The 68,088-nt window shown below is 41.4% G+C and overlaps 1 protein-coding gene across 2 annotated transcripts; it reads left to right on the forward strand.

The window, feature by feature from the left end:
* The first annotated feature begins 20,581 nt into the window (after positions 1 to 20,581).
* Positions 20,582 to 60,094, forward strand: LOC307152881 (up-regulator of cell proliferation-like). Of its 2 annotated transcripts, XM_079861866.1 has the most exons (3): positions 20,582 to 21,029; positions 23,260 to 23,334; positions 54,773 to 60,094. In XM_079861866.1, the coding sequence occupies exon 3, from the start codon at positions 54,775 to 54,777 to the stop codon at positions 59,377 to 59,379; it is 4,605 nt and encodes a 1,534-aa protein (XP_079717992.1). In that variant the 5' UTR covers positions 20,582 to 21,029; positions 23,260 to 23,334; positions 54,773 to 54,774; the 3' UTR covers positions 59,380 to 60,094. The 2 variants fall into 2 exon arrangements, with proteins under 2 accessions (XP_079717992.1, XP_079717993.1); XM_079861867.1 differs by lacking the exon at positions 23,260 to 23,334 and having other exon boundaries at positions 20,955 to 21,029.
* Positions 60,095 to 68,088: the final 7,994 nt, after the last annotated feature.

The following is a 68,088-nucleotide window of genomic DNA, read 5'->3' on the forward strand; positions in this document are numbered from 1 at the left end:
AGCCGAAACTTGTACCAACCCGGAAGTAAGATTTTCGGCACAGAAATTCTCCGTTATTCGTCCAAAATATTTTTAAAAAACTTTGGCCATGTTAAGCATGAGAATCCATCTCTTTAACACTGTAAACAACTCTGAATACATGAAACACCATTGTACCCCCCCTTTAATAAAATAAGCTTCTTGACAAGTCTTTTCTCTTAAATGTATTTGAAAACGAAATAAAGCAATGCCAACTTATCCATTATAGAGTACTCTGTCTGTACACAACCCGCGTTTCAGCCGTGCGTGACAAACGCTGCCAGTGTGAAAGCAAAACGCGCGTGTCCTGCTCCTGCTCACCATACGCACTGCTCCTGCGCTGCTTACGCTCTGCTAACGCGTGCAGTGTGAAACCGCCGTAACTCTGTGCCACCACATAATAATAATAATAATAATAATAATAATTCATTTTATTTGTGGGCGCCTTTCAGGACACTCAAGGACACCTTACAATAATAAAATACATGATCAAACCAGAGGAAAAACAACAACACAATAAACAGTAAATACATAAAATCAATAGCCTACCCACTCACATTACTAAAATCAATTTGGATAGGCTAATCTAAAAAAATGAGTTTTAAGACGTGATTTAAAAGTTGAGAGACTAAGACTATTGCGTATATCTTGTGGTAGAGTATTCCAAATCGCCGGAGCTATACAACTAAAAGCTCGACTTCCCATCGTAGTCAAACGCACAGATGGTACTACAAGAGTCACAGAAGCAGAAGACCTGAGGGATCGAGTAGGTAAATACACATGCAGAAGTTCACTCAGATATGAAGGTGCTAGATCATGAAGAGCCTTATAAGTAAAAAGCAAAATCTTGAATTGGATACGGTATTTGATCGGAAGCCAGTGAAGATGCTCCAATACCGGAGTTATATACATAACTATAGATGTGTTAAAAAATAATGAGAATATATATACATATATATCCGAGTCCTGATCGGGAGGTAACGTCCGATTCCGATCGATTCTGAAACCACGTGATCGGGCCCGATTTCCGATCACGTGATCGGATCGGGACATCCCTAGTTAGTTCACCAAAAAATTCTGTCAGTAATTACTCACCCTCATGTTATTCCAACCCCGTAAGACTCCTGTTCATTTTCAGAACACAAATTAAGATATTTTTTATGAAATATGAGAGCTGGCTCACTCCTCCATATAGACTAGGTCGATTTTCAGATAATGTGACACCCTTGGGCATTTTTTAGTAAAAGTTGGCGAAGTTGAACTGTTGCTCTGTCTTCGTCAACAACAAGCGCTTTTGCACCACCTGCTGGTGAGGTTGACTAACAGCAGATGGAGAGTATCTCGGTAATCTACTGCTTTTCCTGCAGTTCCGTTGAATTTACTGTCGAATTTGAACCACTGAATTTGTGGAAGCGAATTTGCAAAGCGAAATAAAATGGACCGAAAATTGCCTGTTGAATATTATAGGTTGTATTTTTAAACAGTTTGAATATTTTGGAAGTGAAATATGAAAGGTGAATATGGATTATTGAATTTTTAATAATGAAAATGTGTTTGAAATGTTTTTAATTGAAATATTCACAGCTTAAATATTCAACCATGTTGAATTTCAGCCCATAAAAATGCAAGCCCTAAAAATACAATGCATTAAAATGCAAGCATGGTTAATGCAATGCCTATTTTTTTTTCAAGTAGTGCAATTCAACAGGCTTTTTGTTTCAAAAACATTTGACATTATTTTACTTCCATATAGCGGATGATAAGCTCATCTCTTCCTATTGCGCGGCCGCGCGTCGTCTCTGCGAACGCTGCGATAGCTGCAACATATACTTTGAGCGTGGAGGGGGACCTGCCCTTGTCCAACAGCTCTTGTAGGAAGGAGAGCACCCGTGGGACCCCACATGTACGTGGATCCAGGCACTTAGTAGCGCACCATTCGGAGAACACCGACCATTTAGACGCATAGAGCCTTCTTGTGGCAGGGGCTCTAGACTGCGTGATCGTGTTTATGACTCCTTCTGGCAGATCAACGGGTATCCGTTGATTAACCACGCATGCAGAGACCAGCGCTCTGGATGGGGATGCCAGATTGATCCACCGGCTTGAGAGAGGAGATCCTTTCTCAGCGGGATCGGCCATGGGGCTAAGTACGACAGCCTCACTAGTTCTGGGTACCAGATTTGGTTCTCCCACCGCAGGGCTATTTAGGAGCACTGGGTGGTGCGTTTCCTTGATCCTCTTGATGACCTGTGGTAACAGGGAGATCGGAGGGAAAGCATACAGCGGGAGGCTGGGCCAGGTCTGGGCCAGCGTGTCCTCACTTTTCGAGAATAACATCGGGCAGTGGGCGTTGTCTTTTGACGCAAAGAGGTCGACTTTCGCCCTGCCGAATAGGCGCCAGAGTGACTGGACTGTCTGAGGGTGCAGAGACCATTCTCCCGGGGGAATGTTGTCTCTGGTCAGTCTGTCTGGGCCGACGTTCAGGTGGCCCGGCACGTGCGCAGCTCTCAGCGAGCGCAACGAGTGATGAGCCCACACGAGAAGGCGTTCTGTCAGCTTGCAGAGGTTACTGGATCTGACACCGCCCTGTCTGTTCACATAGGACACCACGGACATGTTGTCCGAACGGACTAGCACGTGGTGATCCCGTATGAGTGGGAGGAAGCGCTTGAGCGCGTTCTCGACCGCTATCATCTCCAAACAGTTTATGTGGAGGCATTTCTCCTGGTCTGACCACAGGCCAAAGACCGGTTTGCCCTCGAAAAGAGCGCCCCAACCTAAGTTGGATGCGTCCGTCGAGATAACTTTGCGGTGCGAGACGGCTCCCATTGTCACTCCCCGCTGGTACCAGTCGGCCGCTAACCAGGGCTTCAGTGCTGAAACGCAGCTCTGAGTCACTCTGATTCAAATGCTGCCGGTGGCCCAGGCTCTGTGAGGCACTCGGGCGTTCAACCAGCGTTGCAACGGGCGCATATGCAGTAGACCCAGCTGAAGCACTGCTGCAGCTGAAGCCATACATCCCAGCATCCTCTGAAATGTCTTGAGAGGTGCGGTGCTGCCCGACTGGAAAGACGCGGCCTGGTGTCGGATACAGCGCGCGCACTGTGTCGACAGGCGGGCCGTCATTGCCACAGAGTTCAGTTCCATACCCAGGAAGGAGGTTGACTGACTGGGCACTAATGAGCTCTTGGTCCAGTTGACCGTGAGACCCAGGCTTTCCAGGTGGCTGAGAAGCACTGTTCTGTGAGCGATAAGCTCTTCCTCTGACTGTGCTAGAATGAGCCAATCGTCCAGATAGTTCAGAATTCGCATTCCCTGACCCCTCGGGGGAGCGAGAGCCGTGTCCATGCATTTCGTGAATGTACGGGGTGCTAAAGACAGGCCGAACGGCAGGACGGTGTATTGATATACCTGACCGTCGAAGGCGAATCTCAAGAATGGCCTGTGACAGGGTATTATCTGGATCTGAAAGTAAGCATCCTTCAGATCGAGGGAAATAAAACCGTCTCTCGGGCGAATCTGCGCGAGGATCTGCCTGGTTGTGAGCATTTTGAACAGTCTTCTCATAAGAGCTTTGTTCAAATGTCTCAGATCTAAAATTGGTCTGAGAGCTCCATCCTTCTTTGGAACGAGGAAATAACGGCTGTAAAAGCCTGACTCGCTCAGAGAAGGGGAAACCGGTTCTATAGCCCCTTTGCACAGAAGTGTCGCTATTTCTGCTCGAAGTAGATGTGCTACTTCCCCATTCACTCTCATCTCGGTTCGCGCTCGAAAGCGCGGGGGGCAGCGAGCGAACTGCAGAGTATAGCCATTTTTTTACTGTGCTCAGCACCCATTCTGACGCGCCTGGAATAGCTTCCCACGCTTTTGTGTGTGCCGCCAGGGGCAGAATGGCCTCCGGGCTCTGATTGCCGCGTGCCACGGGCTCGAGAGCTAGATATGGAGGCGCGGGCGCAGCACGCGTGCTCTCGGTGCTTAGATACGGCGGATCGCACACAGCGATAGCTGGCCGTTTTACACACAGTGTCCCGGTGGCTTTGGACGGGGAACGTATAGTGTGAGGCGCGACGCCAGGGGCGAAATGTTCGTTAGCATGTGTGAGCGCTCGAGGGCAGGCACATGACTTACATTTAAAACATGACCAGTCGTAAGAGGCCGTGTGACAGAGCGGGCAGTGTTCACGGTGAGGTGGACACGTGACCTACTTTTAACACTCAAGCGGCTTCTGCCTGCTTTATGAGAGTGGGCTCTGTGAGAGACACGGGATTTATAGTGCTTGTGTGCAGGGGTGAACACGGAAACGTGGGCACATTCACTGCATTTGAAACACATACGGCGTGAGCCGTGCAACCAGACATTATGCTCATTTGAGATTTCTCTGTGTCGCCGTGAGAACGGTGATTACCCGCAGGCGAGCGGGTAGATATACCGGCTCGTTGGCTGCGAGGTGAACATCTGCAGTAGCCGTGGCAACGGGGACTGACAGAGCGTGAAGCTTTGACGGTGGTCCAGCCGCAGCGGGACTTAACAGTCTATTCTTCCCTCGTGTTTAGACGCTCATAAATACTCGAGCACCATGAGTAGGAGTGGTGCGAGAGGCGGGTTTGCTTTCAGTATGTAACTTTTTTAAATTTTTATCTGCCGCGAGAGCCGGGATCGAACTCGGCTCTCTAGCGCGAAAGCCTATGATTCTGCCACTGGACCACGGGGGAGAACACATTAGCTTTCGGTCAGCGCGAGCATATAAGAGAGAGCGTCTCTCTCTGCGATCATGTTTGTTTGCAGGCGTGCGTGTATAAAAACAGGCTCGTTTACTGCAATAGTAATATTTCCAGCCGCCTGAACTTAAGAGGGGACTGAGAAATGTGTGAGAATTGGCGGTTTGTCCAGCCACAGCGGGACTAAAACACTCTCTCCTCTTTTCGGCGGTGAGTGAGGCGCGCGCGTTGAACGTTGCTCGTGACCGTCCGCAATCTGCGCGGCCCAACAAGAGCCCTCATTGGGTGTGACGTCACGCAGGGCTCACTGGTAGGCTTAAGCAGTTGCCGCCGGGCAGCCAATGAGCACGCTTATACAGCTTGCCATGGTCTGCCGGCTGCCGCACTGCGTTGACAATGAATACAAAATTAAGGATAATTTTTGGCTTCAGATCTCGAAGAAAGAAGACTTTCCCGTAGCGTAAGCTAAACTTACGCAATACGAGAGAACCTCTCGTAAGAGAACCTTAGACACATTCATCTGAAGTGTGCAGCAAGGTTTGCAAATTTGCAAAGATTAATATAAATATTAATATAAAGGTTAATAAAACATTACACTCACTTCATCTGGAGGTTCAGCAGGAACTCGTTGGTACCGATCCGTTTTTTCTCGTTTGTAAAGCTTTTTTGTCGTTCGATTCGCGCAAACATGAAAGCATGGATGATCGTGGGGAATCCCCGTGAGGGAATCCCCGCGTCAATCCTTTGGGCATATCCCTTCAAAAACAAAACTCAGCCACTGCATCTTCAACGGTTCGGATTTAGGAACATCCAAATGACTGCTGTATTCCTTATGAAGAACACAATCGCAGACGCCATTCTGCTCATAGACAGCGCTCCAGTGAGGGTATCAACAATGACGCGCGGACCGCGGACTATGATGATTGACAGCTCACTCATGAGCGAGGGCGGGTCTGTGTTGAAACGGGTCTGTCAATCACCATTGTGGGAGGGGCGTCCGACCGTGTGACGTCACACGGTCTAACGGCTTGATTTAGAAGAGGGGAAAACATAAGAAGATTTTTAAAGCTACACTGTGTGATTTTTACCCCCATCTAGCGGTGAAATTGTATATGACTACCCAGTGAATATTAGTTTCTGTTCCTCTCAATTCCGAGGGCGTTTTAACTCCTACGGTGGCCGTATTATTCCAAGATTAACATGGCTTCCAGTTATCGACTTCGTCCATGACAATAATAAACAATAAGTCTAAAATGAATAAAACTACAGGACAGATGTCAGGAGGTAAACGTCACCCTTGGAATCGGCCATAGGCGTAGATTACGCGGGGGACGCGGGGGACGTGTCCCCCCCACTTTTTATAAAATGTAAATTCGTCCCCCGCACTTTTTCATAGGGCAAGTGTGTCCACGACAAGCTGAGGTTTTCACGGGTGTGTATAGCCTACATCGAGATTTAAAATCCAAAGAGTCAAGGATAGTCTATCTACATACGTGACTTTCACGTTTCCATGGTAATCAGTCACTCGCAGAGCCGGACAGTAACTGAGTACATTTACTTGAGTACAGTACTTAAGTACAATTTTGAGGGATCTGTACTTTGCTTGAGTATCATTTTTGGGGAGTACTCATGACTTTACTCAAGTACATTTGAAAGGCAAATACTGTACTCTTTACTCCACTACATTTCTATCCATAACTGTGAGTACCCGTTACTTCTTCTTCTAAAAAAATAAAAAAAATAAAAAAAAAAGGGAAAGGAAAAAAGAAACATCTCGGAAACCCTCTCAAATGTGATTGGATTGTGCAGGCGCAACTGATTGGGACAGCCTATCAGCAATCACCTTCAGCTTTCCGCCAAAGTCAACTCCATGGTCAGATTTAGATAAGAGACGAAACCATGGATGAAACAATGGATGAAGACGCAGCAGGTCCATCCCGGGAGCGATATTTTCTTTCCCAGGATGGTAGGGGAAGACTCCCTAATATTCATTAGGGAAGTCATCCCTGATTGGTCTTAACCCCAGTGACGGGTAGGTTTAGGGGCGGGGTTATGGAGGTCATAAGACCCCCAGTGACGGGTAGGTTTAGGGGTGGGGTTAGGGGTAGGTCATTAGACCAATCAGGGATGACTTCCCTAATGAATATTCATGAGTCTTCCCCTACCATCCTGGGAAAAAAAAATATCGCATCCCTGGAATGTGCCAAGCCGTGGCCCCACCTCGCCAGACTATTTCAATTTTCTGAACAAGTTAATGATAGTTTTTGCTTCAAGTGTTTGCTGTGTTTACCAATGTAAGCACTGTGGCAGTAGTAATGCAACATTTAGAAAATGTACTCTTGTACTCTTGATACTCAAGTACTTTTAAAAACAAGTACTTTAGTACTTTTACTTAAGTAGACATCTGACTGTAGTACTTTTACTTGTACTTGAGTAAAATTTAGCAAGGGGTATCTGTACTTTTACTCAAGTAATGAAGCTGTGTACTCTGTCCGCCTCTGGTCACTCGTGCATCACGACACGCCCATGCTCACACCCGCGCCCAATCCATTTTTTAGCGCAATTTTCCACCGGACAAAATTGCGCTTGTTAATTCATGATTTCTGTTCTGTGCGTCTGTGCGCACCAATCTTGCACTTCTATCTACTCCTCAACCAGACCACCTAGAGGCTTCGGGTTTTCGGCATTATGTTAAGGAAGGTCTAATCTCGGGAACGCACAAAAAAAATCCAGGAAAAGATTTACTATCTCTTAGTGTTGTGATCCCATGAGGTGAGAAAATTGCGCTAAAACACTCACCGAGTTTTTATTACTTGTTTCATAGAGGTCGCAATGAGTTCAAAACGGCAAAAAACTCTTCAATCCTTTTTCACGAAAAAGTCAAGCACTGTAAGTAAGTTGTCATGTGGTATCCGAATTGTTTTGCACAATGATGAATAACTCTGGCTGTTTCTCTTGTTGAGTAATTAACAAGTTTTGTTGTAAATTGAAAATATTCACTACCCGCACAAACGTGCACTTATTTTCAATCTTTTTTTATTCGTAATGTCTATTATTTTCACAGATGTTATCAAAGCCCTTCAAATTAGAATGAACATGGTGATTGTGAGTTTGTATTTTCATGCATTAACAGCCTGCTTGAATCAGGCAGCGTTGTAACATGTGTACATGATGACAAACTTTAAATTCTCTTGGAAAAGCCTAACCAGAAAGTTTTAAAAGCTTGAAGTTTGAAGGTTTTCAATTGGAAAGTTTTAGTTTAGTAAGACAGATAGATAGATAGATAGATAGATAGATAGATAGATAGATAGATATTAGGGAATAATAAATAATAATAAATAGGGAATCACAGATAATGCAAGGATGATTCTGATTTAATTTCATTTAATGTTAAGTGGCGATTGATAGCCTATAGTTGATAATACACTGACGGTAACAAAGTTTCGCTGTTTCAATTTGAAATGAAAGATGGAGGATAGGCTACATTTAATAAAATTAAGGAAAAAATGCCCTTTATAAAGGTAAAAAAAACGTATTCTGATAAGAGTGTTTTCCAACAGTGATGTAATGAAACATTGACAATTTAAGTTTGAAGGGAGCCTCTGTTTAGTCTATAGGAAATGTAATTTTGCCAAAAGAAGAACTTTTATTTTAAATAAATGTTCATTTTAAATCAGCCTACTTCAGTGTGATATTTTACCATATTATCATGCTTAACACTGAGAATTTGAATAATTGTAATGTGATGATCAAATATCATAGGTTTGGGTGGTTGGCGGGTGGATTATTTATTTTTAACAGCAGATTCGGGTGACTCAAAGTGCACCAGATTAATGAATTTATCTTTAAAATGTAAAAAGAATCTTACAGGGGGGCATGCCCCCGGACCCCCCTAGAAGTACCGAGCTCCACCCACAAACACAGTAGGCTATATGATGGTCTACGATACATACAAATTTAATTATCTTATTATTAAAATTAGGGCTGTCAAAAGATTAATCGCGATTAATTGCATCCAAAATAAAAGTTTGTGTTTACATAATATATGTGTGTGTACTGTGTATAATTATTTTGTATATATCAATACACACACACATGCTTGTATATATTTAAGAAAAATGTGTAATTTATATATAAAAAAATTACATTTATATATAATATAAATTATATATACATATATACAGTATATGTATGCAAATATTTCTTAAATATATACATGCATGTGTGTGTATTTATATATATACAAAATAATTATACACAGTACACACACATATATTATGTAAACACAAACTTTTATTTTGGATGCGATTAATCGCGATTAATCTTTTGACAGCCCTAATTAAAATACATGATCAGGATTTTACCACCTCCGCCTAGTTTTGAGCCAGGAAAAACCCTGCATGTGCAATATAAAGTACTGAACATCTTTCTTTCTTTCTTTCTTTCTGTTTTATTGCTTTAAAAATATATAGCATATTAAGCCAATTAAGCAAAAATCTGTCAACAAAAGTTGGAAAAAAACTGGTATTACACTTGACATTCTGTCCCCCTCACTTTTGAAATGATGGCTACGCCCCTGGAATCGGCTATCCCAGCATAATCAGATTAGGCTAACGTTACAATGTGTACAAAGTAAAAGCAAATAAAAATAACTAAAATTTACAGTGTCCTTTTTTTAATATAGCTTAAAAAATTGCGCCTTTAAAACTATTCATCACCTGTGATCCGTCGCAGCACAGATTTATGTTACAAGGTAAACAATACTTTTTCACCATTGATGCGAGGATTAAGTTATACTAGAGGTCGTTCTGGCATTATGCACAACCATATGGTTAGACAAGCAACTATAAAACTTCGAATTTACACAAATAGGCTGAATTACCTGTCGAGAAGAAAGCAGGCAACTTCGGCGTCCGTTTTAAAATCTTTGCTCCTCATGAGCTCTTTCCATCTTGGAAAAGTTACTCCAATATTGACTTTGGTCTTGCTGATTTGTCTGTCGCGTTGACGTTTTAATTCTCTCTTTCAAATGTGAGTACGCACACACACACACACACTATCTTTCAAATCTGCCGGCACTCGCGAGCTCGCGAGTAATCTCCCCCTCGCATTCGTCATGGTGTTACTGAGTAAAAAACGCAAAAGGCGAAGCTTGAATTTACAGGCATGTCCCTCTTTGGCTAATGTAGTTTCAAGATGGAGGGGCAACATGGCGACCAGCATTCGAACCCCTCACCCGTATGTACTTTCAATGGCAGATTATAAACTTAAGAGAATACTTTATTACTTGAAAGAAGTAAATATACATTAATGAGCACATCTATTTTTGAAAGAACTAAGTGTTTTTTGCTAAGAATTAACTAAAAAAGTTACACAGTGTAGCTTTAAAAAAACACTGGATGGATTTTTATCATTTTATGATGGTTGTGTACAGGCACTGCCAACACACACTTCAGTACAATCAACTTGTAAATGTGCATGTACCATTATATGACCCCTTTAACAACATTTTCAAACTTGACAGGTTTTTTGCTACGGGCACAAGTAAGTGCAGTCAATGTAAAGTTTGACGTTGTTTGGATTAGAAATGCAAAAGATATTGTTAAATATATCGGTAAAAGAAGGTAATTGTTTAAAAATAAACATTCCGGCATAAACACTCTGTCAGCTACACTGTTTACTTCTGAATATTGTATTTTATTCACAGCTTTTCTCGGAGTTCACTGTGTAGCCTGCTCCCTGAATCATGTAGTTAAATTTTCCTTGGTGCCTTCTTCCATTCATAAATAAAAATGTCACTGAACTTTTGCTGTGTAATTGTAACAATGAGCACTCAAACACACCAAAACAACAATTATTAAAAACACACACAAAAACTGATTTTGCACAGGCACTTTGCCATCATTTGTAGTAACCTATTCACACACTGTTTGCTCAAGCGTAGCGTTTTCTCTGAGTTCACTGTGTAGCCTGCTCCCTGAATCATCACGCTTACTCATTTGTGGATGTTAACTGAATCTGTAAGTCAGCTATGCTGTTTACTTCTGAATATTTTATTTAATTCTGGTGTGCTTAACGTTATCACTACTGTGTAATAGTAGCTTATGCTATTAACCAACAAAACATATCCTATTCAATGCGTTCACAATCTCTTTCACGGGCATCATTTGTAGTAGCCTATTCACAAACTGTTTTTACTCAAGCGTAGCGTTTTCTCTGAGTTCACTGTGTAGTCTGCTCCCTGCATCGTGTAGTTCAATTTTCCACATTTATTTTATGTCATTATTTCAGGATCAGTATTTGCTTTCTACCATACACAAATAAAAATGTCACTGAACTTTTGCTGTGTAATTGTAACAATGAGCAATCAAATACACCAAAACAACAATTACTAAAAACACTCAAAAAAACTGATTTTGCACAGGCATTTTGCATTAGTTAATATTAATTTATTAATAGGCTATATAGTGCTGGTTTATTGGGGTGGTGTTATAAACTACTGTGATGTTTAAAATGTTTATATGGATATATATAGTTATTATACAAATCTAGTGATTGTAAACTAATGTTAAGAAGCGCACATTTGTTAACGAGTGTACTTAACATTGAGAATGTTCAGCAAACAACATGTTCCCAGAGCGTTTTATGATAGCCTAAATATGTATAACATTCAGAAAATACTAATAACATTATAAGGACGTTCTGAGAATGTTGTTCTAAGAACGTTTTCTATCAACGTTATGAGAACTTTCATCCATCACAACATAACGTCATAAAGACGTTCCAAGAACCTTGTTCTAAGAACGTTTTCTATCAACGTTATGAGAACTTTCATCAATCACAAATAATGTCAAAAAGATGTTCCAAGAACCTTGTTCTAAGAACGTTTTCTATCAAAGTTATGAGAACGTTCATCAATCATAAATAACGTCATAAAGACGTTCCAAGAACCTTGTTCTAAGAACGTTTTCTATCAACGTTATGAGAACTTTAATCAATCACAAATAATGTCATAAAGACGTTCCAAGAACCTTCTTCTAAGAACGTTTTCTATCAACGTTATGAGAACATTCATCCATCCCAACATAACGTCATAAAGACGTTCCAAGAACCTTGTTCTAAGAACGTTTTCTATCAGCGTTATGAGAACGTTCATCAATCACAAATAACGTCATAAAGACGTTCCAAGAACCTTGTTCTAAGAACGTTTTCTATCAACGTTATGAGAACTTTAATCAATCACAAATAATGTCATAAAGACGTTCCAAGAACCTTCTTCTAAGAACGTTTTCTATCAACGTTATGAGAACATTCATCCATCCCAACATAACGTCATAAAGACGTTCCAAGAACCTTGTTCTAAGAACGTTTTCTATCAACCTTATGAGAACTTTCATCAATCACAAATAGCGTCAAAAAGATGTTCCAAGAACCTTGTTCTAAGAACGTTTTCTATCAACGTTATGAGAACATTCATCCATCCTAACATAACGTCATAAAGACATTCCAAGAACCTTGTTCTAAGAACGTTTTCTATCAACGTTATGAGAACGTTCATCAATCATAAATAACGTCATAAAGACGTTACAAAAACCTTGTTCTAAGAACGTTTTCTATCAACGTTATGAGAACGTTCATCAATCATAAATAACGTCATAAAGACGTTCCAAGAACCTTGTTCTAAGAACGTTTTCTATCAACGTTATGAGAACGTTCATCAATCATAAATAACGTCATAAAGACGTTCCAAGAACCTTGTTCTAAGAACGTTTTCTATCAACGTTATGAGAACGTTCATCAATCATAAATAACGTCATAAAGACGTTCCAAGAACCTTGTTCTAAGAATGTTTTCTATCAACGTTATGAGAACGTTCATCAATCATAAATAACGTCATAGACGTTCCAAGAACCTTGTTCTAAGAACGTTTTCTATCAACGTTATGAGAACATTCATCCATCCCAACATAACGTCATAGACGTTCCAAGAACCTTGTTCTAAGAACGTTTTTTATCAACGTTATGAGAACTTTCATCAATCACAAATAATGTCAAAAAGACGTTCCAAGAACCTTGTTCTAAGAACGTTTTCTATCAACATTATGAGAACATTCATCAATCACAAATAACGTCATAAAGACGTTCCAAGAACCTTGTTCTAAGAATGTTTTCTATCAAAGTTATGAGAACTTTCATCAATCACAAATAACGTCAAAAAGATGTTCCAAGAACCTAGTTCTAAGAACGTTTTCTATCAGCGTTATGAGAACGTTCATCAATCACAAATAACGTCATAAAGACGTTCCAAGAACCTTGTTCTAAGAACGTTTTCTATCAGCGTTATGAGAACATTCATCAATCACAAATAACGTCAAAAAGATGTTCCAAGAACCTTGTTCTAAGAACATTTTCTATCAACGTTATGAGAACTTTCATCAATCACAAATAACGTCATAAAGACGTTCCAATAAACTTGTTCTAAGAATGTTTTCTATCAAAGTTATGAGAACTTTCATCAATCACAAATAACGTCAAAAAGATGTTCCAAGAACCTAGTTCTAAGAACGTTTTCTATCAACGTTATGAGAACATTCATCCATCACAACATAACATCATAAAGACGTTCCAAGAACCTTGTTCTAAGAACGTTTTCTATCAGCGTTATGAGAAATTTCATCAATCACAAATGACGTCATAAAGACGTTCCAAGAACCTTGTTCTAAGAACGTTTTCTATCATATATGAGAACATTCATCAATCACAAATAACGTCAAAAAGATGTTCCAAGAACCTTGTTCTAAGAACGTTTTCTATCAACGTTATGAGAACTTTCATCAATCACAAATAACGTCATAAAGACGTTCCAAGAACCTTGTTCTAAGAACATTTTCTATCAAAGTTATGAGAACTTTCATCAATCACAAATAACGTCAAAAAGCCATTATCTCAGTTGGGAGCAATTGCCTCTATTGTCTTTAGATGATTAGATTTAGTGGTTACCTCTAAGGCTGTGTGTATGTTTAGCACCTTTAAGGACAGCCCACTGAAAGGCCTATAAAGAAACCATGTAAAGTATGTTAGCCAGACTGATTTGGGAAGAACTGCAGCCGGGTCAACGCGAAGTCCTCAATAAAGAATAACTTTGTTTGAACGTGATCCCCAACGTCTCCTGGTTTCTTGCTTCGACGAAGAAAAAGTTTTCAACAATTTGCTGCCGCGACCCGGATGGAGAAGAAGGAAACTCAAAGAACTGAATCTTAAACCTTCAAGCTTCCTCCAGATTGAAAACTTCAAGCTCAAAGATCTCAACAAAGCTGACTGAGTTCCAGACGAATATTTTCTGTACAACCAAAGACTCGGTGAGTTTCACTCCATTCAAAGAACCAATGCAGACCAGTACAAATGTTTTCCTCTGCGCCGTTCAGAGAAGTAGTTAACAAACAGCTGTAGAGTTTGGTTAACTTAAGATAAGCCTCTAAAAAGTTTTCTTTTAGAAATGAAATTGATCCTCTGTTGTTGGCAGGGAAGATTAGCAGTTACATGTTAATATTGTTTGTACCTTTGTAAGCTAGAGAAGATTTAGCCTCATGTGCTAATAAGATTGTACCCTCTGTTTGCAAGACAGTAGAGAGAAGGTTTTTTTTTTTTAGTGTTTGTTTGTGGTAACAGAAATTCACAAAATATATAGGAAAAGTACTAGACAGATTACACCTTTTTGGACAGATAGTGAATTCAAGTCTTTGTTATCAGAGCACATGGACTCCATCGTGACTGAGCCAGTTAGATTGAATTTAACAAAGAAATTTGGCATTGATCCAGAGAAAGTGTGGTCAATTGAAGATTGCAAGAAAGTGTTGAGTGCATGTATCAGGAAGCTCGTTGTATTGCTACGTTAAACGATCAGAACAAACAATTGCAGACTCACATGTCCTGTCTCAAGACAAAGGTGGGCCATAACAAAGCCTCAACCAAATGTGATTTAGAAGACCAACAGTCAGATGAAAGCTATCCTGATTTACAGTCTTTTGATAGTATAGAGGACAATGTCAATGCAGATGTAAATGCAGTTGAAGTGTGCGTAGCTAGACAAAAGCCTCAGGGAAAAGGTGTTGATACAGTTCCATTTGCAACCCCCATATTGCAGCCACAAGCAGTCAAAACATCTTTACGTCCGAAAGATATTGAGAGAATTGCTGAAAGTTTGCCATCAGTGCAAAGAAATTTTTCTGAGTTTAGGAGAGCATTGTTCAGTAAAATGCATCTTTACGACATGTCGTTGCCGGAAGTTACACAGCTGATGTCACAAATTCTAACTGAATCTGAATTCAACAATTTTGAGTCTGCTGTTACTTCCGAACTGCAACCTGTCAGTAAAGGCGATTTGAGAGAAGGTGTTTTGAAAATCCTAAAGAATATCTTAGGACCGAAAATCGATTGGTCAAGAGTTACTAGCTGTGTACAAGAAAAAGAAGAAACTGTGAGTGAATATACTGAGAGGTTCTGTCAGGTAGCTGCAGTGTACAGTGGAATAGTGGATGATTCCGAAAGTGTGTTAGCTGACAAAGGAGCTCTAATCCGAATTTGGGCAGATGGTCTTGTAGCTGAGTACAGAACAGCCTTGCCATTCCTAGATATTACGTGGGCTAAAAGAACTCTCAGAAGTAACCTAGAAAGTTTAGCGATTTGGGAAAGAGATTCTGATGTCAAAGAGAGAGTAAGAATTGCAGCAGTTTCTGTTAAGGTCAACTCAGAGAAGCCAAAGAAACGCAAAAGTCCTAGAGAAGCCAGTTGTTCTTACTGTGGCAAGCATGGACATTTTGGAAAAGAATGTAGAAAAAACTAAAATAACTTAAGACAAGTTAACAAGGTTAACCAGCTTCTGCTTAGCCTGCTTGATATTCTGAAGCAGCCCCTCCCCTCCTCGTTAAACTCGTGGGGCAACTTGATACGGTGTTAACCATTTAGGCTGTGATTGCTTAATCTCCCCAGTAACTTACAACAAAGATGAAAGACTTATTGACTGTCACAGCCTTTGTTTGGGGGACATTCAGTATACTCACAGCCTTAAAATGTTATACCACAGAATATTGCAGTTAGACAACCATCCTCTGTTAATGATGTTTATTAGGACTGATGTTTCACTGGAGAATGGAAATGTGCCAAGTTTTCTCACACACTGTACAGTGTGCACACAACAGGGACAGAATAGGACACACAGACCAGGGCGGAGCCCATGGAAGAACCGATGTGCAACAGGCCTCGGGGGTCAGCCATGTGGTGAAGATTTCCTCATCCCCCCTCTTATCCCCACCTCACTGGTCCATAGGTGTCAAATCAATTAAGAAATAGGGAAAGAATGAAACAACCGCAGCAGACGCTACAACCCTAGTGTTTAAACAAATACTGCTACAACCCTAGTGTTTGGACAAATACTGCTCTGTCGTCTTTTGTTTTCTTTCTTCCTCTGTGCAGATAAACACTTGATGGCTGTTCCAAAAATCCATATGCAACGACGTCTCACCTGCATATGAAGCCACAACCTCAAGAAGACAACTACACCCACTGCTGAACGAGCCAATCACAAAAGAAAAAGAAGAAAAAATACACAACGCAGAGATACAAAACCTTCAGTCATCCATCGATATGATCAAGACTACAAGCCTGCACCATTATCTGAGTGCTGCACCTGGTTAATATGACTGAAGATAACTTTTCATGGTTCGGAAACCTGTTAGTATCAAGTGTGTCAACCAACAAATGACTCACGTCCAGCACACCCGTAAGATTTCACGGACCCTAAGTGCATGTTTGTTTCTGTGTCAACATGCAATTACAGATGAACAACACAGAGCAAGTTATATGTGCCTGTAACTTACACAAGTTACAAGAATGAACATATGTGATGTGCCTGTAACTTACACCAGTTACAAGAATTAACTTTATGTGTTTAAATTTGTATTTTGTGAGAGTTTGAGGGGGGGGGGGGGGGGGTAGCATTATCTCAGTTGGGGGCAATTGCCTCTATTGTCTTTAGATGATTAGATTTAGTGGTTACCTCTAAGGCTGTGTGTATGTTTAGCACCTTTAAGGACAGCCCACTGAAAGGCCTATAAAGAAACCATGTAAAGTATGTTAGCCAGACTGATTTGGGAAGAACTGCAGCCGCGTCAACGCGAAGTCCTCAATAAAGAATAACTTTGTTTGAACGTGATCCCCAACGTCTCCTGGTTTCTTGCTTCGACGAAGAAAAAGTTTTCAACAGACGTTCAAGAACCTTGTTCTAAGAACATTTTCTATCAACGTTATGAGAATGTTCATCAATCACAAATAACGTCATAAAGACGTTCCAAAAACCTTGTTCTAAGAACGTTTTCTATCAACGTTATGAGAACGTTCATCAATCACAAATAACGTCAAAAAGATGTTCCAAGAACCTTGTTCTAAGAACGTTTTCTATCAACGTTATGAGAACGTTCATCAATCACAAATAACGTCATAAAGACGTTCCAAGAACCTTGTTCTAAGAACGTTTTCTATCAACGATATGAGAACGTTCATCAATCATAAATAACGTCATAAAGACGTTCCAAGAACCTTGTTCTAAGAATGTTTTCTATCAACGTTATGAGAACGTTCATCAATCACAAATAACGTCATAAAGACGTTCCAAGAACCTTGTTCTAACGTTTTCTATCAATGTTATGAGAACGTTCATCAATTACAAATAACGTCAAAAAGACGTTCCAAGAACCTTGTTCTAAGAACGTTTTCTATCAACATTATGAGAACGTTCATCAATCACAAATTACGTCATAAAGACGTTCCAAGAACCTTACATTGTATGAATGTTCCGAAAACATTATTTTAATAACGTTTTGTACTAACATTTAGACAACTTTTAAAGAACATTAGTGAAAGTTCTGGGAACGTTCCCTGTTAGCTGGGAAACTGGTTTGTGGAGCCAAACAGCGTTGTCCTTCGTTTCCTAGCTACAACGTACAATTAACAATACGAACTATTACAGGAAAACACATCAACGAAAAACATACTTACAGGTTGTGGCTCGTAAACAACAGCTTCTGTTTTTAAAGTTGGAACTGCTCGATCTTAAAGGACAAGCCATTTGCGAATCCTGCATTGAACTCGCGTAGATTGAGGAAGATTTCCTCCGGAAAATGTGCAGCACAGAGATAAGATTCAGCTCATTTGAGTGACAGTATTAAGCTCCTTCCTCTCACATTGACATACAGGCAAAGACAGGAGAAAATACTTTCAGCTGAATAACACCATTCTCACACACACAGTCTATGTGTGACAACTCTGTGTGTGTGTGTGTGTGTTTGTGACAAATCTGACCATGGAGTTGACTTTGGCGGAAAGCTGAAGGTGATTGCTGATAGGCTGTCCCAATCAGTGGCGCCTGCACAATCCAATCACGTTTGAGAGGGAAACAACAAATTGAGGGTTTCTGAGATTTTTCTTTTTTCCTTTTTTTTAAATTTTTTTAGAAGTAGTATCGGGTACTCACGGTTATGGATAGAAATGTAGTGGAGTAAAGAGTACAATATTTGCCTCTCAAATGTACTTGAGTAAAGTCATGAGTACTCCCCAAAAATGAAACTCGAGTAAAGTACAGATCCCTCAAAATTGTACTCAAGTATTGTACTCAAGTAAATGTACTCCGTTACTGTCCGGCTCTGCTCATTATACTCTATTCGCAACACACACACACCCCCGAAAGAGGAGGAGAATAGGGCGGAATCTTACCAGTGGGAGGCTAGTGGCTCGAGCAATGAGCATCCATGAAAAACACCCCAATCACACGTGTCGAATTTCACACACACAGCAAGAGAAATGACCACACTTGGTGAACACGCAGCCACAGCACACACCAAGGGACCCGCCACCGCAAGGGGCACTGCTCCCACTGGCAGTTCTCAGCACCTGGACAAAGGACAGACACGTGGAAGTTAAACAAAATTACACACACAAAAATTACAATAAACAATGTCTAATAAGCCGTTCTAAAGCTTGGTGGTACTGGGGTTAGCAATATGTACAGAGACTCACAATCACACAATAAATCAAAATAAACAATTAAACATGGACAAAACATCATAACCCATCCACAACAATCAACAACGGGACAAAATTGCCCTATGGGTCAACCACTTCAAGGTCTTCCGTCAGTGTGGACAAGTCACAAAAACAAAAGAAAAAAATCACAATTAGGCTAATCCTCTTGGATATCAGCAGCAGGAAAAGGCCTCCATACAATAGTTCAAAGAAATAAATAAACATAAAAAAACAAAACAATTAAAGTGGTGCCAGTCCATCAAACACACGCTACACTCAAACACTGATTCACAACAATGACAGGAAGAAGGATCAAACAGTGTTAAACAGGCAACGATGTAACACGCCAGCCAGTCGCCTGTTAACTTGAGCTAACCACAGGTTCAATCCTTGGTCCCGTGTGAAAAGGCAGCCGGGTACGACGAAAATCCGTGAACAACAAGTAACGTGAAAAGCATAAGCAAAGCAGCAGATGTTCAGCGCCGATGTAGCCAACTGGCGGCCGCACCCCTGGTTAAATAGCACTCCCTAAAATATACAGGATGTCCATTTACAAATATATCCCACATTAACCATTCAACTATTACTCAGTATAGCAACATACTCTGAGCTCTGATTGCTGATCGCAGGGCGCACTCTCAGCTGGTGAAAGGGCTGCTGCCGCATCAGGGATTCTATAGCACAAAACATTTCCTATAAGCCCAAGTTATGAAGTCAACGAGTGGAAAGAGAAACGAAGCTAACCATACCTGCGGGCATACCAACAAGACAAGTCGCGTACCGGTGACATCACTTGTCAAAAGAAAAGTCCTGGTTTATAAAGGGGTGTAGCCCTCGCGATTGGCTCAGAATTAACTGCCCAGAACCACTCACAGCACAGCAAATTAAGTGTCACTTAGGGAGGCATGAGCCAGACAACTGCATCCTGCTACACTTACAACATTCAGTGTGGTATGTTTTTCTTCATAAACCATTTTCTCAATAAATGATTTTACAACAACAATTGCAGTGTTTTTCTTCATTAACCATTTTCTCAATATATGGTTATAATGATTATTACAAGTGTCTTACATTATATAACACTTTCTTAATAAATTGTTTAACAACAACTTCTGGTGTCTTTCTTTATAAAACCACTTTCTTAATACAGTTACAATTGTGGTTTACTACGACACATAAGTACTTCATATACCAAAAGGCATAATTATAATAGAATAATTGCATATTCCATAACACACTACACTTAATTTATAAATAAACTGTTGTTATTTGGATCTTGTATCCTCCATTTATCATGACAGGATGATGTTGAAATTGGGCAGCTTTCCAGATCTGCATTGTTTGTTCTGATTCCCAATCGGGCAGCCTTCCAACGTTCCTAAAAGTTCCTGCAAATCACATGACTAAAAGGAAAAAATTAAACTGATAGGAAAAAGGGGTTTCGTTAACAATAACAGTATTTTGTATTAGACTTTCCAATTTTAGTTTAAAATAAATTGTTAATTGAAAAATTTTAGTTTTCATTTTCATTTAGCCAGACAGATCTATTGAATTCATACCAAACAGCTTTATACAGCCCTCTTTCCCAATGCTTAAAGTTATTTTAATAGTTTGGTGGAACTGACCAACTGAAGATCAAAGTAGAGGATGATGTTGAAATTGGGCAGCTTTCCAGATCTGCATTGTTTGTTCTGATTCCCAATCGGGCAGCCTTCCAACGTTCCTAAAAGTTCCTGCAAATCACATGACTAAAAGGAAAAAATGAAACTCATAGGAAAAAGGGGCAAAATTAACAATAACAGTTTGTATTAGACTTTCCAATTTTAGTTTAAAATAAACTGTTAATTAAAAAATTGTAGTTTTCATTTTCATTTAGCCAGACAGATCTATTGAATTCATACCTAACAGCTTTATACAGCCCTCTTTCCCAATGCTTAAAGTTGTATTAGACTTTCCAATTTTAGTTTAAGAAACTGGAAAGTCTAATACATAATACTGTTATTGTTAATTTTACGGAAATAGCCATTATTGCACTTTAATCCTTTACTATAATAAGGGAATTCGATATGTTCTTCTAATGTAATCTCTTTTTTTTAAACTAAGATCATACCACCCTCCCCTCTGCTGTTTGGTACAGTCCAGAGAGATAAAAGAGAGAGGGGCTCCGGCTGGTCCTCCTCATACCCTTCAGGCATCAGATAAACATTTCAAATTCAGGGTAAGTATCTGTTTATTTTCAGATGTATTACTGTATTAATTATATTAATGTCTGCTTGTGATATTCAGTGTTCAGATATTCTGTAAACAGTGGAGAAATGGCAGAGTGTGATTTGGGGAAAGAATTAAGGACAGATTTGAATGAGACATAATCTTTCAAGTTTCACTGATAAAATTTAAATTAGACCAGGTTAAATAATAAACATGAAAATTCTTTTTCTTTCTTTTCTTTTTTTTTTTTGGTATGTTGTATTTCAGAAGTATAACCTTAGATTTACAAATAGGCTCCAGAAAGAGGGTTGAGAACCACTGAGATAAATCAATTAATCAAGAGTACATCAATATGATCAATAAGTTATGACAACATAAGTTTTTACAGTGCTTTAACTCATCAAAATAAGTTTAAACTTTTTTTATAAGTTATACAAGATTCAACAATTTTTTAAGTCAGTTTAATGTAATTTAAGTTGAAATGACTTAAACATTCAAGTTGATTGTACTTAAAAATTTAAATCAGCATCTTGAATCTGATTGGTTGACGAACGTTCTAAGGTTGTGCAATACGCTCTATGCACAAACGAATCTCAGCCAGCGTCTTTACTTCCACATAGCGCATTCTATAGCGAAGTGTACTAGCGGCAAAACCTTCATAAGTTTCTCAGAAACGGAGACAATGATTTTAGAAACAGATTTCGCTAGTCGGATTTCGCATGAAATGAGAGAATACTCACCCTCAAAGTTGTCGATGTAGCTCGAAATATATAATTTAAAGCCCTTCTCTTTCTTACTCTTAGGTGTGACAGCTAACTGCCTCACAATATTGTTAACATCATTCACGTTAACCGCTGGAAGTTCTTGTAAACAGCGAGTGTAATTTACCATTATCTCCACCGAATGCAAAAACGGCTTCCGACGCTAACTGGGCGGGCTGAGACAAAACGCGGAAGCAATCGTGCAAGCCTATTATTTTCAGGGAAACGCACGGCTAAAGTAGTTCCAGGCATGTCTTGACTGCATTACAGTTCCATATCACTTCATGTTGTTAACTGTAATGACGGAAAATAGGATACAATTCATAACAAGAAAAAAAATTACAGACAATTTTGATTTTCCGAAAGTAAATTTTACTATTCATGGTGAACGTAAGTTCGGTGCTTCTTAATGAATGGCTGGTGTATCTTTTGATCATCTTTTTCATCAGCGGGGCAGTTGGTTATCCAAAAGATACCCCAACCATTCATTAAGAAGCACCGCAGTTCAAAAGAGCAGACAGATCAGGCACAAGTGTGAAACAAGCCTGAGAAGCTACTAGGCACCTATACTGGGCAAATGGAGCTTGATGTCTAACTTCACAATCAATGGAAACGTGCAGTTTAATTTTAATAAATAAAGTATATAGTCCTATCTATAATCAATTGAAAATTAAACTGAAAATAAGCCTATAAATAAATTGATAGTCCTGCTGCACGCATGCACGCACGCATGCACGCGCCCACACACACACACACACACACACACACACACACACACACACACACAAACAAACACACACCTCATTGCTATATTGATACTGAGGGGTTTTCTTCACATATTTTTACACAGTATTGGTATTTAACACTGTATGTCATTTAACAGTATGTATAGGCCTACAGTATGTAGCCTATACAAGAAGTAGAAATAGAAGTAGAAGTAATAATAATAATAATAATAATAATAATAGTACTAGTCTGGGGATTTTGTTGGCAGGTTAAGACTGGGTTTAGTTTTTTTTTATGTACTGTAAATGAATAATAATGCTTTATGTTTAATTAAAATATAATAATAATAATAATAATTGCATGAATATTTTAATCTGTTGCATTTCACAGGTATAGTGTAAGACTGGATTTATATTTTAAAAAATGTAAAAGCTATTACAATTATGAAAATATGACATGTTTTTGGTGAGTTTATATTTGAATAAATTTCTCATAAAGTAAAAATTGTTATTACATTATGAGCTCAAGATTTTACATTTGAGAAAATTATTACAATATGAACATTTTATTACAATAATAATGTAATACTTCTTACATTATGCGCAGTTTTTATATTATGTGCAGTTATTACATTATGCTACATATTTTCTTATACTTTGATAATTGTCTTACTCTGTAATAATGAAAGTCTTGCTTTGTCTTTTATTCTAAAAGACAAAATTATGACCACATCATGCTCTTGTTTATACATAGAGAGATTGCATTGAAAATCAAAGGGAAAAGTGCTGACTAGACCTCTAGACCTCAGAGAAGCATTCCTTGTGCAGAGTAAGTATTATCTTTCTGTCTGTTAGTCTACAATTAGTCTAATTAGGGGCCAAGCAATGAAGATGTGGAGGCACCTATTAAAATCGTTGGCGTTCCTATTCTTCTTCTTCCGTTTCTTCTTCTTCTTCTTCTTCCGTATGGAAGTCTATGGCAGCCCATAGAACCGCTTGCAGGAAAGTTATGAAGTTTGGCACAGTCACCATAGCAAATTTGGAGTCTCTAACTCAATCCCTCTAGCGCTACCAAGTGTCCAAAGTTTCACTCATATTTAAGCTAATAACTTTTGAACCGTAAAGGCTAGAAACAAAAGTCTTGTTTCCTCTGATTCCTTGGCTCAAGCCAATTCGATTGCGTAATTTTCTGTCATGGAAATCTTTCCGCCATTTTGAATTCTCAGAAAAAAAATACTTTTTCGAACTCCTCCTAGGTCGTTGCTCATATTTTCACGAAAATTTAACCAGATCATCTTCAGACCATGCCAACAAAACGTTATGGAATTCAAGGTGATTCGTCAAACCGTTCTCGAAAACTGTGCAAACTAATTTTATGTAGCGCTTGCAAAAACAGACGTAAGGCTGTATCTCCGCAACACTTTATCGTATTCAGATCAAACTTGGTAAATATCATCACAAGCAAGACCTGAGGCGACATGCTGCTTTTTGGCGCAGAGCCACCTACTGGTCCGGAGATATGAAAAACTGCTATTTTTGCTTATAAATTCTGAACAGTTTGTTCAAAAATCAAAAAGAGTTTTTGAGATTCAGGGCGTCATGCCGAGAATTTTGTACTAAAATGCTGTATTTTATGCTGTGTTCACACCAAACGCGAATAGAGCGCCTGGCACGGTGATTTCAATGTTAAGTCAATGTAAAGACGCGTTTATGCGCGTCTGGAGGTCCTGCGGCGCGAATGAGGTGTTTAGCACGGCGTGGTGGACGCAAATTCACCTCATTCTCGCGAATTGAGCGTCTGGCACGATACGCGCGAATTATTTTATTTGGTATTTTTGTGCATTCACGCGTTTGACGAGAATTCGCGTCTGATGCCCGAGTTGAAAAATCTGAACTTTGCCGTCTGTTCTCGCCGCGTTAACCAATCAGGAACCTGCTTGCTGCTGTCACGTGGTGAAGTGAAGGGATAAACTCCCGCCCGGAGTCACTCATTCAAAATGGAGTATAGCAATATAGCAGAATATAATATTCAATATAGCAGTTAACTGAGTATCACTAGAAAGTGAGTATATACTAGTGAGTATCACTAGAAAGTGAGTATATACTAGTGAGTATCACTAGAAAGAGCACCAACAGTTGTATCCGTACCACAGTTTGAAAAACATTGATCATTTTTCAATATTTAATATACTGTATTTAAAATTTCATATACATTTTCTAACCGAAGACAGATGGACAGGCGCTCTGCAGCTGGGATAGAGCGCCTGTAGTTGGTGTCCTGAAGGGTGATCATCGCTCCGATGCGGTTACTCTCTCGATAAATGCTTGATCAGCATCAGCCATCTTGCAAACAGACAAGCGGATTTCACCTCAGACGCGCGTCAATTTCGCTCTGGATGCGCGAATGGATTCAAAATGTTCAAGCATCCAACTAGACGCAAATTTGACACGCTATTCGCGTTTGGTGTGAACGCACAGTTATAAACATATCGTTACAAAACTTGGTAGGAGTATGATCCCCTGAAGGAGCCTGAGAAGTTTTGAACCAGCACCATCTAGTGGTAAAATTAAATTTTCAAATGCTTTTAACTCTGGGTGTGGTTGACTTATTTTCACGTCATCTCCTTAGATTGCTGAATCCTTGCCGAGTCCAACGATACCAAACATGCTAAGGTTTGCCTTACGGTTTGTGTAGCATTGTGATTTAGCGCTTAAAAAAACATTTAGACCAATGAAACCGTTAAACCAATCGAGACGAAACCACTGTTGGAATTTTGGAAACATAGGTCGTTGGCTATATGCTAATTCCTAAATGACAAAATATAAATAGTAAAAGACAAACGAAACCGTTTTTGTAAACCACAGCAGCAAAGTTGAGGCATGGTGCCAAAATTACTATTCAGGCTTTATCTCTGCAATGCCTTGACATATTGACACCAAACTTTGTATGTGTCATTTCCACCTCACTCGGACCACACTACATCATGTAACTGCGCCACCTATTGACCGAAAGTGATAAACCGTTAAATCATATTAATTAATTACTGTTTATATGATTATTCAGCCATTTTGCCTAAAATCATCTTTAAATGTCTTTAATTGCTCATTGTTGCAGTTTGTCTGACACTCTCAGCCATGTTGGCATGTCTTATCATCTTCTTGCGCTTGGCCCTGATAATTGCTGCTTGCAGCTATATTTTGTTGTTGTTGTTGTTGTTGCTCTACAATCTTTGTATAGATCAGTGGTTTTCAATCCTGGTCCTCCTGGGGACCTGCTGGACATTTTGTATGTCACCCTTATTTAAAGAGGTGGTTTGGAGTAAAATCAACCTAGGGTCCTTTGCACCATGACCTCGAGCCAAACACTCGTCAAGGTCACTTTAGTGATTTGGGAAAAGCACGTAAAAGTCCTGCCAGAAATCGATACATAAGGATGTAGTGAACCATCCCTTTAACACACCTGATTCAGATCATCATTACAGTTCCATAAACTGCACTGACTGTGTCAGTTAAGAGAGACATACAAAATGTGCAGAGCCACAAACAATCTGGCCCCCAGGTGTACCAGAATTGAAAACCACTAATATAGACAATAGCCCCTTTCACACATACAAGCTGTATTCCAATTCAGAAGCTGCATCCTTCGAAGGACGCAGACTTCAAAGCAACACCTTCAAAGTGTGTGAAGGTCAAACCAAGCGTTGTTAAATAAATGGGTTAAGTAAGCAATAAGGTACGAGAGGCTGTGCAGTATTGTGAATAAGTCATGGCTGAAGTGGTGCACCACCTGAAGCTTACAGTTACACACACTACAAATATTAAAGCCAAAAAACATGTATCAATGCAACTTTCATGAAGTAAAAATCACTAAACGCCTTCCTTCCACTGGAAACAAATAGTCCCTGACCGTGAATAGCAACAAAAGTTACATTATTTTGCCATTAGATTGCGACAAAGACTGTCTTTATAAGTGAATCAGTCAGAGAAGACTTTTATATTGAAAGGATTTAGACTTGTGAACACAAATGACAAGCATGTCAGTGCACGGGAAAACCCCTTAACTGTTAAAAGAACAAGATATAGCTTCACGCCCACTTTTAGGGGAAAACAAACCGCCATACAGTATCAGATACAGGATATTTAGGGATATTTACTGGATATTTCCATCAGTTTTGACAGCAACCCAGGTGTTGTGAGGCTTCTCTGTGATCCTATAGGATGGCTTGACTTGGGTCTTAAAAATGTTTTTTTTTAAGTTGGGTCCTTCAGGTTTAAAATGATGGATTGTCTGCACCCATCCATCTGTAAAAAATGTGCAAAACATTTCTAGTTTTTCATTTTGCTTGTCATGTAAATTCCAATAAATAAAATGATACAATCATTAAAATAAAGTATGATCTACTCTTCACAGCACAGACAGGCTAAACATTATTGAACAATATTATCTCAATAATAATGTATTGCATGATATCTCAAGCTTGATTAGAAAGCAGGACACTAGCAACTTTAAACATACAGTTTAAGTTATGTAAGATTCCCACAAATCTAATATTTTATAACCTATCATGATCATCGTGTTATTTTAGATAGATAACTGCTGGGCTGTCTTAGTGTATGTCCGTTATCAACTATTTATTTTGGAAGCAGCAGTGGCAGTGTGCCGACTTTTGTTTACTCTAGTCAGTCTAGTGAAGTGCTTGATTATCGGCACCTGCCTAAAGTTTTCTGCGCATACTCTACTATTTTAAAGCTAGACCAAGACACATGACAAAATGAGGGCTATAAATACACAGAATACTGATGATCAAATGAGGAACACCTTAACGCAATGAAACAATAAAACCAATGAGAACGTAACACAAATGAAAACAAAAGCACATATGGCATGAACACAAGGGAAACCCCAGGGAGCAGAGCATGCACAGGCAACCGCTCCCGTCTGGCCATATTCAATGAGAGCGGCCAGGCTCGTGCTTCTTGCGGTTTGGGTCCAGTATTTGCAGAGGCGACGCGTCATCTCAGATCATGGGGGTCGCCATTTGAGCTGGTAGAGGAGTTTGAGACGGCTTCGGCCCTTTCTCAGCCCTCATCTGCCAGCTCCAGCGCTCTCACGAGAGATCTGGAAGCCCACTCTGTGGCTTCTTCCACCCCAAGTGAGAGCGCGATGCTGGGTTGGTCTAGCTCTGAGGAGGTGGATTTCATTAGCATCAAGGACTCGCTACCTCCGTCCCTCACATGGGGGTTGTGTTCTCGCTCTAGCCAGATTAAATATAATATTGGCTAGCTAAAAAGTGCACAAGAGAGCTAATTTACATGGCCGCTTTCTGCAAAGCGGAGCACACCCTCAACGCTGAATCCTGCATATGCACAGTTTCTGCGCTGCCTTCGCACTGCTTGCGCGTCCAGTGTGAAACAGGCATAAGTGTGCCTGCCTCCCACACCGTAGACCCTGGTTTGAATCCCGCTCGGAACAGGTCGAATAGGACCGCTTACATCTGCTCTGGTTCTCCCTTACCTATCCAGCCCTGGGGGGCCTAATGCCACGGTGCAGACTGAATGGAGGCTTTGTGGGTATGCCTTTTCCCCCGATTTCTCTGCTCACAAGAGTTCTAGAGAGAGGGGGCTGACTCTTGAGGGGGATCAGTTCCTAAATACAGGACTCTGAACTGAGGTTTTGGTGAACAGACTCAACTCTAGAGATCCTCCCACGAGGTATCTATATACCATAAGTGAGAGTTCACTCTTGCTGTTATGTTGGACCCAGTTAACCCCTTACCTAGACCCCCCATTTTGCCAAGTGGGGCATAAATGACATATCCAAAATAAAAAGTTTATTAATATGGAAATATATAAGAAGACAGATGGAACATAAAAAAACAAAACTAAAAGTTTTATGAATATAACTGTAAATGTACAAATATTATGTGAATGTAGTATAACAACATAGTATAACCAACTTAATATAACCACAAAGTGAAGCTCATGCTGCTTATGCTTCATTTCAAATCTGAGGATATTATCTCTAAAACTATGAATTTTATTAACCATTTTGTAAGATTGTGTCATGAGTTTTTAGAGAAGGCTGACAAGATGCTAATACAATATTTTATGGCCCTTTAAATACCCATTTTCAATCTATTGTCTAATGTCTGGCGAGGAGAACAGCTCAATTCTTGTTCTATTGTTCTCACTCGACAAACCTTTCACACCTCTGCCGGTATGAGACTTAATCTTCATTATTCTTTTATCATTATTCTTTTGTTTGTATTCAGCCATTATCAGCCTTCTGGCATTATGGCTTGCCCATCTACAACACTTTTATCCCACTACCGTAAAACTTCAAATAATAGCCCAGGGGCCCGTTCTTCGTACGTCGCTAACTCAGTTAGCTGGATTTGATTGTTGGCGATTTGGCATGATCTGGGATTGTTTGGTTCTTCGACGCTCATCCTGGACTTGCTGTCATAGCAACAAGTGTGCAAGCTTAAACCTGCTCGGGAGCAGGCTTATTTTATATTAACAGGATTAGATCCCGGCTTTATAAGCGGAGGTGATACGGGAAGTCCAGCGCAGCGCGATAGTGCACTTTCTGAGATATATATTTTTTCTCGTGACTCGTGAGATTGTCGTTTACATTATTAATTTGTTGGAAACGCACATTTATTTTCGACTTGTTTGAGTCGGGCTTTAACTACAGCACAAACTCTTTGCATTGCCCTAAGATTATTTGCGAGTGGCTCTTTCCTTTACACTATTGGAGATGCGGAGAACTTGATGGAAAGTGCTGTCTGTCCTGTCTTTCGGAGTTTACCTGGCGCTTTTAGGTTTAAAAAACAGTTTTTGTTTTTTTTGTGGCATTTCCAAGCCACTTAAGTGTTGTAAAGCAGTTTTTTTTTTAGGCTATCATAATTTTTTTATGAAGATCATGCAATCATGACCATGCGGATTACAGTATATGTCACTCAGGCTTCACTAACGTGATTGGTACCATAGACTATAGGCTAGACCATAGACTGCCATCAAGGCCTCAATGAAGGGGATTATGTGAACAGAAAGGGGGTTCACAATGTAAATGTGCAGCCCAGTTACTATTGTGATTCTTAATATTCCAGATTAGTAATATTTTTATTAAATTATTTGAGTAATATCAAATAAAAAAAAGGCAGTTCACTAAAATCTTCCATATCACAAATGTGAAAGTAAAATGGCCAGGATCTGTGCATGACTTAAGAATTTTCAGAGATTCACATTTATGCACATTATTTGAAAGTGGTAAGAAAAGTTCCACAATTAAATATCAAGCTCATTGTACATACACTTATGCTGATCCTAACAGAACTGCATTTTTTCATAGGTGATTATGACATGTTCCTGCCTGCAGACAGGTGTTTTATGACCCCATTCCCTGACCCAAACCAGTTACAATGCAGCTCTAGCCAGGACAAGGGCACACAATGAAATGAACTTTGGCTAACTAAAGGGAAGATGTCAGTGTCTGAAAAGTCTGAGGGGTTGCACACCTGACAGGGCCTGTGACATTGTTGCATGTGCCATATTACACAGCATTGCCAAAAAAACACTTTTCATTAAAGGTGCTGTATGTAGGATTCAGCGACCTCTAGCGGTGATGTTTCAGATTGCAACCAATAAGTTTACAAGCACGTGCTCTTGCCATTGCGCGTGCTGACCGTGCTCGAATTTATGAGCGAGCACTGTGCATAGACAGTATATAAACGGCACTGTGGGTACCTTCCAGACTGAGACGCAACACACCGGAGAAAGCATCACACAACATGCTGGAAACTCAGGTAAACTCCCACTGCAACTGTGATGTCACTGGTTTCATGTATGTGTAGAGTGTTTAGCACCACCTGTTGATTGTGTGGAGAAAGCAGACAGCTCACTTAATTTTTCCTGTTTTCCTATTGGTTGGGGTTGGTCACATGGTTGGTCTTAGGTGAGACCAGCCATTTTAGAAGTATGTTTGGCATGGCAAGAGGCTTCAGTTGGGCCTCTGGTGAATCTGCAGCATCTGCCTGAGTTGAGCCTTGAAGAAGCTATGTTTGTAAGTAGACCTGACATATTTAATGTTTGTGAATGGTTAGGGCTGTATATTTTGTCATGATTTATTGTATGATAAGATATATAACTGCCGTCTGCTTTCACATGCAATATTTACCTCATGGTATTGAGTGTTTGTGACTGATATAACTGTAAACTGAAAGAAAGTTTTCTTGTGTTTTTAGTTTCACAAAGTAAATGGAAAAGCACTGTAAAAACAAGTGATGAAGACAAACAAGTAAAATAATTGAACTTTACTTCCACGTCCTTGTCATCTTTAAACATTGAGTGCCCAGTACACCTGTTTAGCTGTCTGTCACTTTGTGGAGAGTACGCACACAGTGGACAGAACAGTGAAAAAACAGCATCACAGCGGGCTCAGCACAGCTATTCTTGCAAAGAAAGACATTACATCATTGCTTTGCTCCATCTTAACCGCATCTTAACACTGAAAAAGAACGTGTGAAGCTTTTACAAGATGGATAGCAAGGCAAATGAAGAAGAGCAGCAGAGAGCTAATTCTCAGAATTCATCTTCAATGTCATTCAAGACCAGATCTGTTGCTAGTTCTTCCAGCAGATCTTCTTCAAGCAGGTCTAGCAAGTCGTCTAGCAAGTCGTCAGCAAGCTTATTGGCAGTTAAAGCTCGTGCCAAAGCTGAAGCAGTTCTTGCTCGTTCTACATTTGTGAAAAAAGAAACAGAGCTCATGATGGAAAAGGCTCAGCTAAAAGTAGAAGAGGCACGCATGGAGGCTGCTCTAGCCACATTAAAGCAAGAAAAATAAGTTGCAGCTGCGCTAGCTGAGGCAGAGATTCTGGAGTCAGCTGCAGCAGAAGTGGAATCTAAAGCAGACTCCAAAGAAATTGATATTGTAATTCCACATGACTCTGCAGAGAAAAGAACAAGTGATTATGTGGAATGTCATTCAAAAATGCTCTCCAGTCAGCAGTCTGTGCCCCATCGTGAGACTCGTATTGGATTCAATCTTCATCCTGATGTTACTTGTGCGGCGACACACCAAGACACCAACCGGCAATCCATTCATACAGGTGGAGATGGAGCAGCTCGCTCCAACATGCATCCTATGAATCAGCCAGCTACACAATGTCGTCCTAGCATCCATCCACACAGTTTTTCAACTATGAAGGTACCTCCGCCTCTTACTCCTTCACCGTGGATGCAACAGGCAACACAATCATCTACTCATGACCATGCAACTGTCAGTGAATTTGCTATTTATATGGCCCGCCGTGAGCTTGTGGCCTCTGGGATGATTAAATTTGATGACCTTCCAGAAAATTATTGGAGTTGGAAGTCAACCTTTATGAACGTCATACAAGGATTAAAACTCACCTGCACTGAAGAGCTTGACCTTCTAATTAAGTGGCTTGGCCCTCAGTCATCGGAGCATGTCAAGAGAATTAGATCTGTTAATGTGAATGACCCCGTGGCTGGGCTCAACATGGCATGGATACGTTTGGAAGAGTGCTATGGGTCACCTGAAAGAATTGAGAGGGCTCTTCTGGAGAAACTCGAAAAATTTCCCAGGATCAGCAACAAAGACCCCCTAAAGCTGAGACAGCTTGGTGATTTATTGAGGGAGCTGGAGTCAGCTAAACTTGAAGGTTATTTGTCTGGACTCGCAATCCTGGATACTTCTCGAGGTGTTAACCCCATTGTGGAGAAGCTGCCATACGGGCTTCAAGAGAAATGGATGACACAAGGTAGTTTGTATAAGCTGGAATACAATGTTCAGTTTCCACCATTTTCATTCTTTGTTGATTTTGTTTGCAAAGAAGCCCATATCCGTAATGATCCAAGTTTCACACTTAGTTCATCTACTGGGTTGTCAACAATGAAATCAGACAACTTAGCAAAAACATACACAAACTTAAAAGGCCATGTTTCAGCCCACAAAACAGATATTACAACAACACTAAACACCAGTAAGTTGGATACTGACAGGCTGTGTCCTATCCACAAAAAGCCACATCCCCTTAAACGATGCAGAGGTTTCCGAGCCAAAACACTTGAAGAACGCAAAGCATTTCTAAAGGAGAGTGGGATTTGCTTCAAATGCTGCTCATCAACCGATCATAGAGCTCAAGACTGTAAAATAGTGATTCACTGTAAGGAGTGTGACAGCAACAGACATGTTACAGCTTTACATCCAGGACCAGCTCCATGGACTACACAAGAGCCAGATATAGAGCATAGCGGGGAGAGAAGGGAAGAGGCCTCTCCAAGTATAACTTCCAAATGCACTGCGGTTTGTGGTGAGGCCAACAGCTCTCATTCCTGTTCTAAGATCTGTCTTATAAAAGTGTATCCTGTGGGTCAACCAGATCGATCAATAAAAATCTATGCAGTTCTTGATGATCAGAGTAATAGGTCTCTTGCTCGGTCTGAGTTTTTCGACTTGTTCAATCTTGGGGGTGTAGAGTCTCCCTATACTCTGCGCACATGTGCTGGAGTTACAGAGATGTCAGGAAGAAGAGGGACTGGCTTCATCGCTCAATCACTGGATGGAAGTATTAGTGTTCCTCTTCCCACACTCATAGAGTGTAACTATATGCCAGAAGATAAGATGGAAATACCTACGCCTGAGGCTGCTAGACACCATCCTCACCTTCAGTCTATGGCTCATCTCATCCCTGAATTTGACAATGATGCACAGATTCTCCTTCTTCTCGGCCGTGATATCTTACAGGTCCATAAGGTGAGAGATCAGCGTAATGGACCAAATAATGCTCCTTATGCGCAAAGATTGGATCTTGGCTGGGTGATCATTGGAGATGTCTGTCTGGGTGCAGCACACAAGCCGATAGACCTTAGTGCTTACCGGACCAATATCCTGGAAAATGGCCGGCATTCCTATCTAAGTCCATGTCCGAACCATCTCATTTTAAAAGAGATATTTCCTGTTGGGACGAAAACAAAGCCACTTAGTTGGTCAAGTCAAAAAAGCTCTGACTTTGCTGACAGCCTACACCAGCATACTGATTATGATTCCTTAGGGGCAAAAATATTTGAAAGGACAGAGGATGACCACAAATTTTCTCTATCCATTGAGGACAAGCAGTTCATTGGATTGATGGAAAAGGAGATGTTCATAAATGATGGAAACAGTTGGGTGGCCCCCCTTCCTTTTCGTGTGCCAAGGCCTCGCCTACCTAACAATAGAGAACTTGCATTAATCCGCTTTACCAATCTCTGTCGAACTCTGGATAGAAAGCCTGAAATGAAGAGTCACTTTTTGGCTTTCATGCAAAAGATCTTTGAACAAGATCATGCTGAATTGGCACCTCCTCTGCAAGATGGAGAAGAATGCTGGTACCTTCCCAGTTTTGGAGTGTACCATCCACGTAAGCCTGGTCAGATACGGGTTGTGTTTGATTCTAGTGCCCCACACCTTGGTGTTTCCTTGAATGATGTGCTGTTGACTGGCCCAGACTTAAACAACAGCCTGCTAGGAGTATTAATGCGGTTTAGGTCTGAGGCAGTAGCCTTTACAGCAGATATTGAACAGATGTTCCATAGCTTTGTCGTCAGGGAGGACCATCGGAACTTTCTCAGATTCTTATGGTTCAAAGACAATGACCCAACTAAAGGTGTCTTGGAATACAGGATGAAAGTCCATGTATTCGGCAATCGGCCTTCTCCAGCAGTTGCAATTTATGGTCTACGCCAAGCAGCCACATATGGAGAAGATGAATTTGGAGAAGATGCGAGGCGATTTATACACAGGAACTTCTATGTTGATGATGGACTTAAATCACTGTCATCTGCAAATGCGGCCATCAATCTCTTGAAAGCTGCTCAAGGTATGCTTGCTATTTCAAACCTCAGGCTCCATAAAATTGCATCTAGCTGTCCAGTCGTCATGCATGCCTTTCCACCAACTGACCATGCAAAGGAACTAAAAGATCTGGACCTTGACATTGACTCACCTCCACTACAACGCAGTCTTGGATTAAGCTGGAACCTGGTACATGACACATTCACATTTTGTGTGGCTGACAATGACAAACCGTTTACAAGAAGAGGAGTCCTCTCAACCATTAATAGCCTTTTTGATCCACTTGGGTTTGTCGCTCCTATTACCATTCAAGGGAAGTTGTTGCTGAGGCAGCTCACCAGTTATGATGCTATTGATTGGGATGTTCCACTCCCAGCTGAAAATGAGGCAGAGTGGTCAACTTGGAGAGATTCTCTACAAGAGCTGGCACAGTTTGAAACTCCTCGAGCCTACACTGCATTCTCTGTTTACACCGCTCATCATACTGAGGTTCACGTCTTTTCAGATGCTTCTGTAAAAGCCATAGCAGCCGTAGCTTATCTAAAGGTTGTAGACAAAGATCAAAAATGCCATGTAGGTTTCATTATGGGGAAAGCTAAGTTAGCCCCCTTATCAGTCCATACTATTCCCAGGCTTGAACTTGGTGCCGCTGTCTTAGCAGTAGAACTTGCCGAATTGGTTATGAGTGAGTTGGATATTAAACCTAACAGTCTGCAGTTCTACACTGACAGTAAAGTGGTTCTTGGTTACATCTGCAACGAAACCAGGAGATTTTATGTCTACGTGAGCAACAGGGTGGAAAGGATTAGGAAATCATCACATCCTGAACAGTGGCATTATGTCCGAACTGAACAAAATCCTGCAGATGTTGCTACCAGATTGGTGACTCCAGCTCAACTCGCAGGCACCATCTGGCTTACAGGTCCAGATTTCCTCTTATGTCTTGGGGAGACAGACACAACAGGGGAGATTAAGTATAACCTCATTGATCCAGAATCTGACAAAGAGGTCTGATGTCACACCACTGCAGTTATTGATCTCAAAAAAGGACTTGGTTCACATCGCTTTGAAAGATTCTCTCGATGGCAATCCCTTATTAGAGGTATTGCCTCCTTGATTCATATTGTTCAGTCCTTTAAATCTGAGCGAGAGAGCAACACTCAAGGATGCAAGCATGCATATCATCTTGAGCCGCATATGCCCGATTTACTGGTTCGAGCAAAAGCAGTTGTAATTGGATGCATTCAAAGGGAAACATATCAGGTTGAGATTTCCTGTCTGGAGAGAGGAAGTCCTATACCAAAAAACAGTTCACTGAGGAAGCTTGATCCCACACTTGACAGCGATGGACTGCTGAGAATAGGTGGCAGACTTCACCATGCTCCAATTGAGATGGAAGAAAAACATCCTCTCATCGTTCCGGGTCGCAGCCATGTTGCTACTCTACTCATTAATCACTACCACGAGAGAGTTAAACATCAAGGCAGAATCTTCACAGAGGGTGCTGTGCGTACAGATGGCTTCTGGATCATGAGATCAAAGAAATGCATTTCCAGCCTTCTGTATAAGTGTGTCATCTGCAGGAAACTCCGTGGTAGGATGGCAGAACAAAAGATGGCGAATCTCCCACCTGATCGATTTTGTACAGAACCCCCTTTTACCAATGTTGGTCTGGATGTATTCGGCCCCTAGAACATCTCCACTCGCCGTACACGAGGAGGTGCAGCAAATAGTAAAAGATGGGCAGTACTTTTTACATGCGTAAGTGTACGTGCTTTGCAGATTGAGGTGATAGAATCATTGGAAACATCAAGTTTCATCAATGCGTTACGCCGCTTCTTTGCAGTGCGTGGTCCTGCAAAGATGATCTGCTCTGACTGCGGTAAAGGAGCCTGCAAGGAGTTGTTCTTCCTTCAAGACGATACAAACATTTCCAAGTATCTAAGTGAGGAGGGATGTATTTGGCTATTCAACTCACCCTACTCCTCTTCTGGTTCACACTCCGGAGCAGAAGGTGGCAAAAATGCACCAATAAGCTGGATGCCAACCGCCGTTAAATAGTAACAAGAAGAAGAAGAAGAAGAACCCTACTCCTCACATATGGGAGGAGTGTGGGAAAGAATGATTGGGATTTCAAGACGGATTCTTGACTCCATGCTTTTACAGCTCAACCCCTCCCATCTCACTCATGAAGTACTGTCAACCTTAATGGCCGAGGTGTCCGCAATAATAAATGCAAGACCTCTTACACCAATGTCGAGTGATGCTCCTTTCCCTCTCACACCAGCAATGATATTGATGCAAAAGATCTGCACCCCTCTTCCTCCGCCAGGATCTTTTGAACATGCAGATCTGCATCGCCAACAATGGAGACGTGTCCAACACTTGGAAGAAAGAATATCTCTCCATTCTTCAAAGTCGCAGCAAGTGGCAAGACACACATCCAAACATCAAGGAAGGAGACTTGGTGTTGCTTAAAGACTCTCTGGTTACACGAAATGACTGGCCTATGGCTCGCGTCATTAAAGCATATCTTGACGGTGATGGAAAAGTCAGGAAGCTTGAGTTAAAAGTCACTAAGGGTGGGACTGTTAGGACCTTTCTTAGGCCTATAACAGAAGTAGTGGTACTTATGTCTGTGTAAGTGTTTATCATGGACAGTGAATTTTCATGTTTTCTGATGTCAGGATTCATGCAATACCTAATAATGCTATTGTATGCAATACCAGACGGGGAGTGTGATGTCACTGGTTTCATGTATGTGTAGAGTGTTTAGCACCACCTGTTGATTGTGTGGAGAAAGCAGACAGCTCACTTAATTTTTCCTGTTTTCCTATTGGTTGGGGTTGGTCACATGGTTGGTCTTAGGTGAGACCAGCCATTTTAGAAGTATGTTTGGCATGGCAAGAGGCTTCAGTTGGGCCTCTGGTGAATCTGCAGCATCTGCCTGAGTTGAGCCTTGAAGAAGCTATGTTTGTAAGTAGACCTGACATATTTAATGTTTGTGAATGGTTAGGGCTGTATATTTTGTCATGATTTATTGTATGATAAGATATATAACTGCCGTCTGCTTTCACATGCAATATTTACCTCATGGTATTGAGTGTTTGTGACTGATATAACTGTAAACTGAAAGAAAGTTTTCTTGTGTTTTTAGTTTCACAAAGTAAATGGAAAAGCACTGTAAAAACAAGTGATGAAGACAAACAAGTAAAAGAATTGAACTTTACTTCCACGTCCTTGTCATCTTTAAACATTGAGTGCCCAGTACACCTGTTTAGCTGTCTGTCACTTTGTGGAGAGTACGCACACAGTGGACAGAACAGCAACGTTACAATAATAGGCTACTTTTATCAGCTTGACGTTGAACTAATGCTCCATGCTCGTACCATGATAAGTATGGAACCCTATAAACCGTGCCGAATTGTGCCACTGCAAGCACCACTTCACATTTTCTTCAGGAAATGTACATTCTAGGTTTGTAGATAAGGTTTCTCCATGATTCAAATGCCCTAGCTGCCGATGTTGATCCGTGTTTTCACCCGAAGTTCGTCCGATTCACGCCTGGCCTTACGAGCTTCAGCAGAAAAATATTGTTTTTTGTTTTTTATCAATATGTGGAGTTTGTGTTGGAGTCTGTGTTGTGCTGGGAGCAGGTCGTTTCTTAGTGTTATCAGACATGTCATAAGTTGCATAAGTCCATGTCATAAGTTGCAGTGTCGTCGCTGTTGAGTGCAAAGTCAGTAGGCTAGACGAGGCGAGAGGCTCGGGAGCGCGCATGCAGGTGACGTCACTGGATTTTGCGGTAAATCCGACCCGGGACCTTCACATAAAAATAAGAATACTTGCTTTCCGAGGTAATAGCAAAACCTGCAAAGTGGATCATTTTAATGTGAGATTACAACCCCTTCACACACATGCAATAAAAAAAGGATTCATTTTAGTAGAAAAGTTACATACAGCACCTTTAAATGTTTAATAAAAGACAAATATGCTTAGTTCCTTGAGTTTTATTTCAATTGTTCTTTGTAAAGAAAAGCCAGCGCTCAAGTGCCTGCAACAAGAGATATTAGACACATGCCTCATGCAACAAATAAAAAGGAAAAGTTGGCTATACACTGCCCACCTGTAGGCCTATGTCTCCTCTGTCTGTGCAGACTCTTCTGTAGGCCTTTCTGTACATGTGGAATCCTGCAACTTATATTACAGCCATAAAGCATACAAGTATATAAATTAAGTAAAAGTTATTTATGTACTTGCAGGTAGGCTAGTTCCTCCATATGACAGTTATCTGAGAGGGTTTATTCACTGTCCAGTGCAATGGAAACAAATGGACATTACAAAGTCTTATACTTTCTTTCCTTTGGAAAGTTATAAAATGTCCACTTACTGCACATATTTCAGCCACCACTTTCTTGGGAACAGATACAAGTGTTGGTGTATTATGTAAAAGTGCACAAAAGAGGAAAACACAATGTCATTGTCACATGCCTGTCCTGTCTTGTCATGCACATGGGTGTTTTATTGTTTTGAGCCATGTGCTCGTGTCTGCCGTTTAGCCCCTCCCATAAAGTTATCCAGTTATTGGTTAATTTGCACCACCTGTTGTGTTCGTTACCCTCCTTTGTTTGTTCCCCTATTTAGCCTCCTTGTGTTTGTAGTCTTGTGCTGGTTTGTTGTCTTGTACACGTCTCCCGTTTCCCCGTGATCCGTTTGGTATGTTCACTTTTGAAGTTGTTGTTGTTGTTGTTGTTGTTGTTGTTGTTGTTGTTGTTGTTGTTTTGGTATTTAGTAATGTTTTCCCCCTCGTGGGTTTTGTTTTGTGTTTAAGTGTTTCTTTTTCCAATAAATATTATTTTCCTTTGCACTCGAGTCCTCTCTTAGTTTTCTTTAGTTAACGTGACAGAACGAACCAGCCTTTTTTGAGGACTCAGCAAAAGGAATACACTATGTCTAGCAGTGGGATTTCTCAAACTGGAAAGTTGGAGCCTCGTATGAACATCTTCCAGTGTTTCGCGCTATGGGCCCAGCAGACGGAGGAGATCAAGATGGCCAAATCCCTCGAATCTCGGTCCATCAAGAGGGAACCATCTTTTGAGGGAACCCGTCTGGCCAGATTTTCTGGTACCTGTGGTGGCCACAGAAGAGGAGGTTCTAGAGACGACATCTGTTACCACTCTTCGCCTCAGTCTTTCATCGACTCTGAGCCGCTGATGATTGACCCAGAGCCCTCTTCATCGTGGTTCCTGGCCGATCTGGAGCCTGCTCCTCGCCATCCGAGGAGGAGAAGGAGGAACCCCTCTGTGACTGCTCCGGTGGTCCCAGTGCCGGTGGTCCCAGTGCCGGTGGTCCCAGTGCCGGTGGTCCCAGTGCCGGTGGTCCCAGTAGTCCCAGTGCAGGTGGTCCAGAGTCCGGTGGCTCCTAAACACAGGAGGAGGAGAAAGGCTCCCTCCGTAACGGTTCACGTCGCGTCTGTCCAGCCAGAGACTGTTCACGTCCAGCCAGAGACTGTTCATGTCACGTCTGCCCAGCCAGAGACCATTCACGTCGAGTCTGCCCAGACAGAGAATGTTCACGTCACGTCTGCCGAGCCTGTGTCACCTGGCAAAATGGTTGCTACAGAGCCTGTATCTCCTGACAAAACGCCTGCTGAAGCATTGTTGGAGTATTTTTCAACGCTGTTTAAGATCCTGGAGATTCCCGGGAAGGTTCACGTCACGTCTGCCCAGCCAGAGACTGTTCACGTCACGTCTGCCCAGCCAGAGATTGTTCACGTCACGTCTGCCCAGACAGAGACCGTTCACGTCACGTCTGCCCAGCCAGAGACTGTTCACGTCACGTCTGCCCAGACAGAGACTGTTCACGTCACGTCTGCACAGCCAGAGACCGTTCAAGTCACGTTTGCCCAGTCAGAGTCTGTTCCTGAGCCGGTGGTGTCTGTTCCTGAGCCGGTGGTGTCTGTTCCTGAGCCGGTAGTGTCTGTGCCAGTCCCTGGGCCGGTGTTGTCTGTTCCTGAGCCGATGGTGTCTGTTCCAGTCCCTGAGTCGGTGGTGTCTGTTCCAGTCTCTGAGCCGGTGGTGTCTGTTCCAGAGCTGGTGGTGTCTGTTCCTGAGCCGGTGATGTCTGTTCCTGTCCCTGAGCCGGTGGTGTCTGTTCCTGAGCCGGTGGTGTCCGGTGGTGTCTGTTCCTGAGCCGGTGGTGTCTGTTCCTGAGCCGGTGGTGTCTGTTCCTGTCCCTGAGCCGGTGGTGTCTGTTCCTGAGCCGGTGATGTCTGTTCCAGTTCCTGAGCCGGTGGTGTCTGTTCCTGAGCCGGTGATGTCTGTTCCAGTTCCTGAGCCGGTGATGTCTGTTCCAGTCCCTGAGCCGGTGGTGTCTGTTCCTGAGCCGGTGGTGTCTGTGCCTGAGCCGGAGCCAGTGTCTGTGCCTGAGCCGGAGCCAGTGTCTGTGTGCCTGAGCCGGAGCCAGTGTCTGTGTGCCTGAGCCGGAGCCAGTGTCTGTGCCTGAGCCGGAGCCAGTGTCTGTGCCTGAGCCGGAGCCAGTGTCTGTGCCTGAGCCGGAGCCAGTGTCTGTGCCTGAGCCGGAGCCAGTGTCTGTGCCTGAGCCGGAGCCAGTGTCTGTGCCTGAGCCGGAGCCAGTGTCTGTGCCTGAGCCGGAGCCAGTGTCTGTGTCTGTGCCTGAGCCGGAGCCAGTGTCTGTGCCTGAGCCGGAGCCAGTGTCTGAGCCGGAGCCAGTGTCTGTGCCTGAGCCGGAGCCAGTGTCTGTGCCTGAGCCGGAGCCAGTTCCAGTGCCTGAGCCGGTGGTGCCAGTTCTAGTGCCAGCTCCAGTGCCTGAGCCGGTGGTGCCAGTTCCAGTGCTCGAGCCGTTGGTGCCAGTTCCAGTGCCTGAGCCGTTGGTGCCAGTTCCAGTGCCTGAGCCGTTGGTGCCAGTTCCAGTGCCTGAGCCGTTGGTGCCAGTTCCAGTGCCTGAGCCGGTGGTGCCAGTTCCAGTGCCTGAGCCGGTGGTGCCAGTGCTAGTGCCAGTTCCAGTGCCTGAGCCGTTGGTGCCAGTTCCAGTGCCTGAGCCGGTGGTTCCAGTGCCTGAGCCGGTGGTGCCAGTTCTAGTGCCAGTTCCAGTGCCTGAGTTGGTGGTGCCAGTTCCAGTGCCAGTTCCAGTGCCTGAGCCGTTGGTGCCAGTTCCAGTGCCTGAGCCGGTGGTGCCAGTTCCAGTGCCAGTTCCAGTGCCTGAGCCGGTGGTGCCAGTTCCAGTGCCAGTGCCAGTGCCGGTGGTGCCAGTTCCAATGCCCGAGCCGGGGGTGCCAATTCCAGTGCCCAAGCCGGTGGTGCCAGTTCCAGTTCCTGAACCCTGGCCGCCCGAGGGGTCGTCTCCGCCCTGGCCGCCCGAGGGAAAGTCTCCGCCCTGGCCGCCCGAGGGAAAGTCTCCGCCCTGGCCGCCCGAGGGAAAGTCTCCGCCCTGGCCGCCCGAGGGAAAGTCTCCGCCCTGGCCGCCCGAGGGAAAGTCTCCGCCCTGGCCGCCCGATGGACGGTCTGTTCCGCCCTGGCCGCCCGATGGACAGTCTGTTCCTCCCTGGCCGCCCGATGGACAGTCTGTTCCTCCCGTCCCACCCTGGTCTGTCCCTCCCGTCCTATTCTGGTCTGTCCCACCCTGGTCCGTCCCTCCCGTCCCACCCTGGTCTGTCCCTCCCGTCCCACCCTGGTCCGTCCCTCCCGTCCTAGTGGAGCGTCTGGTAGCCGCTTCTTAAGGAGGGGGTTATGTCACATGCCTGTCCTGTCTTGTCATGCACATGGGTGTTTTATTGTTTTGAGCCATGTGCTCGTGTCTGCCGTTTAGCCCCTCCCATCTTGTTATCCAGTTATTGGTTAATTTGCCCCACCTGTTGTGTTCGTTACCCTCCTTTGTTTGTTCCCCTATTTAGCCTCCTTGTGTTTGTAGTCTTGTGCTGGTTCGTTGTCTTGTACACGTCTCCCGTTTCCCCGTGACCCGTTTGGTATGTTCACTTTTGAAGTTGTTGTTTTGGTATTTAGTAATGTTTTCCCCCTCGTGGGTTTTGTTTTGTTTAAGTGTTTCTTTTTCCAATAAATATTATTTTCCTTTGCACTTGAGTCCTCTCTTAGTTTTCTTTAGTTAACGTGACAGTCATTACAATGAACTACACTCGGGAAAAATGTGATCAATAACTCATGACAAAATATTTTTACATTAACATAAGTTTATCAGTTTTCACTTTCACAAGTCAAAGCAATTCATCATTACTCAAGATTTAGCAGTTGAAATGACTATACGGCCTTAATTTAATGCTGCAAAAATGATTTTACAGTGTAGGCTACTAAGATCTTTTCTTTTTTTTCTCAGCCTTTATCTTGCTTTTATAAACCATTTATTTAACAATGCCTTTTATAAAAGACACTATAATATAACTAAAAATTACCATTATGTAGAATATTTTTGTACTTCACTTTTATTAGTTCCCATGTTCTAGTGTGGTGACTCTGACATTACAATGAACAAAGTAATTATGCAATTATTAAAATACAAAAATATAGGCTAATAAGTGATAAAAGCATCTAACATGGACACTTCTAACGGATTTAAAATTGTCTGCTACTTTTTGACATCCCTCTCTCCTGGCTTTTGCAGACTTTGAGGTGTTCCCTGGCGTTTTGATTAAACATTAAAATTCCGAATAAACTTTGACTATTAGTTCTTGCTCTGCTGAGGAGAAAAACTGAGCCCGCTCTTTGGCCACGCTGAGCAGCCAATAGCAGCGTTGCTGATCAATGTTTCTACTATCGATATATCCCCTTTTAAACCAGCGCATGAACGCGCAATTATCTCAGATAACTCAAACCATGAACTGCTCCGAGACTCAAAGGTGAGATCCAAATGCAGCTTTTATTATGAGCAATCCAAAGGCGTAATCCAAAGTACAGGATTTTTACTTTTTTTACTTTTTAAAGTACAAAGTACAGGATTATTACTTTTTTAAAGTGCATGGCAAAGATGGCGCCCGGTGGTGTGTTGGCTGCTCGTCTTGCTCAGTTTGTTTTATTGTTATCACTTTTTGTGCTGTGTTTACTTCCTCAATATGGCCAAACTTTATGGACTTACGATCGTCAAGCGCTATTTAATATCCGTTCATCTGTACCCGACCTCTCGGGCGCTGGACAATATTGTTTTCATCCCTGGCTTGTGAGAACCATACCCACGGAGATAATTCGACCCACGGGGAATGCCAGTGATAGGAAAAGAAAAAAACGCCGGAGGAAGCGTGGTTGCAGAGCGGGTGCGGCGGAGAAAGCAAAGAGAGCGTGGAATGTTTTTTCCTTGAGGATGCGGGATTTGCGATTCCCGTGCCTTCGCGCTGCTTGTCCAGTGGTGCTGCTGTCCGTGCCCAGACCTTTTGTATCAAGGCGATCGCACCACATCAGGAAAGGTATAAATCACGGTAATTTGAGCTACTTGCAGAAGATAAAAGAGTGTGGGGACGCAGATGTACCGACTGGGAACACCCTGGTAAGGACGGCATTAGTCAATGCCAGATCCCTTGCAAACAAATCATTCATTTTAAATGATTTCTATATACACAACGATCTGGATTTTTTATTTATTGTTGAAACATGGATGAATGCTGTTGATCTCACCCCTATTATGGAAGCAACTCCGGCTGATTGTGACGTTTTCACCTCTCCTAGAAACTCTGGGCGGGGTGGTGGCCTTGCCATTATTTTTAACAAACGTTTTAAATGTCACTTAATACCTTTTAGGAACTATCAGAGTTTTGAAGCCCAAGTGATGATGTTGGACTATAAAAATCCGGTGCTCTGTGTAAATGTTTATCGTGCACCTAAATATCACAAAGACTTCATTGAGGATTTCTCAGACTTTTTGTCCCACATTGTACTTTTGTCTGATGCAATCTTAATTTTTTAATTAAAAAAAATTAAAAAATTTTAATTTTAATTTTGGTGATTTTAATGTTCATGTTTGTTGCCCAGGAAAACCTATGGTTGCCGAATTCCTAGGAATGTTGGACTCTTTTAATTTGTTTCAATCTGTTAGGAGTGGCACACATGTATGAACTTGGTCACTCTCTCGATCTTGTTCTGTCTTTAGGAATCTCGATCTGTGATCTTAATATTATCCCACATAGTTTTTCTGATCATTGTCCAGTGGTATTTAATGTGAATCTCCCAAGTGTATGTCCTTCTGCTCCTATGTCGGTGGTATATTCCCGTATACTCACCCCACTTACAGTATCAGAATTCTTAAATCATTTTATTGCCTCTCCACAAATCCCTTGTATCGAGTCAGCACCCCCCTCTGTCGATCCAGATGAGTTGACTACAAAGTTTAATTCTGTTTGTATGTATATCATGGACTCTGTTGCTCCATATAAAACAAAGGAAAGAAAAAACAAAACACAACCTTGGCTAAACGAACAGACTCAGGCTCTTAGGCGGGAATGTAGAAGAACAGAAAGGAGGTGGAGGAAAGATAGGTTGCAGGTGTTCTTACAAATGTTAAGGGAAAGTCTGACAAAATACCAAAAAGCTGTTAATGATTCTAGAGCATGTTACTTGTCTGATATGATTGCTAAAAATCCACCACGTGAACTTTTTGCTGTTATCAATAGACTGATCTGTCCAAGCAAAAAACCTAGTCTTACTGTAGCATCAGCGACGTGTGATTCTTTTTTGAAATTTTTTGTCGAGAAAATAAATGCCATCAGGGGAAGTTTTTCATCCATGGTTGCTAACCCAGTGTTAACAGATTTAACTGAGATGGTTTCTTTTAGTCAGTTTGAACTAGTGTCAATTTCTGATATTAGAAATGTCATTCTTCACTTAAAGCGATCATTTTGTCCCTCTGATGCAGTTGCGTTGTCCATTCTTAAGGAAGGTGTTGATATAGTCAGCCCAAGTATTTTATCTATTATTAATAGCAGTTTACAGAATGGCATCGTACCACTTTTGCCTTAAGCAAGCTATTGTTGAGCCCTATCTTAAAAAAACAAACCTGGATCCTTATGATCTAAAAAATTACCGGCCGATTTCAAAATTGCCTGGCTTGTCCAAGGTACTTGAAAAAGTTGTGCTTAAACAAATATCCACTTTCCTAACAAAGAATAATATCTCGGATAAATTTCAGTCCGGCTTTAGGGGTGGTCACAGTACAGAATCAGCCCTTTTAAGGGTTGTTAATGATCTTTTTTTAATTACAGATGTAGGTAATCATGCAGCATTAATTTTATTGGATTTGTCAGCAGCCTTCGACACCATTGATCACCGGATTCTTCTGACTCGTTTAAAGCAGTTTGATGGTATTCAGGGGACGGTCCTAAAATGGTTTGCCTCTTATTTGGACTGTAGATTCTTTTTAGTGAAGATTGGTAATAACTACTCCGCACCGTCACCTATTTGCTGTGGGGTCCCACAAGGGTCCATCTTAGGTCCCACTTTGTTTTCACTGTATATGCTCCCGCTGGGAATGATTTTTAAGAAGTATGGCATCTCTTACCATCTGTATGCAGATGACACTCAAGTCTATGTGCCTTTGAGATCCGGTGGTAAGGATTCAAATGCCATTCTCCTTAAATGTCTGGAGGAAGTAAAGCTGTGGATGGCTGAAAATCTCGTCCAATTGAATGAAAACAAAACAGAAATTATTATTTTTGGTCGCACAGCTGGTAGCCAAATGTTAATCGATCAATTGGGCCTATGGAAGGGATACTTGCAGGATCAAGTAAAGAATTTGGGAGTCATTTTTGATTCTTCCTTAATTTTTGATCGACAGATAAAGACAGTAGTACGCAATTGCTTCTTTTATTTAAGAGCAATAGCAAAACTGAAACCAATTCTCTCAGCCAGCGACCTGGAAAAAGTTGTTCACGCATATATTTTTTCACGTCTAGATTATTGTAGTGCACTTTATGTTGGAACCAGTCAAACGCACATTGCCCGCCTGCAGCTAGTACAAAATGCTGCTGCAAGGCTGTTGATGAATGCTGGGAAAACAGACCATGTTACTCCCCTTCTATCTGTGTTAGGTTGGCTACCAATACAATTTAGGATACAGTATAAGATCCTGATATATGTTTTTAAAGCACTACACGGAATGGCGCCAGAATACTTGGCTGAGCTCATCAAGCCCTATAGCGCAGGTGTAAGACTAAGATCAGTAAACAAGTTTCTCTTAACGATTCCCCGTACACGTCTTAAAATGAAAGGTGATCATGCTTTCGCTGTTGCTGGACCTAGATTGTGGAACAATCTACCACTGGACGTTAGATCTTCCTTGAATCTTAATGTTTTTAAGGGTCGTTTAAAACCTTATCTGTATTCTCTGGCTTTTTAGCACTTTGTACATGGATGTTGTATGTCTTTTTCCTGTCCTGTTGGTTTTATCGCAATGTACAGCACCTTGGAACTACGGTGGTAGTCTGTAAGGTGCTATATAAATAAATAAACGAACGAACGAACGTACAGGCAATGGGTCAAAATACAGGTAGGCAGTCCAAACAAACAAACAAACAAACCAAAACAGAGAGTAAATGAGAGAACATGGAATAAATAGGCTGAAACTAACAAGATAATGAGACACTGGTGAATGCAATCAGTGATGATGAGTCCGGGCAGTGAGCTCTGGGAAATGTAGTTTGTAAGAGTGACAATAGTCTGGTGTGGAGTGCCCTCTGGTGGCTCTCAAGGGCATTCCAGCTGGTGCTGAACGCCGAACTGCACCGGCTTGTATTTGAGACAGGCGTCTATATGAGACAGGCCTTTAATTTAGTGTAGAGATGTTGTTGAGTGTAGGCCTACCAGTGTTGAGTGTTACCAAATCTGTGTTTGTGTTTAACAAATCAGTTAATTAGCCTACTATATTTCCATATGTCTAAAGGGGGTCTCACACCAGACGAGAAGCGCAGCGCCACGTCTTTAAAATTCGAACACATTATTCTCTATGAGTGTACATTGTCTCAAATCGTCGTCAATGTATACTGACTTCACCCTGTGCTGCAATATACATTCAGTTTTACACTCATTAACAGAAATCAGCTGCTTGAATGAAAATTGCTGAAGTTATCGGATTTTCAGGTGATATTCTCAATTCATTCAGTTAACGGACGCTCTGAGGTAAAGTGAATTCAGACTGCAGACTAAGCAATGATTGTATTTAATTGTACAGGACAATCATAACATTGTACAGACATGATATTAATTCCATAATATCCTTAAACATAACAATATTGCTGGCCATAAACTGACAAAGTGCGCGTCCGGTGTGCGATACCTCGAGTTGTCATAGACGCGGCACGTCGCTTCTCGTACGGTGTGCGACCCCCTTTAGATTATTGGCAGCATAAAAAAACGAAACGATGTGACAATACAAGTTACTGGTAATATCCATCGAGCCTATGAACTAGTTGCCCGAAACACATCAACAAGAAAGAATGAAGGCTACCCAGTAAAACAACTGCAATCATGTGATACAAAAGGACCCTATTCAACACTAACATCATCACCGCGATCCTCAACTACAAGTTCATGGCGAATTCCTCCTCCTCGTCACTCTCCTCCACTTCCCTCTCCGGCCTCCGCTAACTCTGCCTGCCTTACTTGCGCTAACAGCTCCCGCCCAGATGCGCAGGGCTCTCTTGCGTGCGTGATCTGCTCCATAGAACTGGCTTAAAAAGACGATCTGACGGGTTTTAGAAGATTAAATACAACCCGAAACTAAAAAAACAGACCGGGCCTCTATTTGAGACCGGCCTTTATTTATCCAAACCTGTAGCCACACCAGGCGTGTAAAAGAGACAGGCGTCTATTTGGGACTCGGCTATTATTTGAAGTTTTACGATATACATAAATTCACCTATTATCTGAAGTCTTTCTAGAAAACAAAACAAAAAAACTAATTCCTGAGACTTTATGTGAATTATTTTAACAAATTAGTTTATGTAATATATATAGCTCCTGGTACGACAGGTGCATTAGAGCTACAATTACAATCAAGCTACATAACAATTTAAAAGACTGATATTACCCTTTTATGCAAAACTTTAACTGCCCTGTGGCTTCAGTGCTAGAGTTCCTTCAAGACCATCTCTCTGCTGGTCTTTCCCCATACACACTTAATGTCTGCGTGATGACCAATCGCCTTCCGTGCACCACTAAGTCGTGGACCTCTGGGGGAGCATTACCTGGTAATTTAATTCCTTCGTGGCATTATGAGGATGAGGCCTACAGCTCAGGTTAGAGTCCCGGCAGTGGGATCTAGCCGTGACTTAAGAAGAGTTGTCCCTGGCACTCTTTAGACCTTTGGCCTTGGTTTATAATCCTACAGGTCTTCATCCTCCTCCTGTGTCGGCAGACCAAGAGAAGCTACATCTACAAGAGGGCTGCCCGGCTACCAAATCAACAATCAGCAGGTGAATTTCAGAGGCAATTTTTTTCTCTCGAGGCGTGCTGTCTGCCCTCGCCTCTGCCAGTAAGCCCATTCCACCCGAGGTATGGCATTAAGTATGGCAACAAAACCTTTGATGTAAGGTTTTGTCGACTGGACCTGCTGACTGCACCAGGGTCTTAAAGGGGACATATCATGCTAAATCCACTTTTTTAGCCCTTAAATGCATTTTGTTATTTTTGGAGTGTTTAGAAGTATAGAAAATTTTAAATTAGTCTCTTCAGGCGCTTCGTTGATATCTTTATATTCTGTTTTGGCCTTATTTTTCAACCTGTTCCAATTTTTCTATTCTCTATTACGTTTTTTGAACAATTGACCTTTCGCCGGCCCCTCCCCCAAAACGGCCATTGTCCAATCACACATCATAGCAACCGTTACTATGTGAGCAGGTCCGACAAACATTAGCAAGACGGTGAAGCGTGCGCCCATGGCGTTTGTAAATCGGACACTACATACCCCGAGAGATTGTCTGGAGGAGTTGTGTTCTTTCCATTCCCAAAGCCGAAAACACAACGTGAGCGGTGCCTACAATGGATAAAACAGTGTGGACGGCCCCAATCCCAGTTAAATGTGTCGAACATTACGAAGCATAAATACGTCTGCTGGCTGTGGTATCGATGGCTAAGTTACTTAAAGTTTTTTTTGTTTTGTTTTTCGGATCTGAAAAACTCCTATCTGTAACTCAAAAAACATAATATTGTCTGAACCGCGAGTTTTATGATCCGTCGCCCCACTAATAAATATTATGGTCTCAACCGCGATTTTTGTGATCTGTTGTCCCCCTAATAAATATTATGGTAACTTAAGTGCATTATGAAAGACAATCAATGAAAGTTATTTAGATGCAAATTAAGGCTATGTCTGGTTAAACAGTTATTGTGTGATTTCGTTTATTGTGCTTTGTCAACTTGAAGCATGAATTTGAGAAAGAAAATCATTTTTGGAAGAAAATGCACCACATACTTTTGTCAATGATATAAGTTATAGCTAAAAGATTGTAAAAGCTTTCAGTTCACCTGCCTAATTGTAGTTGAAAAGTCAAATTAAGCTTGATTAATGATATACTGTGACTGATCAAATAAACTACAGCATCGGGAATATAACTCCCATGTGTTTTGCAGCATTTAAAATTTTAGTCGTGTTATGCGAAAAAAAACACATAAGAAATTATTGCTGACAGCACTTTTATTTTCAAAAAACAGTTTTTTCTTTCACACAAAAACACAACAGTAAGTGTCTTACAATGCTTTTAAACACTTGTTTCCTTGTTCTTTGTCATAATCACAAATGATGTGTATGAACACCGGTAACGTTAAGCATTAGCCTCGATAGAGATGTAGATAGATCGTGTCTCCTTCATTGCGTATTTTTATATTATAATATATCCCTCCACTGCATACTGTAACCCTTTTTGCCTCAATCTGGAGGATATCGCGGAGGTATTGCTCCAAAAAAGGTCACTGACACGCACGGGTATACCTCTTTCCGTCATGGCAATCTGTCGCGCTGGTCGTGTTTGACCATTTGTTTGTCGGACGTAGCAACAGTAACTAAGGGGGGCGGGGCTCGGCGAAAGGTCAATTACGTCACAGTATTTGCAGCGGAACTGCCAAATAAGGACATCAACTACCGGCTCAACACTTCGAGCAATCCGCCATTTTTATTTCTCGCTGCAATTCTGTAGTCCAAGCTAAAGCATGCAGAAGTTATGAGAGGGTAAGTTAAAATGTTCGGTTGTTGGATGTAGTAACCCACACGCTTCATTACACCGTCTAATGTAGATGAACTGCTGCGCTTGTGACAGGACACATGTTTAACTGAAAGAACGAGCAGAGAGAGAGACCCGGTCGCGCGCGCGCTCACTCTCTCTCTTTCGAGCCGGGCGAAAGTGTAAACAAGACTTCACCATCTCCAAACTAGGCGCTGTCTTGCTCTCTCTCCCTCGCACATATTAATCAAAATAAATCGATACGGTGGTAAAAGGTCGGAAGACCAAAGTTTCATGTGTAAATACAGTACACACCATTGCGATAACTTACATCCATATGAAGACGTTGTTCTGCAGGTTCGTCATCTTCATTTTCATCTCGCTCCGGCTCGAACATAAGGCTGGCTGGACAAGTCTTCCGTTGTTGACATTTTGTTTGTGTGAATAAAAAGTTTCTGTGCCGCTAGATAATCGTATCTCTGCTATCAAACTACAAAAATGGCCGAACGGGGTGGAGTTGAACCGAGTGTCGCCTCTGCATCCTGGAGAGGGGGCGGGGTATGAAGTGTCTCAATTGCATTTAAAGAGACCGCACCAAAACGAGTTGCTCTCAGACGCACATCAGAAAAGCGGTAAAAAAGGGGCCTGTGGAGCTATAATAATGAGGAATTCAGACCCAAGCATTGCAGTTCCGCTTTATATAGACCACAAATGATTGATTTATATGTAAAAAGGAACGATTGAAAAGCATGATATGTCTCCTTTAAGTGCTCTCGTCCTGAGATGTGCCTGAACAGTTTCAAACCAGGACAGGCATTTGTCAGTATGGCATGGTGGGTATATCGTTCTCCAAAGTGACGTCATACGCAGCGCGAGTTCCCTCGAAAGAGAACGTCTCGGGTTATGACTGTAACCCTTGTTCCCTGAGAAGGGAACGAGATGCTTATTATTATTGTTATTATCATTATTACTTATAGCCGATTCAAGAGAGAAAGTGATGCAAAACACTGCTCGTGTGCTCGCTCACATCACAGCAATTTTAATCTCTCCTTAATGAATTGCCTCTCACAATTCAGAGTCCTGTCCAGGTCCTGCCTCTAGGCCTTTTGAGAATGAGGGCATTCATAAAGTGGGATTTATCTCTCCATCTCTGCCATCTGTGTTGCTTTGTCACAGTGATGCACTCGTGTACAGCAGCGCTACGCCACTGGAGGAATATGGAGTTTTATGCGCATGGAACCCACCTCTTGGACGATCGTGTTGCGGATCAAATGTTGACATATCTTACCAAGATGCAATTTTATATAGTTTATACTCTTTATTATGTACATAAATGTATCAGGGTGAACATATTTAGACAGGTTGTGAACCCTGTTTTGTTTTTAGGCAGATGAATATAACTTTTAACAAAGTCCAGTACAAACGTTACTGCCGCTCATCAACGGCAGCTGTCACAGTTGCTAGGCGACATCCCATTTACAATGCTCAGTCTGACCTTCGCGGCCTTCGAAGGCATGGCCTTTGAATTGGGACACAGCCTGTGTGTTCTGCATGCCTTCTTGCTTACCTGCATACTTGCCTACCTTGTGATACTCACCTCATTTGTGCTTCAGTTCGGTAATAAACTGCCTCTCCTGGGTTCATCTCCATCTGCTGTTGTGGTGTGGTGTTATAGTTAGCCAGTCGTAACATCTTAAATGTACGGTGGCCGAGAGAGCTCAACGCGCTGCAACTGAAGAAAACACATGCAAATAGAAAAAACACCCGCAAATTAAGAAAACATCTTCATCAGTTTCACAACACATGTGTGCTCCAAATACTCACAACACAACCAAATACAGAAACGCGCTGCAAAAGTTCACAACACAAACAAATACAGAAACGCGTTGCAAATAGGACAGAACACAACGGAAATGTTTCCGGGGAAGCCAATAAGTGACGGACCCAGCTGGGACGTGCTTATTGCTTATTGCTGGTGAGCTTTACCTATGCCCTACTCTCTTAAAAGGGCAGACGGCAGAACCCTTGAAGTGGGCACTTTGGAGGGAGCGGGGCACTTGTGTGCCATTATGATGATGAAGGGAGCAACGAAAGACAACGTAATTTCCTCATTATTTTCACCTGGGATGTTCCCATGACAACGCAGCACGTGTCTATCAGCTGAATAGCTGTTCTTACCAGAAATATAGTATTATTGCTGTTAACATAACTGTTGCAAATAAATATACATTTTATACAACAAAGTGTTTAAAATATGCGTTATATCTGTGTGTGAGTGTCTCAACTTTAAAATTTGCCGTCTCATATTTGGACCCTAGCTGCATTCTTACATTTCTTATGAAACTTATTTTAACATAACATGACAAAATGTGTACAATGTAACTGATGTATAGATTAATGTCTTTCCCTCATGGTCTTTTTCTCTATCTTTATTAATTAATTAATTAATTAATTAATTAATTAATTAATTAATTAATTAATTAATTTTAGTCTTCAGCTCATTGTTATTTTTAGTATTCTTATTACATGGAACATATTATAAATACATTTTGTATATTGTATACAAAGTTGTATGTCATAAACGTGTCATCTCTGTATGTTTTGCAAAAAAATAATTAATAATAAAAGTAGACAGTTGTAAGCACGTCCCAGCCGGGTCCGTCACTTATTGGGTTCCCCGGAAACATTTCCGTTGTGTTCTGTTCTATTTGCAGCGCGTTTCTGTATTTGTTTGTGTTGTGAACTTTTGCAGCGCGTTTCTGTATTTGGTTGTGTTGTGAGTATTTGGAGCACACATGTGTTGTGAAACTGATGAAGATGTTTTCTTAATTTGCAGGTGTTTTTCTTTTTGCATGTGTTTTCTTCAGTTGCAGCGCGTTGAGCTCTCTCGGCCACCGTATAAATGACACTCGGAACTAATACAGAGCGTTTCAGACAGAAGATCAAAATTAGGGCAGAAAATACAAATTTTATATAACTGCTTTATGTGCAAAACTGTGCAAAAACTTTTACATTTGATTACTTATTTCAGTTTCTGTAATATTTCTAAAGCACTGTTTATTTCATTTGTATCTTTATTCCATTGTATTCATTTGACCTATTTCTTTTGATTTGCCTTTTCTAATTTTAATACTGGGCTGTTTACTTCAATAATTCAATGATCTATTTTGACCTTGCATGCCATCCCATATTCCCATATATCCTGTGTCTATACCTCTTATGTGCTGCCTGCTCTCGGTTAGGATGATTTGGTGATTTGTCTGTAAGGGCTGAAAATTTTGTCATCACTCTCAAGTTGTTCCAAACCTGTATGAGTTTCTTTCTTCTGTTGAACACAAAAGAAGATATTTTAAAGGTCCCGTATTATGCCCCTTTTCACAAGATGTAAAATAAGTCTCTGATGTCCCCAGAGTGTGTATGTGAAGTTTCAGCTCAAAATACCCAACAGATCATTTTTTACAGCATGTCTAAATTGACATTTTTTGGGGCTCCGAAAAATGCGCTGTTTTAGTGTGTGGCCTTTAAATGCAAATAAGCTGCTGCTGGACGACCCAGGGGGCGGAGCTTCATGAGCTCGCGCTCAGTCTGTCAGGACAAATTCATCTCACGGAATGATGATAATATCAGAAACTCTCAGTTACGGTGTTCATTTCGAGTCGGACAATAATGCCTACAGAGTCAGAGTGCTGTATAGAGATGAAACAGGTATAGTTTAGTAGTTTAATTACGGTTATTATAACGTATTTGTCATCTGCTTGTATGTATCCATTATTTATTAATAGCCTACAAGTCTGCTGTTTCGGACCAGGTCCGAATGATGATCAAACATGTACTGATGAGTTTAATAAAGTTTATTGTACATCACACAAAAGATGAAGCGTCAGTTTTACTTCAGAAAATCACCGTAAGAGCTGAGTAAACACAGTAGGCTAAGTTATAAGAAGTGCGCAAGTAGCCAGTAGAGTTGAGGGAGCATTCCTGTGGGCGGAGGTTAGTCAAGAAACGGTTCTAGTGACATCATTAAAGAAGGAAGTAGAGGGATGTAGTCCAAACGAGCCGTTCACTGTAGTCGACTTCTGTTAAATAAAATATCTTGCTTGGCATTGAACTTTGAGCTTTATAATTTTACAGATATTATTTATGCTCTAACAGCAACATTACACACTAACTAAAGTTTGAAACATGGGATCACGAAGAACGGGACCTTTAAAATGTAACTCATTTTCTTCTAATTTACAGGGATGATCATGAAGAAACTCCTGGAAAATTTGGGTTTGGCAGAGTATTATGTCAAGAAACTCACTCTACACACAGTGCTGCAGATCAACAAGAACAGTGTGACAGATGTGCCTGTCCAGTCCCTTTCAGATCTGCCATGGCTTTTCTTGAAGAGACTGATGTTGCTACAAAGGACAGCGAGGAGTGTTAAGTGTTCCCCATCAGATGAGTCAGAAGATTCAGAGTCGGATGATGATCAGGATTGTGCTGAGTCAGACTGTCCTCAGTCAGTAAACCCGTTAGACGTTTTGACTGCTGTGTTTCTTTGTTCTGACAGTTTTCTTCAGCAGGAAATGATCATGAAAATGTCCATGTGTCAGTTTGCGATTCCTCTGCTGCTTCCAAACAGTGATAACAATCAGATCACACTTATGCTTTGGGCAATGAGAGATATTGTGAAAAAATACAGACCACACTCCCTGTCAGATCCAAGTGCTTTTGTGGAAAAAAGGATTGTTCTCTCAGATCTACCGTTAGTGTCTTTTGTGAGACTTGGCAGGTGCAACATTTCCAAATCTGAAGTTCTGAATAAACTGCTCAGCAATTCACAGCAATACACTGATACCTTTGTGCACTTCAACATGGGTTGTGGAAACATTGACAAGAAAATATCAAATGGCTTGGTTGAGATGGCCTGGTATCTTCCTTGTGGAAACAAGAACATTGATGTCTTTCCTGAGCCAATAGCGATTGCAAATTTGAGAGGTGACATCCAGAACTTTAAAACACAGTACTCTTTTCTTTGTGAGGCTTCAACTGCTGTGTTTGTGTTCTTTGAATCCCAGCTTTTAGATACACAATTGATTTCAGTTCCCAGCCAGAAACCTACGCCTCAGCTATTTTTTGTGGGGGACTCCAACAACGAGAGCATAAAAGCTACAGTCAACAAGCTGAAGAAAAGAAATTTCATCTTTAAAGCCAAGCAGAACGATGCAGACTTTGTTGACAAAATTCAGAGGAAGTTGCAAGACACAATTAATAACAACAATCACAAAACCTCAGTTGTTCGTTTAGCTGAGATTGCACGAAATCTGGGAATCTTTGTGGATGAGAATACTGAAGAATGTCAGCGTGCAAAAAAAAGTGCAGATGAAATCACATCAAAAATAGAGGATATAGTGCAGTTCAAGAAGAAGGAGCTGCCCTTGCAAGGAGAGACCTTGATGAAACTGGCCAAATTAGAAAAGGAGAAAATCAGACAGAAGAAAGTAGGGGATAAAGATATTAACGAGTACAAAAAGGACCTTGAGATGCAGAAAGATAAACTCAGAGAAGAGCAACGTAGCAAAAACATGTCTGCCACTATGAGCTGCTTCATCAGTGCAATATCAACACCAGAAAGGGCCTTCTTCTTAAAATGGTTGAGAATTGCTCTAGAGAATCGATCACGTGAAGTGCTGCCTCAACTCAGAGAACTGTACAAACAGAAATGTCAAGATGTTTGTGGAAACAAGGCAGAAATTGCTGAGCTTGATACAAAGATTTCAAACAGTTCTTTAGGTGTGGAGCACTTCATTCGAGAGATGAGCCAGCTTTACGAGGCTTCAGTCTCGCTTCCAGAAGATTCACTTTACCGAAAACAGATGAAACACTTACCTAGACTCTGTGCTGAACTACTATTGGATGGATTTTCACTTGAACTTGTGGATGGAGATTCTTCAAATATCCCTGAAAAATGGCTTTCTGGTGTGTTTTCTGAATTAAACACACTGGTGAAGCCCAAAAACAAGATTATGGTTGTCACAGTTTTGGGGGTCCAGAGTTCAGGAAAGTCAACGCTGTTGAACACCATGTTTGGAGTTCAGTTTGCAGTAAGCAGTGGAAGGTGCACCAGGGGAGCCTTTATGCAGTTTATTAAAGTAGCAGATGATTGCCAAGCAGAACTCAATTGTGATTATATAGTGATAATTGACACTGAAGGACTGAAATCCCCTGAGCTCGCACAACTGGACAACAGCCATGAACATGACAATGAGTTGGCAACTCTTGTTGTTGGACTGAGTGATGTAACAATTGTCAACATTGCCATGGAGAATTCAACAGAGATGAAAGACATTTTACAGATCATTGTTCACGCCTTCCTCAGGATGGAGGAGATAGGAAAGAAACACACGTGTTTGTTTGTACACCAGAATGTTGCTGATGTCTCGGCTCATGATTCAAACATGAGAGACCGTAAATTTCTGTTGGAACAACTGGATGAAATGACACAAGCTGCAGCCAAAATGGAGAACAAACTGAAATTCAGCAAATTTACAGATGTGATGAACTATGACACTGAGACGGGTGACCACTACATCCCTGGATTGTGGCATGGAAACCCCCCAATGGCACCAGTGAGTATTGGCTATAGTGAGTCTGTGTATGATCTCAAAAAGCATATAATGGAAATATTCAGAGATTACGAGTCCTACAACATCAATGAATTTCTTAAATGGACCAAAGACTTGTGGACTGCTGTGAAATATGAGACATTCATCTTCAGTTTCAGAAACAGCCTGGTGGCTGATGCATACATGAAACTGTGCACAGAGTACAACGGATGGGACTGGACACTGAGAAAGCAAATACACACATGGGCGTTAGAAGCTGAAACCAAGATCTTAAACCATGGAAAATTTGAAAACTCTGAGAAGTGCACCGTTGAAGATGTTCATTGTCGTTTACTACAGGAAGCAGAAGTTAAGCTTTCAAAAGGACAAGATGAAATTAATGACAAGATCAAATCATACTATGAACAAGGAGAAGGTCATGTTGAACTAGTGGAAAATTATCGACAAGACTTTATAAACTCTGCCACGTCTTTGAAGAAGGAACTTTCAAATTCTGTCACAATCAAACTGGATGCAGCTGTTTCACGTCGAAGTGGAATGATCAAAGTGGAAGGAATCCAAAAGACATGCATGGACACAATGGAGAATAAAGTGCTGAACTTGCTGAAAGACTGTCGTGAGAACAAGTCAGACATGTCAGACTCCATGCTGGATGAAGCATTTGAAAAAATGTGGCAGGAGACTGTCAGGACACTGGCATGCACAGGGCTCGAACAACAAGATATCAGGACAAGAGTTTTAACTTGCTTGAGGATAAATCTTCAATCTAGAGGAAGTTCAATGGCTCAACGCTTAGACAAAGTTAAAGATTTAAACAGTCATGGCCATGGAAAGTTTATTGCCTACAAATACAAAACAAAAGTATCCAAGTGGTGGTATAAAAACCATATCAAGATGGTTCAAGAGATGTCAGACAACCTTATCAGGGATTGTCAGGAATTTGCTAAATTAAAGAGGAAAAGTAAGGATGATTATGATGACACATACATCAGGGAAATTCTTAACATGATTGATGAGAAACTCAAGGCTCATGAAGAGCTAAAGGGAGATTTTGAGCTGTCTCTTAAACTCCACATATGCGGCTTTGCAAGCAGAGAATTTCAAGAGATTCACAATCAATTCATCAAGGAAAACAACCCACAAACATCCTTGGAGAACTTCAAACAAACATACCGCTCTGACTTCATTGACCTTTACCGTGAACGAGACCAGTGTCAGAGGAAAGCTGATGAATTCATGAGAAACTGCCTAAAACCTGCCTTGGAAAGATATATTTCAGAGAACTTGGGCATGAAAATGGCAGACAAGATGGTGATTGGTGAAAATTCAGCAATTTTCGGATCAAGGACAACATTTCAGATTTCAGTCTTGAAAAATCTTCTCGATGAATCTAAATTTGAAACATATTTGCTTTTCATCTTGTTATATGAAACGTTTGTTAAAGCCTTTATTTTTGACAAAATCAAAAAGCACTTTTCAGCAGAGAACAGAATGTTCACATTGGAGGAGGACCTCGTCAATGAAGTCATCAGTGAAATAAAACAGGCCATTGAAGAGGCAGAGCGAGACCCAAAGATAAATGACATCAAGGGATTTATTGAGAACATTTGTAACAAACTTGTAAAAAGGCTTGTTTTTCCCAAGGATGAAGTGGACAAAATCAGCACACTGAATAACGCAAATCCCCAAAAATTTGCTGAATGCCTTCAATGTTCTGTAATGGACATGGATAAATCACTGAAAGCAAGTTTCCAAGAAAGAGATTTTCAAAGGAAAATAGATCGTCTTCAAACCAAACCACAGGATGTGCTGTTCAAACGAGTGCAAGGCTGTGGGAAACAGTGTCCATTCTGTAAAGCACCATGTGAGGCTGGAGGAGACGCTCACACTAAACACTTTGTCTCAATCCACAGACCACAAGGTCTCGGCACCTACAGATGGGATAATGATTCTAAAAAACTAGTGACCGACATCTGCTCATCACTAGTGCACAGCAACACAAGGTTTAAGATCAAAGACACCAACGATCAGTCGCATCCATATAAAGAATACAAAACAATCTATCCAGACTGGCAAATCGATCCAGACCCCAGCGTAGAGGCCTCAGCATACTGGAAATATGTGATGGCACAATTCAATGAGAGGTTTGCAGAGGTGTACGATGCAGAGCCTGCAGAAATACCCTGGGGAAAAATCACAAAGGCAGATGCAGAGAAAAGCCTGAACATCAATTAACTACCTCTCTGACCTCTGTTTAAATTAGTTTGTTATGATGTTAAGAAAACTTAAAACTCACACCTTAAAATCCAAGTATCCATGAATATTAACTATGACAACAAAAAAAAAAAAAAAAAAAAAAAAACTACTGGTTTCAATATTAATCATAGCATATCCTGACTAATGCATGAGTGCCATTATACAGAAAGTTGCTTGCACTTGCACTTGCCTTGTATTAAGAAAACATGAAAAATAATTAAACTAAGCTAAGTGTTTTATTCCAATAAAATAAAGATGTGTTTTATATATGTAAACCTGAGTACTAATTTGAATATGGTGGTATACTCTTAGTGACAAATAATTATTTTACCTGTACATGCATGAATTATTTTGTTTTGTTGACATTCATGACATCTTATTTTAGAACAGATTTTCTTTCAAAGGTTCTGAATCTTATCTTTGCTTCAAATCTTACTCTTTGATTTTTAATCATGTACTGTAACTGTGAGGTGTTTTTCTGAGCTATGTTTGTGATTGTGAATTTGATCTGGTTTGTGTTGTGAATGTATCTCTGTAAAAAGTGGTTGCTCTGTGACTCTGTTAAGACATATACAGGCATGTCTGTAATGTATTAGTGAGGTCACAAAACTGCTGACATCTGCATCAGTTTAATTAACATTTGAAGCATTTGCCAATCTCATGAAATCAGTGTAACCTGAATAAATGTTACTGGCATCAGAGTTGTTTTGTAACTTTTATTGTTAAAGGTGGGGTATGTAATTCTCTTTTTTGGCCATTTTTTCAAAATCACTTAAAATCCTATTCCTAACCCACTTACAGCCACTGAGTTAGAAGCACTGATATAAAAATTAAGCAATTTAATCATCTGTGGAATGGGCAGGACTCGAAAAACTCCAGCCAATCATTTCCAAGACCACCTAGAATCATTGGACAGTAAGTGCGTCAATCAAACGGTAGTACCATCCCCCCCTCCCCCCATCCATGTCCATGTTCTTTGAATGGGTGGAGTCAAAGGAAAGAAGGTAGGACCATTTGAGTTGTGTATTTTCAAAATCTGCCGGCCGTTTTGCAAATCACACACCCCACCTTTAAGAATATATTGTCTGTCTTGCATCTACAACTGAACAAAGTCACCATTAAACAATTATCTAAAGATATTGATAAAATTATATTAAAAAGCATGGACATATCAAACTTTTATACACATTTGGGTCTTTTATTAGGCCATCTAATGGACTCACAGGGAGTTTTAATGTCTTCTACATGTAGCCTCCAACACCACCAGTAATTGTTATTCATTTTACAATATATGTGGGATAGAGTTGTCTAAAATCTAAATGATTTAGATGTTTAAAGATCTCAAATGTCCTGCAAATTTTACAACCAAAGGTGAATGAACAGTAGCAATGACAACCGTTATTTTTTCTTTCTTTGTTTTACCATTTTTTATAGTGAGTCTTTAAAACTGTCCAGTCAACACTTTATTTTAAATAGACACGTTGTGACAAACAACGTTACGTAACGTGGTAGTGGAAATAACACGAAGACGGATGAAGATAATAGTCTTTAATAACAAAGCTCAAGAAGCAGGAGAAAACCACACTAAACATTAATGAGAATGGACGAAGATTGAGGGAGAACACAGGGTATACACAGAGAAAACAAAAGGAACTAAATTAGATAATTACAGGACACAGGTGAAGGAGATGACTAATTAGACAGACAGGGGAAACTGGGTCACAGGACTAAACCAAAAACACTATGAAACAAGGGAGACAGACCATACATGTAACACAACAGCAAAAAAATATGCAAAATATTTAAGCCAAATTCAACATAACTTCTAAGTATATTATGAACTTTTGTCTTACAAAATGCAATAATTTATACAACAGAACTGAATAAAATAGAGCTGATGATGCTCTATTGATCCTTAGTCAGTGATACTCAACTCCACCGGTCTGCACATTTTTTATTTAAACAATGAGAGCTCTATATATGAACTGAATTGTGTGTCAGATAAGAGAGACATACAAAATGTGCAGAGCGCTGGTGGGTCCCCAGGTTGAAACCCACTGTTCTAAGTCAACATTTAATGATCATCATTGATGATTTGATAAATTAAAAGATAACCTCCTTTTAATCTCCTCCACCTGCAAGCAACAGACATTGAATCAAGGAATGCATGCACTGTATATTTATGCCTCACTCATTCCCTCAGTCAGCTGCTGAATTCAGAACTGCATACTAGCATACTCTTACTATTCTCCTATATCTTTCTATGGCAAAAATAGTTAGAGTAGTCTGTTAGTATGCCACTCTGAATTCAGTTGTCTGTGTCTCATCTTGAAGGGGTCACATACCTGTATGTCATCGAAGGTTGTCTAATTTCAGAAAAGTAGCCATTGTAAAATGTACTGTTATTCCTAATGTTATTCTATTTTTTTTCTTTATGTATATTTTTATTGAACAGATTTTTAAGTGACAATATGTGCATGGCATATATGAAAAACATCACAACCTACTGTTTTTCTTTTTAAAATCCATAGAAATGAATTAAAAAAATTATACAGATATACAGAACACTCTTAACTCTACCCATCCCAAATTATCCCACAGAAAATAAACAGAAGAAAAAAAAGGGTGAGAAAAAAATCTAATCTCCAATGAAGGTACAGTCTCAACAAAGGAAAGGATAGGATTCCACATTTTATAAAATGAGTTAACAGGGTCTCTGATGGAGTGTTCAGTTTTTCCAGGTGTAGAAAGGACATTAAGTCCTTCAGCCAAGAAACATTAGAAGGGGGGCCTGTACTATAATAATGATAATGTTGTTAATAACTTGCTACATCCATGGGAAATGTATAAAAATGATTAAAAAGTAGAAGAAATGCAAGTAACTTGCATTTCTTCTACTTTTTAATCATTTTGTGCCATGCCACAGTTTGGGCGATGATCTATTGGATAATAGCAACCCCTTCAGCCATTACTTATTCACGATACAGCACTTGCCTCGAGTACCTTATTGCTTTTATAAAACGGCTACCACACAATATTAAAGTAAAAAAAAAATGTATTAGTGCAACTTTCATGAAGTTAAATCAATAAAAGCATTCCTTCCGCTAGAAAAAAATAGTCCCTGACCGTGAACAACAACGTTCCAATGTGTAATATACATGAAAGCTCAAATAAAAACAAACCGTTCTCAAACTTTGTCTCATTCTTTTTATTTTTTACAATATTTCTCTCTGCACTAAACTAAATATTTACATGTGCTCCTACTGTAGTCACTTTCAAATACAGACTCAAAACACATCTGTTTAGCTACTGAATGAGCACTGTGCCACTGTTCGTCCAACTGTTTGTGTAGGCCTACTGTATTTTATTTTATTTTTCCAAACTGTTTTAATTATTCTTATTTCTTTTTATTATTTTAATTTCTTCTATGTAAAGCACTTTGAATTGCCATTGTGTATGAAATGTGCTATATAAATAAACTTGCCTTGCCTACATTGCCTAAATAAAAACACAAGGACACATATTTTGATAGATAACAGTTCTTTAATCTATTTTATTAATGTTATTAATTTAGTTGCTAAAATGCTGCCTAACAAGAGATACTTTTTTATTGTTGTTTATTTAAATTTATACATCTCCGTTTGTTGTGCACACATTAAATACTTGTCTCATTTCAATCGGCTCCATTGACGATTAAAATTCGGGTTATGGTCGGGTTAAGGTCACTATTTGGGTTTCTGAAACATTCGGAATAACCCGTTTACATGTGTGAGCAGAGAGAGTTACTCCTGTATACATGGAATTTGTAATCAATGGGCAATATCCCGATGTAAACGGCGACGCACGGTTAGCATCTGGACGTACGGACAACCTTAAGACGCAATATGCGTCATTTCCGATTCTTCTTCCTGTATCCAAAGACAACAACAACAGCTGCAGCACGCGGTTAATGAATAGTTCGGGGCAGATAGCGATCGCCTTTGTTTGTGCTTTCCTCCTCGCTCCAATTAAGTGTGGTGCTGTGCTGCGTCTCGCCATGTTTACCTCTACTTCTTGTTTACTTCTGGTATACTGCACGCGGGGTTTTGTATGCGCCCTCTCTACTCAAAAGACCAAGATTCCTTGCGAATAGAACATGCGCAGAACACAAATCAATGTTCCTTTTGATGGGGATATGCCGATACGCGTTTACATGACCAAACATTCGGGTTAGAAAAGGGGTACCCCAGGTATAATATCCGGGTTTTTAAAAACCGGGATATGAGCATATCCGGGTTTTTGCCGGTGTTTACATGGCCGTGCGCGACCGGGTTATTGCTAATATCCCGGTTTTGAACGGGTTATTGGCTGCATGTGATATTTAACGCGGTTCTTTTTAGTTGGGGCTCAGCACTGTCAGCAGTGACTACGTTTACATGCAGCCAATAACCCGTTCAAAACCGGGATATTAGCAATAACCCGGTCGCGCACGGCCATGTAAACACCGGCAAAAACCCGGATATGCTCATATCCCGGTTTTTAAAAACCCGGATATTATACCTGGGGTACCCCTTTTCTAACCCGAATGTTTGGTCATGTAAACGCGTATCGGCATATCCCCATCAAAAGGAACATTGATTTGTGTTCTGCGCATGTTCTATTCGCAAGGAATCTTGGTCTTTTGAGTAGAGACGGTGCATACAAAAACCCGCGTGCAGTATACCGGGAGTAAACAAGAAGTAGAGGTAAACATGGCGAGACGCAGCACAGCACCACACTTTCACACACCACACGCGAGGAGGAAAGCGCAAACAAAGGCGATCGCTATCTGCCCCGAACTATTCATTATCCGCGTGCTGCTGCTGTTGTTGTTGTCTTTGGATACATGAAGAAGAATCGGAAATGACGCATATTGCGTCTTAAGGTTGTCCGTACGTCCAGACGCTAACCGTGCGTCGCCGTTTACATCGGGATATTACCTGATATTACCAATTGATTACAAGTTCCATGTATACAGGAGTAACTCTCTCTGCTCACGCATGTAAACGGGTTATTCCGAATGTTTCAGAAACCCAAATAGTGACCCTAACCCGACCATAACCCGGATATTGGCTGCATGTAAACGTAGTCAGTGTTTTCTGTTGCAGCAAGAATGTCGCTCCAGTGCTTTCTTTGTTTTAAGTTTGGCCTCCAGTAGCTCTATAGTGAACTTTCACACTTATGTCCACTTATATCCTGAAAACAGGCTCTTTAAGTGCGAGAACACTCTTTATCTTTTAATTTGACCACCTAGACCCCTCACATTTCAAGTAACAGATTTGACAGTATGATCAGCCAGCCCCTCTGTGTTCACTTTAGGACTAATCATTTATATTATAGTGAAGATAAAAGAAAAGAAAAAAGTCTGAGACGGATAAATTGAAGGGTGTTGAAGGGGGAGGGAAATAAAAAGGCTTACTTACAACCCTGATGCTCGTCTTTTTGAACATGACGAGTAGCCAGAACACCGATTCACACAACCGATTAACCACGTAGAACTGTCAACTCCTAAAACTTAAATATACACCCAAAACAGTCATCGAAGCTTAGCTATGTGCTGAGAGACTATGAGAAGGAAAAAACTAGTAGATAATAAGAAAACATTAAACAAAAAATATTTAAAGTTGGCAAGTTATAAGCGATCCGCCACAAGATGGCACTGCCAACATGGATCAAGTGGTATGACATTTAAAATCTATCAACTGAATAGCTTCATTAATGTGCAACCCATAAACTATATCATTTGGGGATGCGTGAATAATATCAAAATAAAGCAGACAGAGGCACTAGTAGTGTGACAGTCTAATGTTTCCTCAAGGCCAATCATAAGTAGCGTGAGAGCTTAAAACTGTCCTTAAATTATTTACAGCTGCTTGTACCTGTTGAATTTACCATCCCATTTCGGAAGCGAGTATTAGTCCACGACTTAATTAGGAAAGTTCTGATGAGTTCAGGGGAATTGAAGATCCGTTCCCCGCCGTTACGACTCACTCGGAGGCGAGCAGGGCACAGCATTACAAAACACACTCCTTGCTGGTAAAGCAGGCTCTTGATCTTGTTGAAAGCTGCTCGTTTCCTTGCTAACTCGGTGCTGAAGTCCTCGTACATCTTGATTTTGTGGCCCTTGTAAGAAATGTCTTTGTGAGATTTAGCCCAACTCATGACAGTTTCCTTAAGGATCGGTGAAATCTGATAATCAGCGGACGTGGAGATTCCTCTGTGCGAGGTCTGGGCCTCAGGCTGCGGTGGACCAGCTCAGGTGGTTCTGTAAGGGAGTCACAGAGAAGTTCAGAAAGCAGGTTAGTCATGAACTCGCTTGCGCTTTTCCCCTCAAGGCCCTCAGGAAGGCCTACCACTCGTATGTTATGGCGCTTCGAGCGAGAAATCAGATCTTCTACATTAGCTTTAAGCGCCATGTTTTCCTTTTTCATGGTCGTCAGTTTTGTTTGAAGAGCATTTACATCATGCTAGAGCTGAGTTATTCGGTCGCTATGGTCTGAGAGACCCGATTCCATCTCGCTTATGGTCACTGCGTGTGTTGTCAGGGTCGCATCAATCGATTCGATTGAAGATCAGTTGGTTCCAGAGAGCAATTCCCCAGTCATGTCTTTTCTGAATTTTTCGAGCTCTTAGAGACTAGAGATTCGACTGTGAGCTGTGCAGATATAGGCTCGTTTTCCGCCATTTTTGCTGCTTTCTTGACAGGCCTGTGCATGTTGAACTTGGGTCTGTTCTTTAACTCCTGTCCTCGTAGTCTTGCTTGTTTTAAGTGAAAGATTCCGAAGGCGGAATGTTTCAAACATATAAAAAGGATTAAATTAATACGATGTCCTGATGAATTAGGGTGTATTCTGAAGAGATTACATGAAATAATGCGGAGCTTAGACACTGTGCGTCTCAACACCGCATTACCAAACCGGAAGTCCATTCCTAGAGTTACTTTAATCAAACTGAAACTTCAGACCCATCACGATAGACGACTCTCAATCAGCCTTGTCTCTAATGGAGTCTCTGTTTTTTAAAAAGCATGCAGATTTATTTACTGGACCAATAACAAAGATAATTAATGCCTCTATTAAAAAAGGGAGGTTTCCGAAGGACCGGAAGTCAGCCATCGTTGTTCCAGTTCATAAATTAGGAGACCCGACTGAGGCGAGTAATTATAGGCCCTATTAGCATTTACCTGTCATCACCAAAATTGCTGAGAAATGTGTTGCTGAACAGCTGACCACTCATCTCAATAGCAGCCCTCACACACTGCACCCAATGCAATTTGGTTCTCTTACGAGAGGTTCTCTCGTATTGCGTAAGGAACTTACGCTACGGGAAAAGTCATCTTTTCTCGAGATACTGAAGCCAAAAAATTATCCTTAATTTTTCATAATTTGTCAACGCAGTGCAGCAGGCAGCACAGCAGAGCTAGAGCGGGCAATACTGCGTGCTCATTGGCTGCCGCGCGGCAACTGCTTAAGCCTACCAGTGAGCCCCGCGTGACGTCACGCCCAATCAGGGTGCGCGCGCCCTCGCGCGTCACAGCCCGCCAGAAGGGGCGGCGTCAGAGCGTATAAAAACAGGGCTCGGAGGCTTAATTCTCTGATTTCTGTCTCTTCAGCGAAGCTCTTCGCATCGCTGCTCTCTGAGAGAAGCCGTCGCCGTCGAAACCAGCAACGAGCCAGCCTAGGACAGCCTGAGGAAGCCGGACGAATCTTCGCCGCCTTCAGCCTGCCGTGTCAGCTCAGCTATCCGGCGATATATCCTTTCTCATTATGTGTTTTACTGATGTATCTTTACACGAGGCGTTGTTTCAAATGCCTCGCACCACTCCCCGCTCTCTCTCTCTCCCTCTGTCGAGCCGCGCAACTGCGCCTCTCACAAGGTGTGTTAGAGATGCGGATGATTACGGGGCTCGCTCTCTCCCTCTGTTCGAGCCGCGCAAAACGTGCCGCTCACAAGGGATCGCAGACGCGTACGGTCACGGGGCTAGCTTTCTTTACGTTACAAGAAAGCTACCCCCCTCCCCCCCGCCCGCCGTCTCCCGGCGAAAGGAGAAAAGAGTGTTCTAGACCCGCCAAGGCCGGTCTAACCTCCATCTCTAACATATTTCTCAGTCCCCTCCTAGTTCAGGCTACTGGGAATATCTATACTGCAGTAAACGAGCCTGTCACAGTACACGCACGCCTGCAAACAGGATAACGCTCTCTGGCTACTCGCCCTCCCCGCACTCTCTCCCTCTGTTCGAGCCGCGCAGACTGCGCCGCTCACAAGGGATTGCAGAAGCTGACAGTCGCGGGGTTAGTTTTCTTTACGTTACAAGAAAGCTACTGTCCCCGCGTCCGTCACTCGCCGGTGATAGGAGAAAAGAGAGTGTTCGAGTCTCACCGAGGCTTGGCTACCGCCTTTCTCACATATTTCTCAGTCCCCTCTAAGTTCAGGCGGCTGGAAATATTAATATTGCAGTAAACGAGCCTGTTACAGTACACGCACGCCTGCAAACATGATAACGCTCTCTGGCTACTCGCCCTCCCCGCACTCTCTCCCTCTGTTCGAGCCGCGCGGACTGCGCCGCTCACAAGGGATTGCAGAAGCTGACAGTCGCGGGGTTAGTTTTCTTTACGTTACAAGAAAGCTACTGTCCCCGCGTCCGTCACTCGCCGGTGATAGGAGGAAAGA

This window comes from Squalius cephalus, assembly GCF_949319135.1.
Source record: "Squalius cephalus genome assembly, chromosome: 24".
In the NCBI taxonomy this organism is placed as follows: Eukaryota; Metazoa; Chordata; class Actinopteri; order Cypriniformes; family Leuciscidae; genus Squalius; species Squalius cephalus.

Excerpts from the sequence above, each read along its gene's own strand:
- LOC307152881 (XM_079861866.1), top strand. The coding sequence starts at position 54,775 with ATGATCATGAAGAAACTCCTGGAAAATTTGGGTTTGGCAGAGTATTAT.